The sequence below is a fragment of the Streptopelia decaocto genome (genome assembly GCF_964273445.1).
Source record: "Streptopelia decaocto genome assembly, chromosome: 1".
In the NCBI taxonomy this organism is placed as follows: domain Eukaryota; kingdom Metazoa; phylum Chordata; class Aves; order Columbiformes; family Columbidae; genus Streptopelia; species Streptopelia decaocto.
Window position 1 is genome coordinate 3,870,225 of NC_138663.1, and position 72,089 is coordinate 3,942,313.

Below are 72,089 nucleotides of genomic sequence, written 5' to 3' on the forward strand. Positions count from 1 at the left end.
CTATGATTCATCATCATTTCTTCATTTGGTGTTTTTTTTTCTTATTTTCCAGGTGAGATCTCAATAAAAAGGTGGGGGTGAGAGTGGTAGAGCAGAGCTTCATTTGCCAGAAGAGATTTATGGCTCCTTTTATCCGAACGTAAAACGCCCTTCAACAGGGAAGGAATATTAAACATTTAAAATCACCATCTATCATTCAGCCCTTATCTGGTGGTGACCGCAAATTCCTCACACATATAGCACAGGTAGCTCTGCTTTGTCTCCCACATTATCCCCTGGTTCAGGGGACCAGCATCCTCCATCCAGCTCTCCACAACCATCCTTACATTCCAAACATGCCAAAATACTTTCTACCTCAGGGACAACTCCAGAGATGTAGAGCAGTATTATGCTTCCAGCTTCACTTGGAGCTGCACAAACTCACCCCAGCAGAAGACCTACGATGCTGTTCTCCATATTTTTCCTATGTAAGTTGCTTCATTGGTGGAAGTCATGGTTTCTTGGGTTTACACCGTTCCATCAACCACAATTTTCTGTGTGGTGGAGAATGTGATCCAAGACCCGCTCACCTTTGCATTGGTTGCATGGTTGCTTATGAGTGTGAGGTACAAGGGAAGGGAAACAAAGTCTGATTGCTCACTCTTACAAAATAAGAAACCATCAGCTGAGTGTAGCAGATGACAGATGCAGAATAATTAGATAGAGGTACTTCTTCAAACAGTGGAGTTCAACTGTGAAACTACTTGTCTTACGATACCATTGTTGCTGAACATCTGTGTGATTCAAAACCAAGCTTAAGAAACTTAGGAAATAAAAATCTAGCAGGTGTTATTAAACATGAAAATACCATTTCTGGTTCATTAAGTCTCAAGTTTTGTTCTTCCAGAAGATAAGAAGACGTACAAAATGACACTACATATCAACCTTTACTTGTGTTCCACTGGCCACTAGACATTTTTGGAAACAGGACACAACTCCATGGATTTCTGATATGACTGAGAACACCCTATTTTCTACATACATTCTTGGATGCTTTGTGATGCCTTCCCAGTCCTGCTAGTCTGTGACTGGGAATTAAGGCTATGTCATTTCTGAATGATGTTCTGGGGAAACAACCGGAAAACATAAAATGATTCCACTGCTTGGGACATGCATAAAGCATAAACTTCATAGCCTTGTGGGGAACCCAACACTACTACAAGGGTAAGCAAGACCCTAAGATGTGTCATTGTACCTGGTGCAGATTATTCTGGAGGAAAGATGGGAACCACAGAGAGGTGGAGTCCACCAGGTGAGAAGATGATGGAAGTTGTGTCTGCACGAGATCAGCTGTAATGGCATCTACTGGGAATCACTTGCTTTGAAGGCATCAAGAAATGTACCAAGAGTTACCTGATAGCAGCAGGAAAGGTGGCCTGAGCCAAACTGGCCAAAAAAATCACTTCAGATTTCCTCAATTTCAGCAGTCTTGATCAGGCGTTGTCCAGGCAGAAGATGAACCTTGCAGGTGCTGCGACATCTTTCCCTAAATAATTTTGACACATTTTTACATGCATTTTCCAAGAGATGAAGACGGCACATCAGACTCCAGTGCTGCCAGCACTGCCCCTCTGGTCAGACACTGTGTTGACCCAGGAGAAAAGACTCTTTGAGGAACAACCTCCCAGGAACTGCATTTCAGGGAGTCATGAAAGTGCAAATGGTTCTCACAGCAGACTGAGTTCTAGATTTCACCCCAAACAGACAACAAATACAGTTTATGCCATGTCTGCACTAGAATTGTGAGTCTGGGTTGTTCAAGTAGAGTGAACAATGGATTTTTAAGTGCTTCATTTATTCTTCTCGAGATGTTATCCACTAAGCCTGTGAGAACGTCTGTTTTTTGGAGTCTGAAGTTTGAGTGTGAGCAACACCCTCCACACTGATTCCTCCCCTAAACATGAGTGAGACATTATTTAGAGTATGCAACCTGCCCCAAGTGTTACCAAATTTAACTTTTTTTTGCCTTTATGGTCAAATATTATTCACAGAAAGGGCTGTTGGGCATTGAAACAGGCTGCCCAGGGCAGTGGTGGAGTCACCATCCCTGGAGGTGTTTAGAAGACGTTTAGACGAGGTTCTTAGGGAAATGGTTTAGTGCTAGAGTTATGGTTGGACTTGACCAACTGAAATGGTTCTTTAATTCTATGAAATAAGGGAAACTGGGATAAAAGAAAAAGAGCGAATCTCTCACAGACTTCTGATAAGTTGTCACTTAATAATACTGCAAAGCATATTGGGATCAGAAGGCATTGTGCAGCATAAATGTTTTCAGTTGGAAGTGAAATGGTGTAACAGAGTCCAACTGAAGTAGTTATAGTTTCTGAGGACAAGGGTTAGTTAGGCTGAGCCTTCCAGTATAAGGTCTGCTACTTGTAAGAAACAACAAAACTGTTTAATACAGATTATGCAAAGAAAAAATGATTATTATATAAAAAGGTATACCATAGTTCTTTAGAATCTTCTGTGTTTGTGTAGGCACGTGTTTGTGTTACTTTAATGGCTATTGCATATCAAGTACCAATGGAAAAATGCAGATATACTACAATATATCACATAGGTGCATAGTGTCAGCAAATAAATAACTTATAGGTAGTTTATCTAGCCATTGACATTGCAGATTATCTATGATATGCACAGATAAAATGGCAACTATGCATCCATATCTTCAGATCAGAGCGCTAGCCAACTCCTGCACAGGGAATCATTCCAAAGAAGCGGTGGGAGTATGACCAGAAAGGAAAGCTTTGCCATTATCTCTGTCCTGCACTGTGTGCGTATCCATATCCAGCACCACTTAGGAACCACTCCAACAAGTGATCATCTTAACAGGGTCAGCACCTTTCCTCCCCAGGACCCTGTAACGAACTTAGCATCAGCTCCTAACTAATTGAATTGGAGCACAATCAACAGTCTAATTGAAGACTCTCTCACATCCATTTCAAGATCATATTATTTCCCAGTTTGCTTTTTGAGCTTCTGTTCACAGATTTAGGGAAAAGGCAAAGGAAAAAGAAAGAAAAAAAAATACTAAGGGGAAAAAGCGGCTTTACTTAACAGTTGCTATTTTGGTATCAAAAGGAGTCTGCATTGTTGATTAGAGCAAGAGATCATTATCCCTCTTAGGAGCCCAATGAAGGTCATTGTGTTAACCTTCAAATCACTCTGTAACTGGAGGCTGCTTTTTTCTGTTGCTGAGCCACACTAGGAGAACAAAAAAATATAAAACTAACCCAAAGGAAACAAGCCCAGCTCAGCTCCTGTAGACTGAAAAAGCAGAGGAGTGACAGGGTGGGATTAACTTTGGGTGTTGGTGTCTTTGGTTAATCAAAGAAGGGAGGCAGGATTTAGGGAGATATAAGTAAGCAGGTTTAGATGTTTTATCCATTGAGTGTCTTTTGTGATTGGACAGCAACAGCAACCCTGGGTAAACCTTTAGACAGTTTAAAAATGATGTGACACATACCAATAGCTCATCAGACACTAATGTATGGAGAAGCATTTGTGTATTTACTCAAATAGTCAGACAGTTAGTTTACACTCAACAAACTGTCCATAACAAGATAATTCAGGTCAATAAATAGGTAGATTCTTGTCTGCAGTACACTGGATGATAATATTGATCTTTTTTTGTACAGGAGGTCCCAGGTTTATATGTAGAAAACACTCTAGGGATCTCTAGAGTGTTATCAGTGATCAAGGCAGCTGGTTAAAAGTTAGAGATGCCTCTCTAGATACACAGTGTGTGATGTCCTTCCCATAGTTGTGGTTTTTTGCCCCACAAACCATGATCCTGATCATGTCCCAGGGAGTGACATCACAAACCAGAAAGGTCTCTTAGTTATGAAGAAGATAGATATAATACCTCTTCCTCGGACCCCATGGTCAGCAGAGGTGAGATCCACTACGGGAGAGAGATCCTGGCTTCGACATTGCTCAGTCCAGCCTAGAAAAGAACTAGTCTTAGCAAGAAGGATTGAAATGGCGTATTACTGTGTAAAGGTGAAGCTTCTTTTCAAGACACCGGATCCACCTGTTGCCATCCACTTTCCTTCTCTGTGGTGCCGGTGCCCTTGCATTGCTAATCCTCCTCGGACAACTTCTGTTCCAAGTCAATCAATGTGTCAATTTAGTATTCACCTTCTGTTGCATCTTAAATCCTTATAATCCCTGTCCTTGCTTCTACATGCTAAGTAAATAAAGCTCACATTTTCTCCTGTCTCTCCCTGCTCCCTGTGCCTGGTGAGAATCAAACCCTGAGGTGACATCTCCCAGGAAAGACATACAGACGCAAATCACTGGGACAGGTAATGTTTGCATGGGAATGACCTCAAACTGAAGACAAGGTGAAAAACCCTCCTGCAAACAAGGAGAAGAGGTTGTTCTTGTCTCTACCCCTCATCTCCTATGGCCATCTCAACTGAAAGCTGAAATATTGCAGTGGGAGAGAGTTTTTTCAGAGACATCACTACATTTGCTGTTGTACCAGGTAAAAGCATTTGGAAAGGTCTGAAATGAGTGGAGCAAATTCAAGTACATCCTGCTAGGTTTTAATAAAAGAAGGTCTATTTCCAGTTTTATGTGAGTCCCACTTTTCTCTGCAGACAATTCCTTTCACTGTGGTACTCTTCATCTGCAGGCTGTGAGGATGTCACACCAAAGAGGAATTCATCAATTTTTTTATACTTTTTTTTAATACAAGAGATCCTAATACAAGACATCTTCCCCAGGCAGAGGTGTAGACAAGGATAAATACAGGGAATTACACTTGCTCACCACGAGTATGGCCAAGTAAAAGTTCATTCACGGGTGGGTAAGAAAACCACTCATTTATTTGTTACATGACTGCTGCTTTCTTGGCAATAGCAGCTAAAGATGTCAACACACTTTTGGCATACCTCAATAATTTACATTTTTCCACCATAACCTCAAATGAGAAAAATTTCTCCTTGTTGTTAGGGACTGAGTATAACTGGGGGGGGCATACATATTTTTACACCTCCGTCAGTATCTGTTAGGACCAGCCACTTTGGATTATAGAATCATTTTGGTTGGAAGAGACCCTTGAGACCCATACATGAAAATATCTGAAAATATCTGCCACATTAAAGAGAAGATGGGGCTGTGGAAAAGATGACAGCTCAGTATGCTTGGATGACACCTTGGCCCACCTCCCTTCACTGTTGGCCTTTTTTTCCTACATACTCTGCATTTTTGTTGTGTATAAGAGCTTGATGGTCCCTGAATGGCATCCATCCTCTACCAAACATCCCATTGAGAAACTATTTCCCTCAACTGCCCATGGTCATATCTGCACCGGACAGTCTCATGACCAGAACTTCTGCCCCAAACTCTGTGTCCCTGCTGCACAAAACTGCTGTTGATGTGTCTTTTAGCCAAGCCCTTCACTTTAAGTTCTCATTTGTGTTGATGCTCTATAATAGTCACAGGTTTTCAGAAGAGCCCTGAAATTAGAAGGGTTAAAAGAGGAAAATGATATTAAGCAGTCCAAACGAAACAAATTGACACTGCTCCTTCACCACTGATGCCTGAGATTTATTTCAGTCATGTGGGGAACATGGCACACATCTCCACTGGCTCTTGGATCTTGGAAATACAAAGGAATGTCTCTGTCTCCAGCCAGGGGTTGATATCGATACATATACATCCTGGTCATTCATCAGAGGGTGCCAGGGCTTGAGGTTTACAGTAGAATACAGCAGGATGTTCTGGCCTAATAGAGGAGCATTAAAATAATATAAACATTAAAAAAATAAAAATAATAAAATAAAATAAATGGCAAAACAATCTTTTAGAAAATTGGAAATAGCTCCATAGAAAGGATTGGTTCTTCCATTGGATGTTGCATGTGGATGATGATACAACTGGCCCAGGGATTATCCTATTTGTATTGACAGAACATCCAGCATCATGGGAGTCCTGCTTTCTGACTTCAAATATTCTGCGTTATTGCAACACAAGTAGTAGAGTGCCTGCCTGAGCGAACTGGAGGAATTGACTTAGCATACCTGAAGACAGTTCTTGTAACTCCACCTCTTAAAACACCTTAGTGTGGTCGTCTGAGACCCATAGCCATGTTCTCAGCACTCCGGTGTCTGCAGTGCCTCTGTGTGTGTGTCTATCATCTCCCATATGTCTCCAGCTCCTGCACAAATGTGCTAGAAATGCCCTGAGATATTATTGCTCTGCATTCTCAGTTTCCCGTTGAACTCCACGAATGTGGGCCTCAATGGCATTTCAGCTAGCATCAAAAAATGATATAAACCTTGAACCAATAGCTAAGTGGCAGAGGAAGAGTAATTGTCTTCCTCGTGTGCATCAGGTCTTCCCAAGATTGTGGAAAAGGAATAGGAGAACTTCACCCTCCCTCTGGAAAGGACAATTAGAACTGCTGAGATCTAAAACTCTGATTTTGGGCTGGGCTGCCACCCTCCTCTTCACACTGTTCAACATCCATCTCTCACCCCAGACACTTCAACCAGTCTTGCTTCTCACACTGACTCAGGAACATGGGCTTTTCCAATTAACCTGTCAGGAAGAGCAATGTATTATTTTCCAGCACTTGAGTCATTTAAAAATCAGCAGATCTCAGTGATCTGCTTGGCATGTTAAACTCTAAGTTAGTGTCGAGGAGGGACGTGACGTTGGCTTCACCACAGCTTGCAGAGTGGCTGAGATGGTGGAGGGACCTGAGGCTGGAAGAAGATGCTGCATCTGTGAAAGAGGAGGAGGAAAATCACACAGACATGATGCTACAGCCTCGTTAGGGAACTTTACTATGTTATTATAAAACCATGGCAAGTCTGTCACTGGCAGAGACCCAAAATGGACATCCACACTCTGATTCACGTGGTCAAGGGCATTTCAAATACTGAATGGTGCTGACTGTAATGGGGGCTATACCACCTTGATAACTCAGAGAAATCCATCAATTGATTAATGCTGCTGAACAAAACGGATGCTCTCCTGTCTGGTCCTGCTACCTTTTGACCACATCCCAGTACAGTGAGGACCTGGGCTGGAAGTCTTGGATGCATCCAAAATGTTCATCACCTGCACCACTGCCAGTCTGATGCCCTGGTCATGTTGATGGAGATAAGTCTTCCACTTCAATCCATCTGTAATTTTCTTCCAGCACCTTTTAATCCACAACCCAGCCCCCAGTATCAACCATCCTCTGGCCAGCATGTTTGCCCCAGCTAAGTATTTCTAGGCAGAAAACACACACCTGCTCTTTAAAGCACATGTGAATGTCTGGGGACTTAATGGGGGGGAGGGGGGTAAATGGGTTTCTTTGCAGGCTCCTCCTGTGCTCCTGGGGAGATGATGTGGTTTTTTTGCCTGTCTTCAATCACAGAACAAGAGCTAAGTGTTATTGATCTGAGACCTAGAGGGAATATTTCTGAGCAGTTCACCCTGGCATTAGTCCATCACTTAGCTGGTATTTATTATTCAAGGCTGGCAAGGGATTCCTGGCAGCATGCCCTGGCCAGACAGCAAACTGGTGACGGAGGAGCCGAGTGAGTCAAGGGCAAATGAAGAAGGGAATGAAGTGAAGAAGAGGAAGAAATTGCAAAGTAGATTTTCCCTTCTCAAATTAACTTAGGTGGTTCCCAAAGTCTCTCTCTGCCCAGTTGCCCCTGCATGCATTAAAAACCCAAAGCAGGATGCACACATGGAGCTTGGCAGATGGTCGGCTTGAGCTAGTTTTTAACTAAAAATTAAAGGAAAAATGCAGAAAACCAGGACAAGAACAGGACAAGGCTTCACCCATTGAGAAAGCATGAAGGGTGCATGTGGTGGAGCAGAGTGGCAGTTGTGTGGACACTTGCAGGGTGGAAAGGGGGTCTTCCTCAAAGCTGGAAGATCTAAGATGATCATGACAGCATCTGTCCCTCTCAGTGAACACTGTCATTTAATTTGTTCCCATCAGTTCAGATAGGTTTGTCTTGCTTTATAATTAATAGAAAGACATGCAACCATATTGATTGATCTACCCAGTCCCTTCTGAAGTCTCCTGTCAAAACCATCCTTTAGTCTTTGCTAGGCAGGACCAAGCTAATTTGACATGACCTGATGCAGCAACTCCTCTTGAAAGCTCATCAGAACAACAACACAGCAAATACAAAGCAGATATTTTGCTTTTCATGAAGGACTAGGGAACAACTGAGTCTCAAGCAAGCCAGGAAGCCTGAGTGATCATCACTGGTGTCCTGGCCAAGGCAAAAATTAAGGAAAACACAACCCCAATGGCCCAGTTCTGTGACAATTCCCCATTCCCATCTAATGGCCATCGAAGAGCACGGTAGTGATTCAGGACAATATCAAGGCTCGTTCTCTGATGATTTGGAGATAGAAGCTGCAAACTTTCAAAGACAGATCAGATTAAAAAAACAAGGTCTGCAATGTTAGTTCCCAACCTACCATCCTTAAGCCACTTTTACAGGGCACTTTGCACAACTTCTGGGGTGGCTGAAAGCAGCAAAACATGCAACATGGAGCAGACTCAATGAGGGTATCCCAAGGGGCTTGTAGGAAGGGTCAGAGGATTTCCTAGGAAGAAGGAGTTAAGTCTCTGCTTAGCCTAGCCCCAAATGTTACGGCAGGGTTATGGCAAAGCAGGGACAGATCAAACTCTCTGTGAAGTTTTGAGAAAATCCATAAAAAGCAGCTTCTGGAGAGACAGCAGTCTGGGCAGAGTGAGAAATTGAGCACATGGTACCTCTTTTTCCTGGACTAGGCTGTAAACTTGTCTGTGTCTTTCCAGGCAATAATTCTGCCAGTTCAAAAGCTCTTGTAACTTTTTCACTAAGATAATATTGGTATAAAGGCGGGGTGGGTGGGGAACCTCTTAGACTAGAGAGGGACTTTTTACAAGAGCGTGTAGTGATAGGACAAGGGGTAGTGGCTTTAAACTGAAAGAGGGTAGATTCATATTAGATATAAGGAAGAAATTCTTCACCATGAGGGTGGTGAGACCCTGGCACAGGCTGCCCAGAGAAGCTGTGGATGTCCCATCCCTAGAAGTGTTCAAGGCCAAGTTGGACAGGGCTTTGAGCAACCTGGTCCAGTGGAAGGTGCCCCTGCCCATGCCAAGTTCCCTTCCAACTCAAACCGTTCCATGATTCTATGGTAGGATTAAACAGCTCTGTCTGCTAGGGTTCAATGAATTCTGTTACTGATCGCTAGGTTCATCATTAACACAGTGGACTGGAATGTTTGCTTGGTTTTCCTCTAGCTAAAAATTACATTAAGTTAAAGTGAGACAATAATAATAATAACAATAATAATCATAATAATATATATATATATATATATATAAAAAAGACAGCATTCCAGCTCTCTCAGTCCAGCTCTTACTGATTTTTACAAGAGCACTGAGTTTTCACTTCTGATCCTTTGTGTTCCTTCCTTCTAAATGTTTCAGTACTCCTCCAAAATGTTCATTGCAAAATTTGGGCAAAAAAATCTCCCTGTTTGGCTTCCACCTTAGAAACAGTATTTGATTTCTTCACCTCACTGGTCTGATATCTCAAATCTGAAAATGGGCTCATTACAAATGTTGGTTTGAAAATGCCGTATAAGAAACTCTCCAGTTGCTGCTGAAACAAAACTAAATTGAGTAAACAGACAAAAAACAATGACAACAGCAACAAAATAAAAAGTTCTGTCCAGGCTCCTAAGCTGTTAATCTGTTAGATAAAGGTCACACCAGCAGAAGATTCGGCTGCTCTTCTTTTGGAGGTACAGCAAAGGGCTCCGTGATCTTTCACATCAGTTATTCCAGTGATACAAGGTGTAGAGAACAAGGCTGGAAAAGTCGAAGAGAAAATCCAGTGATGGATGCCTGTTTCCATGAGCTGCAAAGGCATTTTTTGTCAAGAATTGTACAACGTTGCTATATTCCACCTCATTGCTGCTGCCTTTCATGAGGCGGGGGCCATGGAAATGAAGCCATCGGCGTGGCTTGATAATTAAGATGGCAGATAATGTGAGCATGGTAGGTTTGGGCTAAAAGGTATATTTCAATTATTAGTGTCCAATTAAATATTGAATAAGCTCCATTACTGTAGGAGGATTTTCTGTCTCAGGGAGTCTCAAAAGAGTTAATTAGAGAGCTTGCACACTTGTAGACATGGTATGTATGTGCCTCCACACTCTTCAGTGCTGCTACAGATCCCAGTGCAAGAATGCAGGTATTTTCCACCTTGTGAGCCAGAAACAGGATTTTTCTGTGTTCTTTGAACTATTGTCAGTCTATCTTCAACAACATGGAACTTGACATAAATCACAAAACAGATAGCTGATCTCATGCTCCTGTAGCTGGAGTAACTGGTTAATTTAAATAAAGTGTGTACAAGTCCCTGCCAACCTGTAGCCAGAGCAGTGACCACATCCTGGCATTGGTAAGAACATGTCCATCAGTGGCTCTTCCCTGGATGGACATGGCTCTTGTTGTCAATTTCAGTCACTTTATTGTGAGTTCAACTCCCAGGATGCCATTAGTGAGCTTTTCAACATCTATGGCAATGTGACTGGCTGTGTTTATCTAGGAAAGGACCGCAGCCTTATCCCTTGGTTGTCCATGCAGTTTAATTGTTGACCCGCTCCCTTATTTTTGGCTCACACAAAATTTCCCACTCCTAGACATCAAACAGGTAGAAATTCAAGGGACAGTACAGTTGGGGACCATTCTCAGTAAGTTATTTTGATGCAGTGTAGCCTTGTTATTAGGGATAAGAGTTCAACACCATTGGTGTAAGCCATGCCCTACCAGTAGCAAGGGTGTAGGAGGACAGTGCCTGGACATTGCAGCTGCTAAAATAGATGTAGCTTGTGATTTTAAGTCAGTTTTTGGCAGTATGTTGCAGATGTGCATAATTAGCCAAACAGAGGTACTCAGGACCTAGCACACCAGTCCAGACCCATGACCTGCAAGCATTTAAGGGTGGACTATATGTTTAACATCAGAGGGAAGAAAAGCAACCCAGCATGTCATCTGGAAAATGGTTCAATCTTCTCATTTGGTGGGGAAGAGGATGACTCGACCCCAGCTGGCAATCAATTCACACGTGGCATCCATCAGGCTGATGTGAAAGCAAGCTACAAATGGAGTGCTTGTCATTAAGAGAAGACACATGGAAGAGAGAGACATGGGGAATAGTCCATGGGGGAATATTCCTGAGGCAGCCCCATCTAGCAAATAGGATTACTGGTAATGATGAGATAATTCACTAAGAAGTCATGTCAGATTTAAGTAACCCTCCTAGATGACAAGGGAATGCTGGGGAGAAGGGGGGTGAGAGGTCCCAGCATAATCTCTGCAATGGGAAACTGGGTGGGCTGAGAGTGGTAGTTACAATCTTTTGGAGTGAAATTATTTCTTTTATCTTCTGGGAACCCCTAGGTTTTACAAACAAGATTTCAGGATGAAACTGAATTTACCTCCAACAGATATTTTGCCTGTATTTTTAAGCCTTCTGTCATGCCACAGCCCATCTGTAATACATTCATCCTCAGAGAAAAATCCATCCCAGGGGAACCAACACAAAATGCAGCCAAGTCCCATAGACAGCATTGGTAGGAAAAGGATCTAAATCCAAATCTCTGGCTATGACAGTCACTACGTGACCAGACAGCCTCTCCAGCATTCAGGAACCCTCACATGGAGATGAGCCAGCAAAATCTGCCTTGTTTAAATCCACATCAGAAAAGCTGTGCTCATAGTGAGGCTGGCCTAAAATTAGAGTCACTCCAGTTTCTTCAGCAGTGTGTAAAGGACTTATATTGTGAGTCCTTTAAAACTCCTGCACCACTGGATAAATTTCTTTCTAACTTCTCCCATAAATATATTGGCAAATAAAAACTGTCCTTTGACCTTAGTGCTTTCCGAAGGAAATTAATCCTTGTTTTAGTGAGAAACAAAACTAAAAACAGTCTGAACCATGAAGTTATTACTGTGGTTCCTGACATTTAGGGCTGTTCTCATTACATAGATGCACAACTCGCAATGACAAAGCATTCATCTCTTGATTCACACCAGCACAAACCAGAACACGTTTTTGATGACAGCCTTTTCAAATGTTTTGGGAGCTCTCTGAAAGAAAGATGATAATAATTAGATTAATCACACTAATTATTAATGATGGCTATTGCAGTGTGTTTTATCTCAAACAGAAAAATGAAGTGACGTATAAACCTGCTGCAATGCAGTCTCATTCTGTTCTTAGCTCTGCCCTTTGTTAGGGGAATCCACCACAGTTAAAATGGTGATGGTCAGAGACAGCTGATGTGAATCAGGCTACCATCACCTTGTAAAGAAGTGTCATAATTAAGCCATCTCACTGTTTTCTCTGTATTTTGCAGACAAAGCCATTTCTTGGTCTTCCTTTATACTACGTTATACTGTACAGGCATAATACAAAAAAAGATAGTCCATACCCCATAATCAAATAAAAAGATGCAAAAACAAGCACTTGAAACCAAATTCCCAAGCCCATCTCTTTCTCAATATCTCATTCATAGGAAAACTTCATATACTGATATTTTTTTTCTTTATCAGACTTGTTCTAGGAACAGAGACTGTCTTTCAGAGGAAGAGAACAAATTGATACCATTTAAAATTATTATCCATCCATGACCAACCTAATTTAAAGTGCTATCAATCTGAATGGTGGTTTCCCCAGTGGAAAAGATGCAAAACAAAAATTTGGCTTTGTTTGTTTGTTTGTGTTGGATTTCTTCACTGATCCTGCTTTTGTTTTCTTTTGTTTTTAATAATACACAGACATTACTGCATCTTCTGGGTGAAGGCAGCTCACCAGCTGTCTCTGTTTATTGATTTGTTTATCTTCATTTACCGTTACAGAAAAAAACAGGGAGCACATTTTGTGTCCTTCCTGTGACCAGAAACAAGCAGAAGGAATTCCAGGCATGTGCATCTTGATGGAGAAAAAGACCTTGAAGAACATGAGAGGGACAGCTTTTGAACACCTGGTGACCATACCATTTCAGTTGCAAAACTGCAACCAGAATAGAAATCCTGTGGCCGCATCACAGTGGTAGAACCAACAGAGAAGTGGGAGAAGTCAACTCATTGTCATCATAAAGTATGATGGTTTTTACCTTCAACCTAGTCCTACAGAGGAGTGACAGCACTGCTCCTGTAATGCATGTGCTGGTTCAGAGTGGATAAGGGACCCAACACACATGCTTTTTAAGAGAAAAAAAGGCTGTTGTTAACCTTTAGTGCAAAACCCGAGAACAATGCCTATAAGGAGAAAAAGTAAGTTTCATGAACCATAGTGAGATACTGGCTCATAAACCACTTCAGGTGAGGGGCTAAACTTGGAGAATGGTCACTCTCATGTGCCCTGTTCTTATATTTACCTCTGCTGATCATAACGGGAGACACGACACTGGGGTAAACTGTTCACCCCTTTGAGCTAATGTGGCCATTCTTATTTTATTCTGGAGAGAATTCATATTACTTGATAACAGCCACCTTTGAATGACAGTGGATATTCCCATTCTCTAAAGGAAGGATAGGACTCATAACACAGATCAAGGCACCTGGATTCAGGTGTCTACTTACAAGTGTCTCTATGTGAGTCAAATGTCTTTGCCATTTGAGATGCCAAAAAATATCTCACTTGCCTTCAGCTTTTGTTTCTGAAAGGCTCAGATCACCAGTGGATCCAGTGTCATATCTGCTGGTCCTGTGGGAATGAACTGGGTACTGCTGGGAGTCTCAGATGGCATGAAGTGTTAATACTGGAGGTAGTCAGTGGAGTTTGTAAGGGCTCCCCTTGCTAAAGCAAGAAACACTTCAACATGAGCTGGTGCCAGGGACACACAAGACATTTGTGGCCTCAAGCATGGGTAGATGATCTTTCGAGGTCCCTTCCAATCCCTAACTTTCAGTTGTTCACCAAGAACCTTCCTGAGGCTAGCATCACCTTCCCTGCCATGGGAGGGGAGTTTTCCACCTGCTATGCCCTTGCTAAGGAAGATATAAACCCATATATCATCCCCTTCCCCAGTTATTTCCCTCTTCTCCTTTCCATAGTGAACTAGAAGTCTCCTGGCTTTTGCCACTGGGACCTTCGTACATGTCTACACCAGCCTTCATTCTCCAGCCCTGTGGCCTACTGCGGTAATACCAGTAAGATTTGTGCAACAAAATGCCATTACCTCCAGGAAAGATGAGTCACATCTCCAGAGACACACCTTGACCCATGCTCACCCCAAAACCAGGCTTGGGCACTGTCTGGGAGTGCTGGCTGGCATAACTCAAAATGGTGGCAAGACCATGCTGGAGGCTGATTCAGGCCTGGTTTGTTCTCTGAGAGAGGACCTAACTGAGACCATTTCTCCCTGCTCCTTGTCAAAGAATCATAGAATCATTTGGGTCGGAAAGGACCTTCAAAGCTCATCCAGTCCAACCCTGGCCATGAGCAGGGACATCTTCACCCAGATCAGGTTGCTCAGAGCCCCATCCAGCCTGGCCTGGATGTCTCCAGGGATGGTTCATCCACCATCCCTCTGGCCAACCTGGGGCAGGAATTCACCACCCTCAGTGTAAAAAATTTCTTCCTCATGTACAGCCTGAATCTCCTCTCCTTTAGTTTAGAACTGTTACCCTTTTTCCTATCACAAGTCACGCTAAAAAGTCTCTGCCCGTCCTGCTTATGGGCCCCTTTTAAGTACTGAAAGGCTGCAATAAGGTCTCCCCAGAGCCTCCTCTTCTCCAGCTGAACACCCCAACTCTCTCAGTCTGTCCTCCCAGCAGAGCTGTTCCATCCCTCTGGTCATTTTTGTGGCTCCTCTGGCCCCTCTCCAACAGGTCCATGTCTGTCCTGTGCTGAAGGCTCCAGAGCTGGACGCTGTTCTCCAGGTGGGGTCTCACCAGAGCAAAGCTTATGTGTATCCCTGTCTCCAGGCACAAATACTAAATCACTTGGACTTCTCTAAGGCTTTGCAGTATTGGGGAAGCAGGCTCTAGACAGAGAAAATCCTGCTCATAGCTGAGCAGCGCTTTGCTTTGGAGGTCCATGGTTAGACTATCAGATGAATTGTCAAAGGGAAATGCACTCAAATTGTAATGGGAAAACAGGAACCTGCATGTTTATAACAAGACTTATGAAACCTCTCTGTATATTTATGTATATGCCTATTTGTATGCTCTTCCCTAACTCTGAACAATTTCTTCTTAGATTCTGACCAGCTCCTGCCATATATGATGCAAAGTTTATGACACCAGGAGAGTGGATTTCTGACAAGTTTTGAGATGACTGGCACCCAAGTAAAGGACACAAGTCTACCTTTGCTCTGAGGAAAAGGTTGCAAAATGAGTTTACCCCTTACAAACCACCTGAGAATCCACATAGGAGTGAGCACATCCCAGTGGTCACAACACCAGGAAAGATTTGGCTGGAGATTTTACCTCCTGAGATGCTGGCATTGCTTGAACTGAGGATGCAGGTGCTTGGGGAAATGGTGTTTCCTGAACCCAGAACTATGGTGGAATGATTTGTTTCATAAAAAAAGGGATGATTTTCCCTCTGTCCCCCAGATTCTGATGTCTATGTTCTCCTGCCCTCCTGAGAAAGACATACCTCTGATGTGGTGTCATAGGAAGCAATGTGCAGGGATACACAGTCCATCAGGATCATCGAGAAGCTGCTGTGCACGGGAAATGGTCCATCTTCCTGCTCATGTATTAAGGTTTCTCTTCTATAATGCTACACAAAGCAGTGCTTCTATATAACCTTTTCTGGGTAATCTGCTTTCTGTTTGTAGTTTCATACTGATCATGCCGACCAGAAGAACAAGCTGGGGCAGCCAACTGCCTTCCTGGGATGGCTTTCTCATGCCACTCTGTCCTCTAGACTGAGTGCAATGAAAACATCAGTGCAACCCTTGAAGACTTAAAATCTGAGGACTGAAATGCTTCTGATGGCTTCAACCATGAGTTTCTGTTGAAACTGCAGCAAGAGAACTCTGCTAGAAGGAGAAAATCCCTTGGAAGCAAAGAGGAAGCTTGTCGATATTAGGAAACCACAGCCATTAGCATCAATCATAATGATGGATACTGTCAGGGAAGAGGGGGAAGGAGTAGTCAGCGATGGCTTGGGGACCTGGAACAAATCAGCATGTCACTGGGATGGTGGTTGTTCCCGCACTTTAACACTGGCTGGAGCAAAGCTAGGAGCCATTAATTGACTTTTAGCTCTAACTGTAGTCCTGGTGTCTTTTAGATGTCAATTAACCGCCAGTAATAAGTGGCTAATTGTGTAAGATGGTCTTTCAAATGAGATGTAAGGCAGAGACCCAACCACTCTGTGGTCATTAAGGGCCCTTCTGCATTTTGCTCAAGAGCACAAAATGCAGAGGAAAGGATTTTCTGACCCTTTTCCAGTGTCCATCATTACATTACACCCTATGTCTGCATTAAATAATTTTTTAATGTGGCTATACTTTCGTTATAGCTTTTATATTGTGCTTCTATCTGTCTAGGGGTGTACAGAGTTGTTTTGTTGTAACAACATTTAAAAGTCAAGGCAGACATATCTCACAGGTGCATATTATGGGGTCTAACACAAGACCTGTCTTTCAGTAGAGGATAAAGCAAGAAACAAAGCTGACAGTTCCTTCCATAAACTGCGGAGTCACTGAAATCAGCTTTTGTAGGGAACAGATTCTCCTGCTTGGATGATCCAAGATCTAAACAAGCCCAGGGCTGGAGCTTTCCCCCAGAGAAGGACATGGTTGCATCTATATTGTCAATGTCAATTGTCAAGCATTAATGACACAGATGCACCCACTGTTTGGGGGTTACAGGAACCCCTACGTGAACTATCTGCTGTCTAATAGTAACTAAGGTTGTACTGCTGCCTTTCCATTAGGAAGACACTGAAAGGTGTATCTGTCCCCTACCTGGCTCCTTCGTGCCATTAAATTCATAAGAAAGTTATATCTTTGAGACATCTTCATCCTGTTGAACACAGCTGACAGAAATGGGGACAGAAACAAATCAGAAATAGGTACCCTTGGACTGCATGGCCGTTTGTGTTTTTTTTAATAGGTAACAAAAACAGGCTACAAAGGAACCTTAAGAGCCTCAGAAGGATCATGCTGCTTCAGAGTCTCAGAAATCATGTCCTGTCTCTTGCAAAACTATAAATAGATATTACTTTCCAGAAGCCACTTGAGATCTCTGATAATCCTTTTTTACTCTACATAGACCTATTTTCCATTTAGCTGTCTCCCATTTGGGATGAGACCAAAACTGTAAACAGTACCCAGAACGTGGAGATATCCTGAGACAAAGATCTTACATCTTTCCTTCTCTCTTCCTGTCATCATTTGACTTGTTTGATTCAACCCATATGAACATTGAGCAGATGTTCAGATGGGGTGCAATGAAAGGAAACCATCACCATCCCTGGCTGCCTGGGGTGCATGTGGGGGGCCACCAAGGCAGGAGCTCCTCAGGAGCCCTTGCATCCCACAGTGGTCACCTCATAAATGACAATGGTGATTCCAGAATCTGTTTCTCTACAAATTCCTCTTACTTTCTCCTCTTCCATCTGCTGTATGAATTAACCCCCTGTGCAAATCAAAATATTGTCTGAAATCGTCATCCATTGCCAACAATATTTTTCTGAAGACTCTCCCTCTGCTGCTTTCTCTGACAACCAATGCACTTATTGGAGGAAAATCTGTGTACAGTTCCCTCTTGCCACCCTCAAGGAGTTATACTGCCAAGGAGATCAGGTGATGGGATGCTGGGCTCAGAGTTTTCTGTGTTCTTACAGCTCCTCAGACAGGCAGAGTGAGGGCAGACACAGGATAAAACACCAGCTCCTATCCCAGGAGATTGGGAAAGAGAAGATAAATCCTGCAGTGCTGACCTAGCAAATGAGGGAGCTGTTGATAGGAACTAGTTGCTGGAGAAGGATATCAGGGTCTAAGTTTCTGTTTGCCTGCACACCTGGCAAGTAAAAACCACTCAACAAGAGGGTTCTTGGCTATTAGGAAAAATTTCTTCATGGAAAGGGTTGTAAGGTATTGGAACAGGCTGCCCAGGGCAGTGTTGGAGTCACCATCCCTGGAGGGGTTTAAAAGACACATAGATGAGATTCTTAGGGACATGGTTTACTGGCAGTGTTGGGTTAATGGTTGGACTTGGTGATCTTCAGGGTCTCTTCCAATTATTCTGTGATTCTAACTGCTGGACACCTTTGGAGTCCTGCTGACAAATCCAGTGGGCAGGCTGGCTCGAAGCTTGAAATAGAGGCATCCTGAAGATAGGAAAGAGCAATAGAGATTGTCTGGTTTTGGATTGTCCTTGGTCATCTTGCCACAGAGCTTTAACAAAGGTCTTTGATTGTTTCTGGAAAGTCAAAGGAGGAGATGTGGTCCCAGCATCCATTATTTTTTGCACAAATAGATTAACCAGTACTTGCTGTCCCTAGAGATGACTAGGCTATCCTGAAGAATGGAGGTGAGCTACCAGTCTCCACCTCGCCCAAACCACACACACTACCCATTAGTTTACTCCACACGCAGTCTGTGAAGGGCTGAGATATTCAGCATCATCATTTACCTCTGGAATAATATCTTTGTAAGTGTTGGCAGAAACATTTCCCATGAACAAAGTCAATGGTCTTTTTTAGTCTATATATTCCCCCAAAGCCTCTGAAAGTCAACCAGTCCAGCTAATTTTTGCCACTAGAGCTTTGAAGACTCTGATCTATGCCCAAGTAGAGCATAAACTTTTATCTTTTGCTACTGTTGTAAGTTGGAATGGATGAAAATTACCTCCCCAGAAGCAGATTTCAAAGGTAGGGACTATTCGCGAAGCCCCTGCAGAAGGAACAATGTGTTATCATTGCCCAGTTGGATTTCTGTGGTTGTGAGATGCAACTCTGGTGTAGTCATTAGAAAGGAGCAATGTTGCAGCTCACAGTATCATTCAGCTGCATCAAGAGCAAAGATGTGCTCACAAAACCTCTAGACATCGCATCTACCACAGCAGACAGATTGAAAACCCATCATTGCAGAGTTTAATGTATTTTCACAGTGCAAGAAGATAACCACAAAGTAAGGTTACAGCCATGATGGAGGTTTATTATTGCACGGCATCCGACTGTTCACCTCACAATTACAGCAATCCAGAGTCTTGCATCTTCTGCTTCAGTGCCTTCCTGTGTTTTGATAGCAGATTGGAGGCAAAGCAGCACATATCAGGACAAGTGACACCAACATTCAAGTGCTCGACTGATAAGAAAATCACTCAGGATGTCACCACAGGAAAAATAACTTGTGTGTTTCAGAAGCACCTCCCCAGTGTGGGAGGTGTATTGCTCTGCTGAAGGGGAAAGGAGAAAGTGAAAATGTCCCCCTGAGTAGAAATTATTGTCTCAGTGACTTCCATCCTTCACAGTTACCAAAAACTTTGCATCTGCAGGGCGTTGGACCCAACAGTCTTGAACATGTGGAATTTTCTGCTAAATCATTCTTTGAGGTCATCCAGAGGGCTTATTTTACCATATTCAAAGGTAGAGGTGAGGCAGCAGGAGCCTGTATTTTCATCTGGTCTTTGACAGGGCTTTGCTATGGTGCCTTAAGCAAAGGACATGATTGCACAATGCCTCAGTTTCCTTTCTGCAGAACAGAAATGAGAGATTAGATTCGGATTCACAGGAATATGGCAATGTGTTCACAAAGAACCATGAATAACAGGTTCCCTTTTTGTATGGCTTTCATCTTCGCAGTCTAAATCTACAACGTGCTGCTTCAAGACGTCACAGCACCATTTCCCCCTTTTTATCTGGGAGACTGGATTCAGGATCATCTTTTAGTCCAACCTGCAGGTTACACCCAAAGGCATTATTGAAAGAAGGAACCACTGCTGGGAGACATTTCTACTTGAGTAGAGTCCCTTAATGCAATTTTTTGCTTGACTTAAAAAAAATCAAGATGTTTTTTCCGAGAGTATACTGGAAAAAGAAGGGAGACACAATAAGCCAAGCATATTCTTCACTGCAGCTGATGGAAGGCCAGCCCAAGGTGGTTAGATTGCAAAGCTAACGTTGTGGGTGCTGGTCCCTAGTGCTCCGATGTACACAACTCCTCAGAAGGCAACACCTTGTTGAAATTGGTATGATCATGTCTCCCTCTAGAGATTGTCCCTACAACCTCCGGCGTTTGGATTTGCATTCTCCTAATGCTCAAAATGGTTCAAAGAGCAGGGATTGGGCTTTGCATCCAGCAGGCAGGAGGTCATGTCCCTGCAAATATACTCCCGTGAACCACGTTAGCGCTGCTCTTCCTGGTGCTGCAGCAGTGACAGACACCACTGGAGGCATATCACAAGCTCATAAATAGCATGTGCATCGTGCTGACAGGCAGAAGACTAGCAATTTGGAACTCTCCAGAGGAAGGAGAAGCAAACATCGTCAAGAGAGCAAGTAGGAGCCTGAATTACTTGGCTAGTTCACCCAGCTATGCTTGCTAGACTGGTTTCAATGTGGAATAGAGAAATATGTATCTGTACTTAAAATTACAGTGAATTTGGAGCTGGATCTAGCTTGCAGGATTTGGTTTCCCCTTGCTCAAGTGACTGAACACTCTGTTGGAAGGTTTTCACATCTGGGGGAAGCTCAGAGCCTGAGCAGGTGAGGCAGACAAAGGGGGAGAGCTGGAAGCACGAAGGTGAAACTGAGGAGAAACTGAGGTACCAGTGGGAACCAAGACCAAGTGTGTAAAGCTTTATGGGATCTAATGCCGCTTGACTGCCCTGCGTTATACATATGGGATGAATCTATGACACTAGAACTAGTGGAAATCCATGCTTTTCCAGAGAGGCAGCTGAGGATGTTCTAGGACAACTCAAGTAGACGTCTGTGACCAGTTAAACTGCACCCTCTCCATCTGCTGATTTACAGGACACCGGGTAGAAGCAGCCAGACTGATCAGGAGTAAGAGGTAGCTCAGATTGTCCTTCATGCCATGAATGGAGGAGCTGTACTATCATCTGATGCTTACATCCGTACCCAGAATGTAACTAATTTCACTTAGTTTTAGAGATGCAAAATCCAGTTGTAGAAGCCATCCCCTGTATTAGAATCATAGAATATTTTGGGTTGGAAGGGACTTTCAAAGGTCATCTAGTCCAACCCCCCTGCAATGAGCAGGGACATCTTCAACCAGACCAGGTTGCTCAGGGTCTCATCCTTGGAAAGAGGGGCTGGCCTCTCTCCATTGATTAGTTTAGATGATACTTCATCCTTCAGATGGTTCCTGCCAGTCAGAGATTCCCTGAAGAGTTGAAGCAGATATAGGAGTACCAATATGTTCACTGCTCATAGATGCTCAATCAAAGATGAAGGTGATATACTATTGGAAGTCGCCAATGCATTTTCCCACAGTGTGGTTTTTCACCAGCAAACACTAGTTCACAGGAGCTAAAAGTTCACCTGACATTAGAGGGCTTATAATGACCCTGATATTAAAATGGTTTCTCAGGTCCTGTCTGGATCAGAGGGGAACCAGAGATTAGATTAGTTTGTAGATTTAGATATTTGTATTTAGGTGTTGACATCCACAGATGCTACAGGATTATTCAGTTGCCTAAACAGGTGGTTTGTTCCATTTGAGATTCTCTGGGATATTTGACGCGGACCTCGCAGACACATGAAGGTCATGGAGAGATGTCTCCTTCTAGAATAGCGTTTGGAGACAAGCTGAAGGTCTTAGGTCATCTACAATGTTGTTAGACACATTCAGCCAACTGACTTCTGTTTAAGACATCTGCATCTGGAGTTAAGTCTATCCAGAAGGTAGGAGACCTGATCCCACTGTGGGATCCTACTGGTGCCACTATGGTTGTGACACGTCTGACTTACAGGCTGGGACCTGGTGGTGAGTCTTCCGTTCCATGGATGACTTGTCCTTTCCTCTGAGTGAGCATTTGCTTATTCGCACAAAACAATACTTCTCCAAACCAAGAGCAGATGACAATTGGACGTAACAGGCTGTTCTGATGCTGTGAAGGATCCACATTCAGCTCCTTCCTAGGCCAAGACATCCTTGACTACAGCTGTCTCACATCCCAGGTGATTTCTTTGATGTCTAAGATAGAAAACATTTCCTTTCTCTTTCACAATTCTCTGGGGAGAATTTCAAAGGCTTTGCTTTCATCCTGATGCAGAATAAAAATGTATTTTATGTTTGAATTATTTTCCTGCACAGATGATTTCTTGACTTCTGTCCTAGTTCACATTCAAGATCTCTCCTAGCACCTGTGTTTGTAGCAACACAATTAATCCTTCATGGGACAGGAGGACTAAGGAAGGAGAATAAGCTGTATCAGAGCATTTAGAACCTGAGAAAAAAATTAGAAGACAGTCTTACTTTTAAAAGGGACAAGTGAGATACCAAGATGGGAGGATATGATAAAAGTATCAAGTCCAACTGTTACCCCAACACTGTCATTAACCATGTCCCTAAGAACCTCATCTACACGTCTTTTAAACCCCTCCAGAGTTGACGACTCCAACAAATACACGGGCAGCCTGTTCCAATGCCTGACAACCCTTCCTGGGAAGATGTTTTTCCTAATATTCAATGCAAACCTCCCCTGGCACAAATTGAGGGCATTTCTTCTTGTCCTATCACTTGTTACTTGGGAGCAGAGCCTGACCCCCCCTGGCTCCAAGCTCCTTTCAGGCAGTTCAGAGATCAGAAGGTCTCCCCGCAGCTTATGTTCTCCAGGCTGAACCCCCCAGGTCCCTCAGCCGCTCCCATCACACTTGTGTTCCAGCCCCTTCCCCAGCTCCGTTCCCTTCTCTCAACACACTCCAGCACATCAAGGGCTTTTTTGTCCTGCAGGACCCAAAACTGATGCCAGGATTCAAGGTTTAGCCTCACTTGTACCCAGTACAAGGGGACAGTCACTGCCCTGGGCCTGCTGGCCACACTATTGCTGATACAAGCCAGGATGCTGGTGGTCTTTTTAGCCATCCTGAGCCAAAGATGAAGGTCTTTCTGGGGTGCCCCGAGCTCCACATAGTTCCTAGTTTAATCAGAAGATTAAACTCAGCAGCAGGGTAATGTTGATCTCCCCACATCCTACCCAACACACATCTGCAAATGAGCATAGGGACAATAAAACAGGCACTTTACCTACCCTACCTACCTTACCTACCTATTTTACCTTCCCTTTCTTGGTTGAGATCAGCAGTGTCGGACACATGAATCTGCAGCTGTGGGAAATCTCTGCCACTGACTCCATGAAAGATCTTAGTCTGGCTGTTACCCCACCCCAGACCTCAGCTGAACTGTCCTTGCCATTTAGGGCTGGCTACGCTTTATCACTTCGAAATAAAGACACTTCCAGTATTCAAAGTAACATTCCCAGCATGATGCAGACAGAGAGGGAGATGGTGAAGGCAGCACAGGTCAGAAAGGGCATGTTGCTTTGCACCTTGGAGACCTCTAAAGCATCTCTACCCAAAGAACAGGGCCAGCCACGGCTACAGATGAAACCAGAGCAGGAGATTTCACAGAGAGGCATTCCAGCTTTAAACACTTCTAAAGTTTCCCCCCAAATAAGGATTAAAACAATAAAAATAATAACAATGCAGACAGAAAGCGGGGGGGGGAAGAAACTGCAGAAAGTACAGAAAGTACAGAAAAAAAACATTATAAAGAAGCAGACAGTAGCATTGCCTGGGTATAGCTGTCTGAGCTGGCGTTAGCGCTTTGGGGTGCTTGGAATATCTTCCTCGCGCACCACACACCAGCACGCACATATATAAACACACATCCCTATAAGCAGTGATAGTGTTTTGTAATTAAAGGTGCCCCACAGCAAGTCTGCGCTCACCAGAATAATACTATAATCTTTACAAATCCCTTTGCTTCCTTGAAAAGATGCAACTAAGTCAAAGACAGAGGCATAGGAAAAAATAATAGCACCAAAGGCACTCAGGATGCAATAAAACAGAGGATTAGATCTACATTACTTTCATTACATTATATTGTATTTTTATTATTAGGTCCACAGTTATCATTTAATCTTATAGCTGCTGTGTCTGATAGAGTGGAACAAAAACAAATGGAATTCATCCCCCGCACACACACCAAGGAATTGGAGATTAAGGGAAGATTAACATCACGTGTAAATGAATGAAAAATGTAAATTTTTTAGAAAAAAAGGAAAGAAAAGGAGGTGTTTTGGGGCTGGGCAACACTGGGAAAGCCACCCTGACATGAGGCTAACTCTCCTTTATCTCTGTTTTCACATTGTAGTAAGGGAGAACCAGGAACATTGTCTTCATCTTCCCCCGTGTATTTAGGACCAATGTTCTAAGACAAAGGAATGAATCTCTTCTGCACTGTGGATCCACTTGTAATGGAAACAGTTTGCTGTTCAGAGCAGTACTTAAAGGGGGCCTATGAGAAAGACGGGGATAGACTTTTTAGAATGGCCTGTTGTGATAGGACAAAGGGTGATGATTTTAAACTAAAGGAGAGGAGATTCAGGCTGTACATGAGGAAGAAATTTTTTACACTGAGGGTGGTGAGAGCCTGGCCCAGGTTGCCCAGAGAGGTGGTGGCTGAACCATCCCTGGAGACATCCCAGGCCAGGCTGGACGGGGCTCTGAGCAACCTGGTCTGGGTGAAGATGTGATCATGGCAGGGATTGGACTGGGTGATCTTTGAAGGTCCCTTCCAGCCCAAACTATTCTATGATTCTATGATTCCCAGGACGTACAAAGCAGGACTCAAAGTGCCACACAACTCTCAACACTGAGGGTAGATGCTGAAACTTGTGGTGGGGGAAAAACAGAGTTCATCTCTCTTCTCCCTTGTCCAGCTTACAGTAGGATGAATCAACTCTCTTTGTTAGCTTGGGAGGCTTCAATCTCTTATTTTCCTACCTTGCCCTTGCCCTTGTGTAAGAGAGGCACAGACACAGCAGCCAACAAGACCTTTGGAAGAACGATGACCAGGCAGCAATTCAGCTGGTCCATCATTCTGCTCCAAGAGCACAAAGTGCACGAGATTCAGGACCCACAGACTGGTCAATATTCATGCCTTTATAGGATTAATTTCTGGAGGAGAGAAACGACTGACACAAGCCAGGTATTTCTTGGCTGCAATCCTATTTACCGAGAGCATTCAGAAAGGATTTACAAACCTAAAGGGAGATTTATAGGGAATTTAGGCACCTAACTCTAAAACAGCGATCCTGAAAATCCCCACTCATCCATCACCTAATCCCAGAGGCTCCTGAGCTACACTGCTACCATTTTTTTTTTCCCCTTAAAGCTCTGCCTATAGGCATGTACAGAAGATCCTCAGTCATTGCAAAGCTGAGCAGCTCCCACCCAGAAGTCCCCATACTCTTTACATTACCTACCCTGAGCATCCCTTTATCCATCAGCAGTCCCGAGGGACTCTGAGGCACTCTGCATTCACACAGGCAGAGTTGCTGCTCCTTAATTTTAAAACACAGCAGTTCCTTCTTTACCTATACAACAGCTCCAGATAGTGTTTTGGGCTAAGGGGTCCAAAGCATGGTTCTTCCTTCACCTGAATCAAACCCTGGTCTCCAGGTTCATGCAGAGTATAAATGAAGATGACTTGCTGGAGTGGAGGATTTTTTGCATTAGCTCCACAACAATGAGAAGCAGCCTCCTCCCTCATTCTGAGTACCCTCAAGCTGATGTTTGTGATGTTTTAAGATGTCATTTTAGGGCATGACAGAGGAGGGCGTGAATATCTTCAGGCAAAAGTAGAACATGAACTCTGTTTTTGAGTATCACAGGAAAATTACCTGAGTATTAAAGGAGAGAGAGAGAGAGAGGAGTCCTACAGCCCATCCTAGGCTCAGTGCTGGGCAGCTCTGCCACTAGTGCTGGAGACCAGGGAGAAGGTGGTGGGGAGAGAGGGTATGAAGATACCCCTGGGGGGACCCAAGAGTGAGGAGGAAGAAAACCCACCATGGACATCACAGTCCTTCCAAGGAAGACCTCAGGGTGGTGACGATTCATCATAACCCTCTCCCTGACTCTGCCCGAGGAGACCAAAACTGTCAACCCTGGTATGCAGAACACTGGCAGTGTGAGCAGCACAACAGAGAAAGCGAGATATATCATGTATGTTTTGTTATTAATTATACTTTTCTTTACAAATTAAGTAATTTGGATGATTAGTGTATTCAAGTATTAATTAGGCTAACAATAAACACTACTTTTTTTCTCTATTTATGTAGTATTTTCCCTTCCCACCATAACAAGATTATTATTGTAATTGTACTTGTGCTGAAGCTATGACCTCTGTTCTGTTGACTTCTTTTCAAGTTCAACACTCAGGAAGAAGATCTGATCTGCAGTGACTCAGGGCATCTGAGCTCGAGATGGATGGGTTTTTAGGGGGACCTCTGTCCTCAGCTGTTCCTCTTGATAAATACCTGTGGATGGCGTTGCAAGGTGCTCACCTTCTTATCTGTTCAAGAGCTACGGCTGGGGTTCATCTAAGTCAATATATACTTTTGCAAATGAGACATCTCCATCTCAGCCAGTCACCTTCAGATGTCATCACAGTCTTGGAGTAAAACACCCCATAGTTTTCAGGATGCAGTTTGTCTGTCTCAAAGGTAGATGTAGCAAATAGATGTATGTGTCCTCTTCTTGTGCTATAGCAGAAGTAAGGGTGACTCACTCAGATGCAGACCTACAGGGCAAGTATCTGAATTCAAGTGCTTCTCTGCCTTCTGTATTCCACTCCTGCATCCTACCAGCAAGGCCCTGCAAGAGTCAGCACCTCTGGCTCTGTAGTCCTCTGCATACCGAGCAGGTAGACGCAGCAAGAACTTTTTGCTCAGACCACTCCATATCTTGCATTTGCTACATGTCCAGTGGCCAGTTATCTCTGTCCTTCTGTTCACCCCCCACTCAGGATCCCATCTTCTTCACCTGCTTACTGCTAGATTTCACCTGCTCTCCCTGGCTTGTGCCGCATGGGCCTCTGACAATGGGACTTATATTCCATTATCCAAAAGCTAATATAAACTAACCTTACAGGACAAGGTCGATGGAGAACAAAACTTCCAGATTCAGGATGTGAGGAGTAAACTACTGTATGTATCTGCTTTGACTGTGGAAGGAGCTGAGAAAAAATAGGTATTTGATGCCTATATAGCTAAATTGAGAAGACAACGTGTTCCCTGCTGGGGTCTCAGTCCACACAGACTACCTCCTGGCTGGGCCATTACTTTGGGTAGTGGATTCTGTTGCTTCCAGTTATTGCACTATAAAATGTTTTAATTGCTCTTTTCACCTAATTAGAAATTAGGGTGATGATCATTCCTTATAGGTGCCTACAAATGTCTGCTTGGTGTTGGCCAATGATTCTTTTCAGAGTAGCAGTGGTATAGCAGACTCCGGCTGTTCATGCCTGGAAGCACAACCTGATTGAGGTTTTTAATTTTATTAAGGTTTGTCTGTACATGGTTTCTCCGTAGCCAAAGGGTTCCCCTCCACCCTTTTCACCTTAGGTTGCCTTTCAGACCATACTTGCCAGAGAAATACACTTGCTGTGTGCTTCTGCTTTCTCTCTAGTTAATGCATCTGAACTACATCTGGAGTCACCTTGACAGCAAGATCCTGATTTATCTTTAAATGACAACTTTTCTTTTCCCCTTCCATTAGTTGTGCAATGCTTTATATTACCCACACACATGTGGCAACTGTCCTGTGCACCGTGTTGTAATCAGCAAGGACTGAACAAGGAAAATGAATTTCCAAAGAAATAGGGGGTTAATGTCACTGCTATTTCTGCAGCTGAATTATTCTGGTGGGTCGTATAATTATCACAGGGTAAGGGGGAGAATGTCAGAAGATCTTAAATGTTCACACCAGGCATGGATCTGTTCCTTCCTTGTGATCTATCATTTTTCTATTAAATAGAAAAACCCCAGCCCTCGAGCCTTCATACATCCAGTGAGAAAACCAAAACCAATTTCAGGCAGTCTGTTTGGCCAGCCACATTTCATGAATAGGAGAAAGCTTTAAGTGACCAGACAGAGAGCAGCTTACAGCTGGAAAATCAGTCATGTCTCCTATTTTGTGCTGTGATTATTTATTATCTTTCAGCAATGCCCAAGGTTGCATGCAGGGTCAGAATCCCATCGGGCTCATTGGAGCACACTCAGACACTAAGATGTGTTCAGTAACATGGCAAATACTGTCATCTAACTTACAAAATAACTAGCAGGGAGCTAAAAGCATGAGAGAAGGACAACATTCAGTCAGGCAAGGTGACATGGTTTCAATTCTTCAGCAAGCTAAAAACTAGAAAACTTTGGGGCAATCAGCCACTGTAAAGAGGGATGTGTGAAGTTTTAGCTCTCTTAAAGTAATTTGAAAGTTCACTGAGGGTCTGGTCAAAATCCCACTGAAATCAGAAAGAGCCTTTTGACAGGTGTTTGGGTTTTTTTTCTTTTCCTGAACAATAGTAGTGCAGAGACTGGAAGTTTCAACTACAGAGAGCTGCAAATCAGAGGGCATCAAAGTTTGAAAACCCTCTGAACATACCTCCCTCCAGCAATTACTTACCTGCTTGCTTTTGTGCTGGAGGGAAGTATTAGTTATCTGAAGGCCTGTTTGCAAACACATTCCTTTGTGTGACATTACAGAGGCACGCATGAATATAAAAGCAGCAGCTCAGAACTGCACTGGTGGGCATTGCTTACTGGTGAATGCAAATACCTGCAGAGCAGTAGGACATCTACAGTGCTTCCTTGAGGTCAGAAGGACCTGAGAGTGTGGTAGGATGGGGCAACATGTTGTTACTGGAGTAGGCAGCCACGATCAAGTTTCTCCAGATTCCCTCTCCTCCACCTCATTGTCCCAACCTTGCAGTCCCAATTCACATCCTTCAACTGACCCTTGCTTATTCTCAGGATGAGCCGATGCAGCTCACTAAGCCAGACAGAAGTGACTTGTGTGTGAAGCTGTGTGGGCCTTAGTTTGACTTTTGCCATTGTAAGGAACTACACCAGCATGGCAAGAGTCAGATGAGGTCAAGATTCAGCAGCAGTATTTCACAGAATCATGGAAACATAAATTAGTTTGGGTTGGAAGGGACTTTCAAACTTCATCCAGTGCCACCCCTGCCATGAGCAGGGACATATTCACCAGCTCAGGTTGCTCAGAGCCCCGTCCAGCCTGGCCTGGGATGTCTCCAGGGATGGCTCATCCACCACCTCTCTGGCCAACCTGGACCAGGCTCTCACCACCCTAAGCACCAAAAATTTCTTCCTTATGTCCTGTGTTTTAGGTTTAAACCATCACCCCTTGTCCTATCACAACAGGCCCTGCTAAGAAGTCTGTCCCCATCTTTCTTACAGGTCCCTTTTAAGCACTGAAAGGCCACAATAATGTTTCCCTGGAGCTTTATCTTGTCCAGGTTGAACACCCCCAACTCTCTCAGCCTTTCTTCAGCTGCACCAACCACAATTTTGGGACGCTGGCACATCACTCTCAATGAATGCAGTCCAGCAGATACGATTTTTCTGCTATCAGTAGCAGAAGGCCCCCAAACTTGCCCTCTGAGCTGGCTGTCCCTGTGGTCACAAGTGTCCCATGGCCAAAGGCTTCATGTCTGACCTGCCTGAACTCAATGCTGGAGACACTCCACATGGCCCAGGGTCCTTTGTGTGCCAGGGCTGGAGCTGGGCAGCTCTGCCACCAGTGCTGGGGACCAGGGAGAAGGGAGGAGGTAATGGGGAGAGAGGGGATGAAGACATATCTGGGGACAGCAAAAAGATGAGGAAGAAACCCCACCATGGATATCACACTTTTGCCAGGGAATACTTCAGGGTGGTGACAACTCATCGTAACCCTCTCTTTATGCTCAAGGGAGACAGAATCCGTCAGTCCTGGGATGGCAGAGGGGCATTGGAAGGGTAAGCATCACGCCAGAGAAAACGGGTAGATGCTCCTAATTGTCATTGCATAACAAATCTAATATTATTGGTTTTGAGTCTTATCTGTATCAGTTTGGATTATGAGTATTAGTTAATGAACTTTCGCTTTGTAGTTAGGTTGGCTAATAATAATTTATTATTTCCTTCACACATGGTCTGTTCCATTTTGCACACAAAAAAATTCCGAGTGTGACATGAGATTCATTTCAGACCACTTTTTAAGGAGTACGGTGGCAAGTGAGCTAAAAAATAACAGTAACTGAATCCCACAGTGTAGTTTTGGTGTAGGGGAAAGAGTGAGCCATGCTCTCTGGGCAGATGAAGAAGGCATCCAGAGAACAAGACCAAGGAAGACCCAGGGGTTTTGAATGTCTTGAATATTTAGTGGAGAAGGAATGCCACAGCATGTAACCTAGTGATGACAGCCGAATTTTTCAAGCATTTCTTATTTCTGAAGGGGGAGAAAAGCAATATGAGAAAAAATTCTGAAAATACAAAGGTGAAAGGTAACTTCTCCCGGGGTATTTCAGTGGCAATAACTGTCATTTTTTTAAAGAAGTAAAGGAGTAAGAACTGCAAAATAGAAGCAGACTTGACAAAGCAGGCAACAAATGTGAAATAATACTGCTTTCTTGGTAGACAGTCTCTGTAGCAATGAAATAAATATTGGCTCTTGCTGAAAGAGTCTATCAAATACATATCAGCAAACCCAGTGTCAAAGGTAAAAAAACCAAGGGAAGAGATGAAGTTGTTTGTACCAGGAATGCTTTAAGAACCTGAATATTTGGGCAAGGAAAAAAAATTACACATGAAGTAGAAAGAAGGCTGGATGTTTAATACAAAAATAAAGGAACAGCCCAAATGGAGAGGAATAAAACAAAGAAGATTAATATACAGAACGAATAAAAATTAGTTAACTACAACAACAAAAGAAAGGTCTGGGAATCTCTCACAATAAGGGGAAGACAAAGAGAAGAACCATTGTTTCATTGGAAAGGAAAACATATAACCTGAGATGGAGAGACAGTGAAAATTTGACTCTGTTTTCAGAAAGATAGTAGGAAACTTCTGTCTTCTTGTTAAAAAGAAAAGGTTAATCATGATGAGATAGATAATACAATGAATTATAAAACTGATGTAGAAGAAAGAGCCCCAAGAGATAAGACCAGATTGAGCAGCGTGGAGGTGACACGTATGCATCTGACCCATCAGGACCTTGCAGAATCAATTCAAATGCTTAAGGAAGTGACTCTGAGCAGGAAAGTCATTTTATTCAATAATTCAGGGATGGCAGGTGAGGTCTCAGAGGACAGGAGAGCAGCGAGCATGACAATTGTCTTAGAAAGAAGGAAGAAAGCAAAAAAACCACTCAGCCTAATTTCAATGCTCTGGAAGATCGTGGAGGAAATTTCTAAATGACTAGTAAAGGTTACCAGGAAACTATGTCCCTCACATCTATGTGATTTATCCTGTGATATAAACCATATTTACCATATAACCACATGGATGTGCCATGGAGGATGCAGATGTTGCACTTTCCTGCTTTACAGCATAGCTCTCCCTGGATCAGGGAAAGTAAGAGATGTGATAAACAACACTTTGGATCCTATCCTGTAGGACTTTCTCGTACCTTCACTAGAGTGAGGTCTAGATTAAATCACAGTACAACAGGTAATTAATGACTCAAACACCAGGCTCAATGATGAAACAAACGTTCATTATATACAAGAAGGTGACCATACAAGAAGTGGGATCCTGTCAGGCCCTGTGTGGGACTTGTCTCTTTATTATTTCCTGATTACCTCCAGAAGATGTTGACGTCTCAGAAAACATACACAGCAGAGCAATGAAAACGATAAAAGTTCAAAAAAACAGCACCTAGAAGGAAAGGAAGGAAGAACTTAGTTTGCTTCATCTAGAAAGAAAATAAGGGGAACACAAAAGTCCTCCAATCTGTAAAGGACAGTTGGGAAGAGAATAATGGTTGACTATTTTCCCTCTTTGACAGGGAAGAGTAAAAAGTGTCAGCTTAATTTGTAGCAATGAATAATTATATTTGATTTTTAGAAATCTCCCTTATTGTAAGGATGGATAGTGAAGCTCTCAAATGAGTCACCTATGGAACCTGTAAAGATATCTTGGAGAGTTCTTGCAAAATTTGATCTTTTCCCTTCAGAATGTTTTCCTGCTGCAAACATGCAGCAGCACCCACACATTATGATACTTCGAACTTCCACACATTATGACACTTTGACCTTCCACGCTACAAGAAGTAAATCGGATTGCGTATGAGGGGGAGTAATGAATTCCAAGAGACACATGCACATTTTGTCTGAGACCCTATAACTGAGATCACTCATGGTGTTACCAGGTGTAGGCTTCCATTTTTACAGCAATATAGGTTGCCACAGCCATTGGTTTTCCCTGCTCTCATGTCCCAGGAGAGATCTCAAGAGGAAAAATGGGGTGGAGAGAAGAGAGAGGTTTGGAATTATAATGTAAAAAGTCACGTGGTCCCATTTTTTTAGGTCATCCTGACAAGTGGATAGATTTATCTTGTCTCTAAGGCCTGTTATCGGGATTAGAGAAAGCACAGAATACCTCTCCTCTCGTTTCAGCACAGATGCAACCTGCCTCCTCCTTTCCCTTTTCTCTTTTACACCAGGAGCTCCAAGCAGCAAGAACTAATTTCAACAGATCAACACAAAGCATCTTTTAACAGATCAAGTTCTGGGACCTGCCTTTGCTTTATTGATTCAACACATTGCTGTTACAGCTTTGACCCTGGGTATAGTTACCACATAAAGAATAACAACGTGATTTCCCACTGCAGCATCACACCAAAGAAAGCATCTTGTTTCTCTGTGACCACTTCCAAGAGATACAGCTATTTTATGACAAGGCTGCTCACAAGAATTTGGGACTGGTGTGGTGACCACACAGGTCTCTTGTGGTTCTTTGTCCTCTCTTCCTTTGTCATGAGTCCAGAAAGGAAGAGAATAGGTTTGCCACCCAATACTTAGATCTGTGGACATAAAGCAGTTTTGATTCTGAGACTAGGGGGAAATAAAAGCAATCCAGGGTTCTTGCTTGCTGGATCTTTTCTCTCAAATATTTCAAGGACTTTTTTTTTTTTTTTTAACTGGGAAACAAGCAGCTGAGAAAACTTCTTGACTTAATCCTGGACCACCACTGTTTTACAGAACGAAAATAGGCAATTTTTGAGATGAAGATCTACCTATATCACTGAAGCAACAGTGGTCAACAGTCAACAAGTTCAGCCTGCCCACAAAACCCTTCAAGGGACAGCAGACCCTCTTGCAAATTCGCCACAAAAGCAGATGGGATTGATGGCACCTGCTAGGCCAAACATGGACTGCTATGGGTATCCTAAGGGCTGGAAACACACTGGGTTCCCAGACAGGTCTCCCTGGGGTGACTCCAGCATTTAAATCATGTCAACAAGGAGAAAAAGCAGCTTTATAACCACCCTCGAGCAGCTTCTGTGCAGCCATATCAACACAGAAATTGAGACTAGAAGTAATAGAAATGGTGGTGATAACTCCAAGGGCACGTGTTTGACAGGACATGGACCTGTTGGAAAGGGGCCAGAGGAAGCCACAAAAATGATCAGAGAGATGGAACACTTCTCCTGTGAAGACAGACTGGGAAAGTTGGGGTGTTCAGCCTGGAGGAGAGAAGCTCCTGGGAGACCTTAGTGTGGCCTTTCCAGACTTAAAAGGGGCCGTTAAGAAAGACGGGGACAGACTTTTGAGAAGGGCCTGTTGTGATAGTACAAGGGATGATGGTTTTAAACTAAAGGAGGGAGATTCAGGCTGGACATAAGGAAGAAATTATTTATGCTGGGGGTGATAAAATTGGCCCATGTTGCCCAGAGAGGTGGTGGATGCCCCATCCATGGAAACATCCCAGGCCAGGCTGGACAGGGCTCTGAGCAACCTGATCTGGGTGAAAATGTCCCTGCTCATGGCAGGGGTTGGGCTGGATGAGCTTTGAATGTCTCTTCCTGTCCAAATTGTTCTATGATTGTAATTTCTTTTTGCTTGAGATGTCTCCAGCAAAGCTAAGCTCCCCTGCTTAGTCACCAGAAAGACAGTTCTCCTGTCATCCTACAGTAGACACTTGCCCAAAAGAACCAGGATTTAGAGTAGTCCCCACTGTTTATAAAAGGATCCAATGGCAACCAGCTCAGCTGCCTCTGCCTACACTAAATCATCCAATCCCATCTGAAGTGACAGTATGGTTCTGCTTCCCTCACATTTTAAAGGGTCCATATAATCTCCAGGAATACTAGCAATAGTTGTTAATATTTGCTGATAAACCAAATATGTATTATTTTCTCTGAACACCAATAAGGTTTGTTTGTTTTTCCTTGTACAGGAGTGTTTTTAATCTTTATTTTGACCTTAAAAGACCTGCCAGTATTAGTCCATGAAATCAGCTTAACAACTTTCCCATCCTTTCACTTCTGCTTTATTAAAATAAATTCCCTATTGGTTCCACTTTCCTCCTTCATCCCCACAATTTTGCACTTGTTGTTGTTGTTATTGGTTATTTCTGTCTCTCACCCTGGTCTCTTGCAGTTCTGGTTCCCTGCAGAGAAATTAAACATTGAGGTAATAATTAGTTTGTAGTATTATCTGCTTCTGTCCCTCTAATAGCTATCAGAATAAAGCTGTCACCCAGCACTGACCGTCTCATGTAATCAGAATAATACAAAAATAACCTTCCCAAGTGCTGGCAGTGTTTTTCTTGCTTTGTTTCCTTAATTGTGTTTGTTAATCAGAAAACACAATTAATTTTCCAGTTTCCACTTCTGCAGTTACATTTCTTTCCCTCCAAGATGAGTTTAAGATTGTGTTCTTATTTATTTGGCTATTTCCTACCACCTTCCTGTTAAAGAAACTGGCATCAATCCCAGGAGGAGGGAGCACCAAATTTTCATTTGAGTTTATTTGTTTGCTTGTTTTTTACAAGGTTATCCTGGTTTCATTCTGACTGTGATTTTAAATCATTTCAAATATAGGGTGCCACTGTTTTTAAAATCATTGACTTCTGAGCATCAGTCCTCCAAGGAGAGGCTACCTGAGAGCTCCCACAAAATGGCTCATGTGCATGTGGTTTTCTAATCATAGAATCATTTTAGTTAGAAGACACCCTCAGGATCATCGAGTACAGCCATAACCTAACCTAACTCTATCACTAAGCCATGTCCCTAAGATTGAAGCAGTGACTACAGGAGAAGTGCTGCCTTCCCTTGGAGGTGATTCTGCTGGTCTCCAACTCCCTCAGGATAAACTTAGCTATGATTAAAAGCATCTTTTGGTCTCCAAACAAGGCACTACAAGTCACACATGAAAGAAGACATTTGGATTTGTCATTACATTAAGAAATAGTACCTTCTTCCCCACCCCCCCCTGCCCCCACATATAATGGTAATTAACATACTGAGGTTTCCCTTGCCATAGAATCAGGGTAATCAATTTCTCCTCAAGTCCATCCCCTGAAAGAACTTCCACAAATAGTGTCATCACCAATTGCAGAGGGAAGACTCATACACAAGCCAGGATTCACCCTCTGTTATCACAGAGGTCTAAATTAAGGGTAAACCATACCCTGGAGGTGTTTAAAAGAAACGTAGATGAGGTTCTCAGGGACATGTTTTAGTGCCAGTGTTAGGTTAATGGCTGGACTTGGTGATATTGAGGGTCTTTTCCAATCAAAATGATTCTATGATTCTATGCTTTGTAATAGGTGTTTTGCCCTTATGTTTCCTTTCACTCCTAGTCAGAGGAGAAATGTTTGCATTTTCACTGCAGATTTCAGCCCACTGAATTTCAGCACAATGCATACAATACATGAATGTTAAGCACAGGTGTCTCTCAGTTTGCAGCATTGTAGGTAGCGGCACTTCAAGGCAACACTGTCCCAATGAAACCAATGTTCAGACTCATCTCTACTTGGAGGAACACGAGATCAAGTACTGGAAACGTAAAGGCAATATAACCAAGTCCAACCATTAACCTAACACTGGCACTAAACCATGTCCCTAGGAACCTCATCTACATTTCTTTTAAACACCTCCAGGGATGGTGACTCCACCACTGCCCTGGGCAGCCTGTTCCAACGTCTGACAACCAAACAAAGAAATTGTTCCCAATATCCAATCTAGACCTCCCCTGGCGCAACTTGAGGCCATTTCCTCTCATCCCATCACTTGTTCCTTGGGAGCAGAGCCCCGATTCAGGCAGTTCAGAGATCAGAAGGTCTCCCCTCAGCTCCAATTCTCCAGGCTGAACCCCTCAGGTCCCTCAGCCACTCCCACCACGCTTGTGCTCCAGCCCCTTCCCCAGCTCTGTTCCCTTCTCTCAACTCGCTCCAGCATCTCAAGGGCTTTCTTGTTGTAAGGAGTCCAAAATTCACCCCAGGATTCAAGGTTTGGCCTCCTCACTGTCCAGTACAGGGGGATCGTCACTGCCCTGGGCCAGCTGGTTGTATTATTGCTGATACAAGCCAGAATGCTGGTGGCCTTTTTGGCTACCTAGGCACACTGCTGGCTCATATTCATCTGGCTTTTGACCAACACACCCAAATATTTTTTGTTGTCTGGCAGCTTTCCATCCACTCTTCCGCAAGCTTATAGCATTGCAATCTATAAGCAAATGAAATCTCCCAGTTCACAGCCTTAGAAGAGCTGTGGGGAAGGTTCATGGACACTCCAGCAACAAAAGAGCCAAATTTCCTCTGCTACAAGACACACTGCAGAGGGAGGAACTGGTAGAAACTGCCCAGTAGTCCCTCATCATAGTCAAAGTGGTGGGAACATGTTTCAGGGCTGCCCACAAAGTCCTTGCTTAAACTAAAAGTATATATTGATGTTTCAGGTCATTCTGGGAACAGGACGATGGAAATTTCTTACTCAAAACAGCTAGTTTGCACAGCTCAGCTGTCAAATGTGAAACGTATTTCAGGAAACCACTTATGATCAATCCACTGAGTGAAACATCAGGAGGGATTGCTTCAAATTCAAAGTAGTTGCAATCAACTGATAGACAAATTATTATTCTATGCCACAATTAACCACTTGGTTGCTGTTACAACCCCTGACAGCTTTAAAAGTCAACATTACCGTGTCCTGGTGCTAAATCTGAGGGCAAAGAGAAAGATAAGGGAGCAAAGAATAATCAGCTGAAAAAGAAAGTAGGAATAATGTCAACAGGGATAGGACATCTGTTGGGGCAGTATGCTGCATGAGCATAGTAAAATACCAGCTCAGATTGCCCAGAGAGGTGGTGGATGCCCCATCCCTGGAGACGTCCCAGGCCAGGCTGGATGGGGCTCTGAGCAACCTGAGCTGGGTGAAGATGTCCCTGCTTATGGCAAGGGGGTTGGACTAGATGAGCTTTGAATGTCCGTTCCAACCCAAACTATTCTATGATTCTATGTTTGCATGCATACAGGGCATGGCAGCAGTGCTTCTGAAGGATCTTTGAATGCTGTCACAGATCACAGGATGTGTGTCTGCAAGACATGGGATGAAATTGCTTTTCTCAAGTCAGTGTGAGAAAGGCTTCAGCTAGAGCTGTACTCCTTCCAGACACGAGGAGTAATTGAGTGTCTGGAAAAGGACCACAAAAGCCCAGAAAATAGATCCTGTTGGAAAACTCAGTGATGCTTAGTGTAAAGGAGACAAGACGGAGAAGTGGTTTGATAATGGTCTTCAAACAGTCAAAAAGTTTCTACATGATCAAAGGCAACAAACTGCTCCCCACGCCTGCCATTGGCAGAGGGTCTTCATGGATGACATAATAATGAGCTTAACTGGCAAAGAAGAAGGGCAGGGCTGATATTAGGAGAAGGTCTAATGCTCAAGAAAATGCCAGGTGTAGAGGTCTCCTCATTGAAGATTAATGAAAATAGGTTATAGGTACATTTATGAGAAAACCCCAGATAGGATGGGTTGTCTCCTGAGTCAGAAGAATAGAAAATGAAAGACTTCTCCTTTTCCTGTTTGTCATTAGGCTTCTACTGGCTGTCATAAGGATGCCCATAACTTGCATCAGATGATGTGGCTTTCAAGATCAACTTGTAGTAGTCATCAGTTAGCAAGGCACAAAGATGTCAATAGTTATGAGACAGTCTGTTGTGGTTTAAACTCAGGTAGCCATTAAGCATCACACAGCCATTCACTCACTTCCCACGCAGCAGGATGGGGGAAGAGAATTGGAAGTGTAAAAGCGAGAAAACTCATGGGTTGAGGTAAAAGCAGTTTAAAGCTTAAAATAAAAATAATAATTATAATAATTTGTAATGAAAAAGAAAATAACAAAGAGAGACTAATAACCTCCAAGAAAGAAAAGTGATGGAAATGAAAACAATCCCCCATCTCTAACTGACCAATTCCCAGCCATTTCCAAGCAGTGTCCCCCTCTAAACTTCCCCCTCGTTTTATTGCTGAACATGGTGTCATATAGCATGGAATATTGCTTTGGTCAGTTGGGGTCAGCTGTCCCAGCTGTGTCCCCTCACACCTTCTTGTACACCCCCAGCCCACTCACTGGTGGGGTGGTGTGAGAAACAGAAAAGGACTTACATTGTATAAGCACTGTTCATACAATGAAAATATTGCTGTATTATCAACACTGTTATCAGCACAAATCAAAAGCATAGCCCCATAGTAGCTACTGTGAAGAAAATTAACTCCATCCCAGTCAAAACCAGTCAAAAGGACTGAGAGCCATTGAACTAATGGAGCAGTAACAACTAAGTACTGGATGTATAAAGCTCCTGTGTCTTGCGGAGAATTTTGCAAGATATTTTCTCAGATCAACAGCAGACTTACCCAGAGTCCCTGTCTACCCAACAAGAGGGCAACTGAATACACTAGTTTAAGAGGATATTTTCTTTTCAGCCCACTCCATGCAAATTGCATAATTTGCAGTATGTACACCAAGGCCTCACACCAAGGCCATGGCCAGCTATGAAATTTGGGGTGCTTGCAGTCTGAAAATATATTTGGGAGCAACTGCACAAGCCCAAATGAAGCAACGTGCTAAAAACCTACTATTCTTCCATTATACGAAAGGCGAAACTTAGGCACAAAGAAGCCGTCTGACACTTTCTGGCAGAAAAACTAAGTTGCAGAAGAACCACGAATACACTCTTTCAATGCTGACTCCCACCTTGGTGCTTTCATGTCAAAGCATCTTGACTAGGAGGCTACAAATGGATGCTTCTTCCCTTCCTTCTGCAGTGCCACATTTTCCCAAATAGCACAAGTGTTTGTCTAGAGAAGGAGAGGAAGGCAATGCAGCCCAGGAAACCCACCTTTCATGTGAAGATGTCTTCCTATATGCTTTTCCTCTTGGCCAGCTGAATGTTGCCACCCTGTGTCAATCCTCCGAGTTTCTATTGGAAGCCATCCTAACTCACCTTCTCTGGTCATTATTTTCCAGCATTGCAGTCTGAGGGCAGAGATAACATCCCGGAAATAAGCTTCAGGTTGTAATTACAATATATATTGGTTTATAAATTCGATTGTTTAGCAGGGCAGTCTGCAGTCAACATTTACGGAAAAATGAGGAAAAGAATCAGATTAGAAATCAGGTGGAACAAAGGAGGCTTGGAATGAAAACACAAAGGAAACAGATGATGAACACAGAAATAGAAAGGTACGACACATGATCATTTTAATACTAAGGTCAATTCAGTCTGGACTATAGTCTTCTGGTTGTGAAAAGTTAATTTTTAAAAAAATTTGTTTGGTATTAGAACAACATCAAAAAGTTCACAGGATTTAGAGACACATTTTTCCCCAAAACCATTATGGGGCAGCGCTTTTTTTTCCTATCAGCTTTAGTCTGGATACCAGGGCAGCATAGGGTATGAGAGAAAGGAGATGGTCCTAAACTAGAGAAAAGCAGCCAAGCTCGGTGTTGAGTTTTCTTAATTGTTGTCTTTTTGTTTGTTTGTTTGTTTGTATGAGGTTTTTTTTTTTTGGGGGGGGGGGTTGTTCTTTCGTTTTTTGGGAACTGCGGTGAGATCACCTAAGCTGAATGGACATCTGTCTTCTCTCTTTGGCTGGGAAGTCATTAGCTCAGTGGGATGAGTCAAGCTGAGGTAGATGCCATGGCTGGTTGACCAACATTAGTCTCCTGATGAGGAAGCACGGATTCATATTACACACGCTTGCAATCTGTTTGTATCTGTAATGGTTGGATCTTGGCAATTGTCTTGATAAGTTACTGCAAATGTGCAGGGAAAAGTGGTAGTGAGCAGCTGTGTCCACTGGAAGATGCTGTGTAAACCTGCAGGAAGCATTGCTAAACAGAAAAAATATGCCAAATTTTCCATTTGGTGTGTGGTTGGAGAACTAGGTGTTTCGTACTAGTTCTGTCCTTCCTCTCAGCAGTCAGTATGACAGACTTAGAAACCGACATCTTCAAGCTTATCACTTCCATCTTCTTCCTGCATCACGGCATTCATTAAGGACAAGTGTAGAGTCTTGCATCTGGGCAGGAACAACCCCAGGTTCCAGTATAAGTTGGGGAACGACCCGTTAGAGAGCAGTGGAGAGGAAAGGGACCTGAGGGTCCTGGGGGACAGCAGGATGACCATGAGCCAGCACTGGGCCCTTGTGGCCAAGAAGGCCAATGGTACCTGGGGTGGATTAGAAGCGGGGTGGTTAGTAGGTGGAAAGAGGTTCTCCTGCCCCTCTACTCTGCCCTGGTGAGACAACACCTGGAATATTGTGTCCAGTTCTGGGACCCTCAGTTCCAGAAGGACAGTGAACTGGAGAGAGTCCAGCGCAGGGCAACGAAGATGCTGAAGGGAATGGAACTTCTCAGGTGTGAGGAAAGGCTGAGGGAGCTGGGACTCTTTAGCTTGGAGAAGAGGAGACTGAGGGGAGACCTCATTAATGTTTATGAATATGTAAAGGGTGAGTGTCAGGAGGATGGAGCCAGGCTCTTCTCGGTGACAACCAAGGATAGGACAAGGGACAATGGATACAAACTGGAACGAAAGAGGTTCCACTTAAATATGAGAAGAAATTTCTTCTCAGTAAGGGTAACAGAACACTAGAACAGGCTGCCCAGGGGGTTTGTGGAGTCTCCTTCTACGGAGACATTCAAAACCCGTCTGGACACCTTCCTGTGTAACCTCATCTGGGTGTTCCTGCTCTGGCAGGGGGATTGGGCTGAATGAGCTTTCGAGGTCCCTTCCAATTCCTGACATTCTGTGATTATTTCTTATGGGTGTGCCACAGAATAGTCTTGAGAACTGGGATGCTAACACTCATGTTATGTCAACATATCGAGCAAAGATGAAATACTTCTCTGCTTAGGAGCCTATGAAAGAATCTTTGGTCAGGATAGTCAAACTTTGCTATTTGCAAACTGGCAGAGGTTGGAGGCACCTCTGGAGAACATCTAGTCAAGCCCTGCTGAAACTAGATCAAGTTGCACGTGGCTGTGTCCAGTTGGGTTTTTAAAGTCTTCATGGATGGAAACTCCACAATCTCTCCAGACATCCCATACTAGTGTTTGATCACCCTCCCCATAAAAAAGATTTTTGTTTTTTTTTATGTTTAAATCACAGAATCATAGAATGTTAGGGATTGGAAGGGACCTCAAAAGATCATCTAGTCCAACCTCCCCTCCACCAGAGCAGTAACACCTAGATGAGGTTCCTGTGTTTTAGTATTTGTACATTGCATCTTGTCCTGTCACTGGGCACCACTCAGAAGAGTCTGGCATTCTCTTCTTTGCTCCCTTCCAGCAGGTACTTGCATACTTGGAGAAGATCCCCCTGAGTCTCCTCTTCGTCATGCTGCACAGTCCCAGCTCTTTTGGTCTCTCCTCATATGAGAAGTACTCCAAGTCCTCAACCATCATCTTGGCTCCTTGCTGGGCTCGCTCCAGTATGCTCTGTCTTGTACTGGGGAGCCCAGAACTGGACCCAGCACTCCAGGTGTGTCCCATCAGTGCTGAGAAGAGGAGAAGGACCTAAAAAAAAAGAGTTTAAAAAGCCAAATCAAATAATCAAACAAGCAAAAACCTTCTTAATTTGCTTTTACTTGTAGCAATGTATTCTGTCCAGCTATTTACTGAAATAGTCACAAGAGACATTGCCATTTGGACTCACTGGAAAGTGAGCTTGTATTTTTCCGTCTCTGCACGATGTGAAGAGCAAAGACATGGTGGAGCTGCCATAGGCAACACAATCTATGCAGTAAAACAGACTCCCCATTCTTGCTGGAATGGCAGATTGCACAGTTCTGAAACCTGTGTGTCCGCAGATGAAAGAGACTGCAAAACATCTGAGGTTGAGTTGCAGAATCTTCTTTTATTTCAGCTCGGAAGGATCAGATTTGCAGCCCAAGTACGGGCCAGGATTGCAGCTCCCATACTGACATGAAATTTTATTTCCTGTATGCATTGCTGCAAAAGTCAAACTATTTTGTCCTATGCTAGCAAATAGGCTGCAAACATGGAGGTTTCTGATCACTTCAAGCATTTTAGGAGACATTACTGCTACAGCTCCAGCTCTCCTGCCTTAAATATTGCATTTAAGTCTCCTCCATAAATGACCTTTGACAAGGGAGAGTTTAGAAGAGATGGCATGGAACTGATTTTAAATTTTCTCTTCAATGTTTATAACCCAAACATAGCAACAGTAGGAGGCACATGAAAATGTGCCTGAATTTTAATTTGCCAAACTCAGGAAAAGCCTCATGCTTATGTTCAAAACATTAATCCTGTACTAATTTGCATGCAGGTCTTCTCTCCGTCTTTCTGTGAATTTTGTGCGTGCATAATTGTGCAGTGGTGACCCAGCCAGCAGGCATGGATACCTTTGCTCTTTGGCAGATGGCTCTGAAACCTCTCAGTCCCGTGGCAGAAACCAGGATCTTGAATCAACAGTAGGTCTTTCCCAAGGGACTGTAGAATCATACTTCTCTTCCTTCTCCAGGTCTCACAGATCTAAAGCCAAAGTGAAGCAATTCTCACTTCTAATCTTCTCCCTCACACATCAGCAAACCTTTGGATTTTGCCCAGATACTTTGACGTGGAAACCTTCAAGTGACCCCAACACAAGGTGCTTTACAACCCTGTGCAATGGTTGAGAGAATATACTCATCCAGTTCATCTGCAGCACAAAGTAAGGGAGAAATCATCTGCTACATCAACTCATGCACCTGGGAGAAATGCACAAGATTCAGGACATACAAACCCTCCATCTGTTTTTTTTTTTTCCAAGCAACTAAAACAACCAGACAGAGACAATATCTCCAGTCCTCTCCATTAAACCACTGGGAGATTCTGCTTCTTCCCGCTCCACCATCTGAGAGAGGAGGACAAAGTGACAGAGGAGCCATGGGAAAAAAAGCTCTGTTGTCTTGGATAACAACACACCCTCAGAAGCAGAGGAGACAGTAGGATGCGTAGATGACAGTGGCTGCCGAACATCCTATGAAATGATTATTTTTTTCTCAGATTTGTTTTCAATATTCCTCTGACCATCTTCTAACATCATAGTGGCACCTGGAAATAATAGATACTCTTCCAGGAAGTCTTGGAAAAGACCAAGAACTGAGAAGTCTTTGGATGATAAGCTGGGCAACCTGCTTGTGCCACTATTACCGCAGGCTGTGAACCAGAACCTCTGTGTGTGAACCAGAACCTCTGGGTATGAACCAGAACCTCCTTCTCCAGAGACACTGATCTAGCACCTTTCACCAGCCCCAAATGATTTACCAAACAGTTCTGCTTGAGAAACCTGCAAACCTGAGTAAGACATATGCATTATTTATAGCAATTGCCTTGAATTCCAGATGCTCATCACAACTCATTTGCATCTTATTCAGCTCAACTGAAGGTAGCCAAGGGCTGCACAAGGGCTTGAATTTCAACCATATCCCTGACTACCACAACCAACATGACTCTGCTAGCACCTGGAAAGGTCACTAACTGCTCTCACCGTGCATTCCTGTACTTCTTGCAAGCCTTCTCTGACCTCACTTGTACAAACACATGCTACAAAAATGCTGATGACTTTGTGAGACCTTTGCCCCAGCAGGGAGAAGCAGCAAAGTCACAGCATCTCATCCATGCTGTGGCTTCTCTACTGCTTTCAGGTGCTGCATCACAGCCTTTCACAGGTGTCTCTCAATGAGACAGATGACTCTTCTTTCAGGTCTGTTGCAACTACATGGGCTTTAGCCTGAGTTCAACTCACCTCAAATCATGCTACAGCTGAGTCCTGCAACAGGTGAAGATAGCTCAGCTTCCAGAAGCTCAAGGCACAAGTTTTGAGACTTAGATATAGTCTGTAAACAACCACAATATGGAGAGAGCTTGTTTTGTGAACATCATGTCACTCTGGGTGTCCAGTGCAGACTCTGAGTTGTTCTGTGCTTCAGTTTCCCCATCTCTTAAATGAAGCTGATGTAATTTCTTGTCTCCAAACCGATGCCTGTAGGGCTTAACTGTTGTCTCAGGTGTTCAGCCCTAGCCTAGCAATGGAGCAAAGAGCCAAGCAGGACTCTCAGTCTTGTTGGAAGCAAGGTAAACCAGAGTTATTTCCTCTTCCTAATCCTTGCTGGATTTTCCCTTCCCTCTCCTTATAAAAAACAAACTATGTCTTTTTTTTGTGTTGGTGCATCTCCCAAATGAGTGAGCCACACAGCTCCGAAGGTCTAGATGTCCCCAGCATTGGTAGCCAGCACATGACACAGCCCTTTGAACACTTTATTCCTCTCCCAGATCGTACTGTATCGCGCAGATTTACACAACCAAACCAAGGCCATGGGTTGTCTGTTGCTTGTGCTCAAAAGTGATGGTTTTCTAATAACTCCAGGGTACCACTTCATGTACTCACCTTTTCTCCAACACCTACTTATGTGCCTCCCCTAAAAAAGCAAACACTTAATCACTGTTAACTGAAAGTAAATTGAGTTTGAAAAAGAAGGAAGACATCTGCATATGATGTATTTTTATTATTACAATTACACAAATGAGGTTTTCAAGCAAACTTGAAATAAATTTAGGAGAATTTATGTCATCGTTAGGACAAACATAATAAAAAGCCATCAGCAGGTTAATGCAGAAAACCAAATCCATTTAGTGCTTTGCTGGGATGGGAATGATAGAGTCAGGTCCCGTTGTCTTCAGGCATTCACGGGGCTAAAAGCCACTTTACAAAACTGGGTTTGGTTGAGGATGGTGATGAGATTTTTTTCTGTGTTTGTGGTTCTTTAGTAAAGAAAGCCCGGATGCAGGAAGCTTAAATTCCCAGCCTAAATTCCCTGTTCCTTAGAGACTGGGTGATGGTGAGCTCGGCATAAGGAAAGCTCTGCGGGAGCTATCAAGAGCCAGCCCATAAGAAGCAATGGGCGTAAGGACTTGTGAAATGATTCAGGCTGAACAAGGGCTTCAGATGTTTATGGAAAACTGGTATTATTGAGTGAAATTGTCCCTGAAGGGCTGGAGACTTGCAAACACTGATTAGGTTTTAAAACAACAGCATTTCCCATTCAAAACTTGTGCTGGCACACATACACAAGCACACAGTGAGAAACTTTGAATTAAAACCAGAGATGAGCTCCAGATATTTGACAGATCTCTGCATAAATGATGGTAAAACTCTCTTAAATTTTATTATAAATTATCTCCCTGGGGTAACATTTGTACTTTCCCTTTTTCTGACACCATCCTTCATTACAGACAGCCAGGGCTGCCCACAGCTCCGGGGTGGCATTGAAAACCCTGGAGAGCTGCTGAGTTTCCCAGGACAGATTAGGGCTGTTCTCCATCTAGAAACCACCAGGAACACTCAACAAGCAGTTGTCAGAAGTTAACAGGAGCCAGGAACATTGCCTGTGTCTGCTTGATTTCATCGAGGCTGCCTTTGCTTTGTCAGAGCCTGGATCTTTATTCATGTTGATATCTGGAATGAGCTTGCACACCAAGAGACTTGGAGAAGGAGGGGAAATACTGGGAGTGTAGGTACCCTGCTTGATCTGAAAGCTCTGCACATCTCTGCATTGCCAAAGCTGAGCTCAATCTCATTTCATCAGGCTGTATTCAGACCATGCTGAGGTGGTGGGTTGAAGGGAATGATGCAGAATGCTTCCCAAAGCTGCCCATCCACCACTTTCCCCACAGCTGGTGTAAAGTCATTGGCAATGCACCAAACACGATACCTCCCTGCTTTACCTCGCATGCAAAATAGCCTGACTTTTGCTGCTCTTTTACCACAGTACTATAAAAGGTTTTAAATGCAGCCATCTTTTTTGGATAGGTTTATACAATAAGTTATCTAATCTGGAATTGGTCACAGTTTGGTTTTATCTTGTATTATATAACATCAAGCATCACGGGACTGAGGTTTTACTTTAGTGCTACAACATTAATTTTCTAAGTCCTAATAGTGTTTTCCTCCTCTGTATCATTGCCTGTAGCATGTCCTCAGACTTTACCACCAACGTTACTGGCAGACACCCTGCTATGGCTCTGGAGGAAGATGGTGGAAAGCTCCTGCCGTGTGGGAAGATGGATCTGCATGGGACTTTTGACAGGAACCAGACCTACATTGGTTGCCAGACTTGTGTGGACTTTAACAAAGCCTACAGCTTAGATCCAGACCAGCATTCCACAATTCAGGGAATGCTTTGGGTTCAGGAAGTGGGAGCCATGAGAATCACAAAGTTATCTGCAGAGGAACCTCATTAAAATGTTTAAAAATTAAAGAAACATGGAAACATTATAAGAATGAACAAGGTGACTACCAGTATCCACAGTTGTACTTACCAGGCTGCCTTTTTCCAGCTCACTTACACCTGTCCTTTCTGCTAAAATTTACAGTGCAAGCAGTTTAAAGATGCAGAGCGGAAAATACAGTCCAGGATGCTCTGCCAGCACTGTCTCTACCATCTGTGCTTTTTGATGTGGCCACAGTTACCTGCCAGGCTGGGCTTCAGGAGCTTAACACAATTTACTTGGTCCATTTTACATGTAGACTTGGACTGAATTATGTCCTGGGAGTGCTTGTTTTCCCTCCAGTGACAGTAAAAGGGTAGAGGCTTCAATAGGCGTAGGTAAAGGTGTCTCCTTCAAACCAGATTGATCCAAATGGAAAATCTGAGCTACCCTCAGGATATGACACTGGTCTGTATCTCATGTCTTGCTCTCCCTGTCATTTGTTGGGTGAACTTCAGGGGCTCACTTTATTTCTGTCTCTTTCTCCTCCAACCCTTAGAGTAGCTCTTCTTCAGCAGAAATTCCCCAGGGTTGACTAGAAAAAATGTGTGAATACTCAAGAACAACAACAACAACAAAAAAAGGCAAACCAAAATAAAACAGATAGCACAAAGAGAGACAGAAAAAAAAATGGGAAGAAGAAGTGAGAGAGAATGTTTTGTCATGGTAGAAGAAAGCAAGATAGATAGTCAGAATGGCACTGCGGAGGAAAAGTATCAAAGTAAGAGAGGTTTAAGCCTAGCTCTGTTGAAATCATGAAACCCTAAGCCATGCTGGAAGGAAGGTGTTTGAGAAGCCTGTAGTTCATGAACAGCACGTTCTGGTGTTTTCTATCTGTTATTTCCATTAAGTTTTGTCCTGTATCACATATGTGTCTCTGAATGTTTATTTTGTAACTAAGGCATGATGTTCATCATTAATATTATCCCTACTGTCCCCAATGCAGAAGTAGATGGGAACAGTTTTACATCTAAGACAAACATCACAGTTCAAATCTTGCTGGCCTAACTAAGCTCTGTCTATAGCAGTAGCTTAACCAGAGTCACAACACAGAATCATGGAAACATAAATTAGTTTGGGTTGGAAGAGACCTTCAAAGCTCATCCAGTCCCACCCCTGCCATGAGCAGGGACATCTTCACCCAGCTCAGGTTGCTCAGAGCCCCGTCCAGCCTGGCCTGGGATGTCTCCAGGGATGGTTCATTCACCACCTCTCTGGCCAACCTGGGTCAGTGTTTCAACACCTTCATTGTAAAAAATTTCTTCCTCATGTCTACCCTGAACATAGGGCCATACTGCTAAACTCTTGGTGTGGGTCCTGCAATGGCTTTGGTTATGTCCAGACAACACATCGCTGAACCACATGTAAGCGCAGCTCAGGGACTATCCCAGACCAGGGCCAGTCCCAATAGAAAGCACGGACCAAGTCACTGTGATCTGGGGACAAGAGAGAGTTCAGCAGTAGGGATGCAAACCGTGCTGTACCAGCTGGCCTGAGGATCAGAGAACTAGCCCTGGCTTGTTTTGTTTCTAGCAGCATGCTTGACAGACCCAGAGCTACTCATTAGCCACCTTGATTCAGAGCACTGTGTTTTCCTCCTTAGGAAAGTGCTCACAGGAGGCTGCAGCTCCTCCGTTTGCACCGCAGCCTGGTATTTACAGAGGTTTTCTGAGAGGCAGATGTAATCTCTCTTCTGGCTTCCCAGGAGAGCTCCCAGCTCGTAGATCTATGGCAAGGCCACAACACAGATCTTTTGCTACCTCCGTCTACCCAAACAGAATTTGTGAGTGAAGAAAAAAGTCGGAGAGCACCTTGTTCTTTAGCCTAAGGATATGGGAGTCCTAGTTTCCTGCAGCTTGGTCATATGAGAGTGAAACTATGGCCTGAGGAAAAGCAGCAACTTCACGGCTAACAGGGTTTTGCTGCAGCCTTAAAAAAAAAAAAAAAAGGAAAATGGAAGGAATAAAAAGAAAAAAAGAGCTGGATTGTTTATTGTTTAGGGGGAAAAAAGTAACTTTCTCTCATTTTAACAAGGTCACATGACAGAGGCCCCTGAAAAATACTCGTAAAGTTGCAGCTAGCAAGCCTTCCGAGTGACAAAGCCATAGCAACCCGTGCCAGAGACCAAAGGGTATGATCAATGTTTGCAATTAAAATCTCTTTTGTTTTGTGCTGTTCACATACAGCGACCCTTGTATTTTGGTCAACGGAGCGTACTCCATGAAATGTTCAGCTCAGGCTTTGTTCTGTGCTGTGTTCATTCTCTTTAGGCAGGAAACAAGAGCCATCCCAGCCAGCATATTGTCTGAACCCTGCTTGCTATTGTTTGCATCAACAACAATGAACACAAGGTCCCCCCCGCCTTTATTTTTTTAATTCCCTACAATACACCCTTCAAGACGAAATTAGTGATGTATACGCTGTGTTTTCAGAGTCATAACAATGTGAGCACATGGAGGCAACAATGCACCAATCCATTATTAAAGAAAAATATAATTAAAATATCAACAGAAATGATACTTGGGTCAGAAAAAAAAAATAATACAAAAAAAAGAATTTATGTTCACTTTATTTCCCAGTTAGTCTTTTGTAACAGCTTTTCCTAATAACAGGTTGGTTTGATTTAAACACAAACGAACAAGTAGTATGTTTTCCAGCACCCTGTCTGCAAAAGCCACAGGGAAACTATACCAAGCAGAGCCCCTCAGCTTGTAGCAGACTTGCCCCAGTTACCTTTACGATGTGAAACTACAATCGCTATATCTTTATATGGTGATCTGCTCTTCTTCTCCCACATCCCATGGGGAAGGCAGGACCTTCAGCACTGCAGAGCAGCCCTCTTGTCATTTGAACCGTACACTCTGGTAGCAATGCAAAGCTATTATCACCTAGCAAATACATTATCCTCCTGAAAAAGAGTAAAAAGAAAGGAGAGTCTGGGGAATTAGGGACAAATCAGCTTGACTTCAATGTTCAGAAAAATCTTCGAACAAACGTTCAAGCAATCTGTATCTTAGCACCTAGAAAATAGCAAGGGGATAAGTCACATCCGGCCTCAATTTCCCAGGAACAAATCACGTCCAGCCAACCTAATTTCCTACTATGACAGTGTAATGATCCTTGCGGGTCAGGAGAGCAGCAGCAGATGTAAGACAGCTTAACCTCAATAAAGCTCTTGACATGCTCATGCAACATCGTCTCTTTCTATAAATACCTTAGCTACTTCATCACCCTAACCCATCAGTTGATCTGATGAAAAATCAGCCAAATAATTTGGTTTAGTTGGCAACGGTCCATTTGGGGGTCCCTCTCCACCACATTTCATCTCGTATGCCAAATACTTCATGGAGCTGCCAAGGGAGAACAGAAAGATAAAGAGTGAGCTCGAGCCGCTGAAGGAGATGGAGACCTGGCTGGGCTCTGGAGCAGAGCCAGTGCTAGAAAGGTCATGAGGAGCATCACCTCAAACCAGAGGTCAGAAGCACTGACCATAGAAAGCTCATTTCCCCAGAGTGCTGGTGTTGAGATACAAATGTTCCAAAGCATCAAAAACGCTCCCCAAACCATGTTAATGTCTGTTCTGACACCTTCAGCTCTTCCTGTTGAAGCTACAGGATGGAGATGAAGACACTGGTTAGGTCAAGGATAACACGTAACAGACAAGTGCTCAGGAGCCTGAAGCTGCATCCTGCTGGATATGGTCCCTTGCTGGAAAGCAGGACTGATCCTGGCTTTCTTTTTAAGTGGAAAAAGCAGGATTAGATATGCAATGCAATGCAGTGCAGATTTCTGCAATCTTCTCCAACCCCACATGTCGACCTTGGGACTGATGGAGAAAGATCACTGCTGGGGGAAAAAGAAAAAAAAAAGAACTTTCACATCTGGCTTCAAGACAGATTTAAAAATAAAATTTGAACCCCCAGACAGTGAGACTGAAGTGAAATACCAACTCTCTTCCCTCCTGCACTCAAATTGGGAGCTATTGATGGCTTAAAGACCCTGTCTTAATTTTCTCCATGACTAATCTATTCAGTTTTCACTTAAGGAACTCTCAATGGTATAATGAGACAGCTGTTGCCTTCTATCCCTCCCCCAATTTCCCCAGCTAGGAAATTAAATTTAAAACCACTGCTTTAAATAGGCCTGACACTGTCTCATCTCCTCTTGACTTGCTCTGGGAGCATCTTACCCATAAGCGCAGGTGTCAGGTCAATCAGAATTCACCCAGCTCTTCGGGTCTGCCTGAGTTGGTGGTTTCAAGAGAAGAGATGTTAAACTTCCAGATCCTACCCCTGTGTGATGTGGATTGAGCTGGGTTTTTGTGTTTATTTGTTTGTTTGTTTATAACTGGTAGATGGTCTTGTGTTGGGATTTTAACATAGATTATGGGATACTAGAACATGAATCCACCATGGGCTTCCTGGGTGCAGGTAATTTAGAACCCAGCATGTTAAACAGGTAGAAGTGCAAGACATTAACTGGGATTCATGAAATTGCCCCTCCTCAGTTACTCCAGGCTGCTGTCGACTAAAGGCTTGTGCTTTGCTGTTGTTTTACAAGGCCTCCACAATCAGTTCTGCTGGTTGGAAGTGGAGACCTGTTCTCCCATGGCCATCAGAGAGGGTGCAAAAGTTGTCCTCGCCCTGCAGTTTTTGAGAGCTGGCCTCAGAAAAGCAATTCAGTCAAATGTGCCTTGGCAATTGCTCCCCTAATGATTCTGAAATTAGTAGCTTCAGACAGAAAATGATAGGCATTTTAATGCAACTTGGGGAAAATATTCCTCTGCCTCTTGCTTCTACACTCTGATTAGGACAAAATCACATGAGCAATAGCAGAGTTTCTGCAGACTTTACTTTTTATATGAGAAATGTGTTTTACATTCTCACTATGACTACCCCTTCCATGCTGCTGCTCTCTCTTCCCCATGCATTTCACTTCTTTCACTTATTTTTAACTTCCTTTGATCTCTCTGCACAGTCTTGTAGCCTGTTTAGCTCACTTTTCAGCTTAAGCTAAATAAGCTCCATTAAAATAAATCTTGCTTAAAGGAAAGACATAAAGAACATGGGGGAGTTACACTGCCACATTCAGTCCCCAGCTTTCTGAGAGGCTGACCAGAGAATTTCTGGATCAGACTGCCAGGCAAAAGAGCAATCACGACTAATTGCCATGGTTGGATTTGCAAAGGGTGTGAAACTGAGCATTGAGTGAGCCCCATGATCATGAAAGATCATCGCCTTTGGGTGAGGAACAAGGGAGTTTCCCTTCAGGGTTAAGCCAGCTCAAGTATCCCTGAGCTGATCTTGCTCCTTCATCCATTTTCTGTACATAATTCACACCCATTCACATCCCATATTGACCTATCCTTACCCCAAGAAGTTTGGAGATTCTCCTGTAGAAGAGGCAAACAAGCACTTATTACCACTTTCTTATGAGGACCGCATTCCCATTCATTCTTCTGCCTGCATGATCCTTTAGCTAAAGAAATTCCTCACCCTTATTCCTTTGTAGTGTACCACCAGCACAAATTCACATCCCTACTCAGCACCTCAAACATTCCCAAAAACTCTAGCAACATTAGGGGCTGTTTCAGAGGCCCCAGGCAGCTGAATAGTCATCTGTCCCAAAACAAGACATCAAGGAAAAAAAATAAAGATATAGAATTCTCACTGTCTTTATTGGCCTCCTAATTAACTGTGTTCTATCAAGAAGGGACCCAGAGGGTCAGCTCAGCAGATGCCACAGGTCCATAGACAGCTGTACTCCAAAGGTAAAACAGACATCACATTGTGTATTTTATGCCATATCCTTACTGACCGACTCCCTCCTTATTCCGTACCTTTATGGCACATCCTTATGCCATACGGAAGGAGTTGGTGGATGTGACAGAACATCCTACATTGCAGTCATATAAATCACTTCAGCCACAATTTACCTGGAAGGTCACCATGTCTACATAAGGACACAGGAGAGGTTTTGGGGAAGAGTAAGAAGGATTAACTTCCTGAGAAATATCTCCTATAAACAAAGCAAATGAAATTATACTTTGGCGTGTTAGAAATGGGAGGAAAGGGCACAGACAAGAGGATGTACGTAAAATGAAGGAGGCAGGCTAAGAATGGCTCTCTGTCTCGCACAACAAGAATGAGACAGAGATATCCGATGCGAAGGAAATCTCTTGTCATCCAAAGTGTAATTAGACTGAGAGATTCATTTCCATAAGACGTCAATGAGGCCAGGAACTCAGCCAGACCCAAAGATGGCTTGGACATTTATAAGGATAACCCGAACATCTGAAGTTGTAAGAGCAATGTTAAAAAAATTCTCAAGAGGGATCTAACATCCTATGTTTCAGACTTTAAATTAATCTCTTAGGTATTAGGAGGGTACCTCATTATGGGGGAACAAATTATTCTCCCTCTCTATCTTGGAGATACTGACACTTCAATTTGAAACTTTTGCCAATGACCACAGCCAGAAATAGTGTCCTGCATTAGACAGTCTGGTTCATTGGATACTAGGAGAATCCCTGTGTGACAGGGCAGAAGATATCCCTAAGCTATGTACATTTGATGGTCTGTCTCAGATGCAAAAGGGAGCAGGAGGCAAACACTGCACAGGACAGTAAAATCATGCCAGTCCCAACTCATGTTTTTTCTATCACGAGGGTTGTTCACACCTGATTTCCCCACATGATGAACCCTTAGAGTTTGACCAGGACAGCAAGTATGTGTCTGTGCAGCTCAGCCCATAACGAACCCATCGCTTCACCTTGGTGCTCCTGTGGTCTATCCCAGTTTGGGTGCCCAGGAGCTCTCACTAACTCGGTCCTTCCAGACACGGAGAAAGATGAACCCCCTTTGCCTTTATTCTGCTTCTGCACTACCAGCCCCAGTGCTCTCATTCAAATTTTAGAGGTTTATGGCTTGAGACAGAGCATTACCTGGTGTGGGTTCTGTGGGTAAATCAGCCAGCATGCCATTACACTAAACAGAGGGATTTTACAGTTCGGGAATTTGAAGGCCAACTGCTCTCATTGTGAAAATCTGCACCATTGTATGGAAATCAGCTTCATCATTTCAACACGTTAATCAGTTACCTCCTCCAAGCCTGGCACGGCTCTTTGATCTTGTGATTGAAGTGACATCTCAGGCCCCCAAAATAAGTGTGTGCATTTTCTATGGCATCCCTTCCTCAGCAGGAGAAAACAAGGTGGGAATTGGTGGGCTGAGGTTTGCTCGATTTTGAACAGCATAATATTCCCTGCAATGAGATCAGTCCCTGGTGAGACTGCTCTAAGCTCAAACATCCCCAGATCACCCATTCCTGGAGACATCCCAGGCCAGGCTGGATGGGGCTCTAAGCAAGCTGAGCTGGGTGAAGATGTCCCTGCTCATGGCAGGCGTGGGACTGGACAAGCTTTGAAGGTCCCTTCCGACCTGAACTGTCCTATGATTCTATATCCATACAGCAAGCCTTGGGACTTCATTTCACATTTTTTCCTCTCAGCAGTCCTCTGTCCAAGCACCACCTCCTCTTCACGATGCCTAAAGGATCCCCAAGTGCTTTACAGCACCAAGGAATAGTTTTCAATGAACTGCCCATTTCCCAGTGGAAAAGGCTAGAAGCCCACAGCTTAGGTTAGATGATGGGAATCTTTAGATGTATTCCAGTTGCAGAAAAATAAAAATGTCCTCTATATCAGAGTAACTAATCCTGCTTAGTCTGTAAAGCCCTGGATGAACAGTCGATTCTACTTTCTTGTCAGATCCTAATCTGACATGCTGATAGTGAAGAAAAGGAGGAGAAATCCCAGGAAGGAAATCAGGAAGAAGGTTTTGTCGTTGGGAGGGGACATTTGCACGGGTGGTAGAGAAGGGAAAGGAGTGAAGAGGGAAGGAGCACAGACAGGCTTTACAATGAAATTGAATATTAGGAGGTGGAAAATAAAATGGAGACTGGCTGCACTGAAAGTGATACAGGCTGGAGATGGAGAGAGACAAAGAATGACAGCGGATCAGTTTAAGCATGAAAGAACAGAAAGGAAAAGAATAATAATGTTGGCTTGTAAGCTGCAATCAGATTATAGTTTCCTCCAGTGAATTCACTCTCTTGTAAATGTAGTGCAGGGGGCTTTACAGAACTGGTGTGATTTCCCCATTGGGTGGCACTGGGACATTAAACTGAGATATGTGTGTGTTTCATTATAATCCTGCATATGTGTACATTAAATGTCTCAGAGAGCACCCGTGCATGAGACATGCTCTATATATTTTTGTGTGGAGCAACATGTTAAATGTGTTTGGGGTCTGGAGGAAGAAACGTAGTGAAATGGGTGCACACATGTGTCTGTGAGGGTGTGACATTAAATTTCAGTGTGTATTCATGCCAGGCAGTAAATCACAGCATGCAGAGCCCCCCCAAAGCCCCAGGGCTTCTCCCCCTGGGGATGATGGAGATCCACATGCAGCTGGAGGTCTCAAAGACTCAAGAAGCTGCTGGCCCACTCCCCAGCAGGTGGGATGTCCCAGCACCAAAATGAAGGAGTCAGCTGAGGATCAGGTAGATGGAGTGGGGGCTCGCAGATTCTCCTGTGTTCCCCACCCAACAGACTGAACAAGGCTGGAGATGTGGTGGGGGCACTGGGGAATCCACCTTACAGACAGAACATCCCTTCCCTCATGGAGGTTTGGCTGGGGAAGAAGAGCCTGGATGGGAGCCAAAATCTCCAAATCTCCTTCCCTTCTCAACCATACCCATAAGTCTCAGAGCTAAACAAGTCCAGCCTTCTGGTTCTGTTTTCTCCAACTCTCTGTGATCTCAGACCACGCTGAGAGTGGGATGAAGCCCAGCAGCCCTGAGATCTGTTCCCCTTCCCCTACCTCTCTCCTGCCAAATCTTCTCACTTGCTACCTCATGGCCAAAGATGTAGCCTATTAATCCTGACGAAGCAGGCTGCAGGTGCCTATCTTGAGATGATCAGTGAAAATATCTGAGCTCTCCTGGTAGCTATCTGTCACAAAGGGGCATGTAGAAGGCTTCATCTTCATGAAACCTGCTATACTCCATCTCTAAATGGGGAACGGTAAATATCTGAGAGGAAAAGGGGAGAGGGAGTCCTGGAACTAAGGATCAAATAAAGCCAAGAGTGCTCAGAAAGCTAGAATGATGTCTCCGTGAGGAACAAGAGTATAATCTAGGATACTACAGAGATGACTGGGAAGACATATGGTGAAGGCTATAAAATCATGCATGTCAAGGAAAGGATGAGTGGATAATGATTGCCCATAGTCTTTTCCAGCACAAGAGCTTGGCAGTCCCAGAGAAGATGTAATCAAGCTGTGGAATTTCTTGCCATTGGATATATAGTTGGTTCTTAAAGTTAATAAAGGTCCAGGGAAGAACAGAGAAGTTAAAAGAAAAATCCAGTCAGTGTTATTAAATCCATAGAGAAGATATCTAGCCCTGAAAGTCCCTGAGTCTCAAATGGTTGGAGGCAAGGAAAGTACCAGGCAGGAAAGCCCACAAACCCTTGCCTTGTCATTATGCATAATGCATATGCCCATAGTCACTTTTGGAGACAGTGAGTTAGGAACTAGCAACTTGTGAAGCTGTTTGGTATTATCTCTGCCCCTTTACTCTGTGCAATGTCATCGCCTGAGCATCATGTACCTTGGAAACTGAGTCACACAGATTATGACTGCCTGGCATGTCTAGGCAGGGCTATCTCCAGACTTAGTATGTTCCCCTCCTGCTTGAGCAGACAGGACGTCACCTGCCCAAACATACCTGAAGAGGTGTCTGCAAGCCACCCTGGAAGCACAATGTGGTCAGAGAGCAGGAAAGTCTTGCAAAAAAGTAAATATAATTCAAGAGGTTGAGGCTTCTGCCTAAGTGCTGCATAACCCTGGGAGGTCTGAGAAGGATTAGAGTCATAGCTTTTCTTTGTTAGAGCAAGACTGTGTAAGTGAAAATGGGGTTGCATCAGTTGAAATCAGAGCAAGGCTTGGGTCTCCCCCAAAGAAACACTCTTTGTGGACAGCAAAGATTTCACTCTTGCAGCATTTTGTGAGTGCCTTTTGTGTAGCTCCCATCTCTTCTGTATTCAGGACACAAAGCAATCCCCAGTGTGCTTTAGATAAGGGCAGGCCCATCCATAACTTTTCAACACTGTGTTGTGATACAATGACGTGCTCAATCCAACTTTCTTTTCCACAGGACAGAGTGCCTGAGAAATGTATTGTTCTCTGCAGCAGCCATGGGATAATTAACCCTGTCATTTGTGGTTATATGGAGTGCTTTGTTCCACAAGCCTGAGGCTCTGGGCTTGGGTATTGCTTCTTTTTGGTCATTTCCTCCTAGATCCCTCTATCTGCTAGGAAACAATGTGATGAATTACTCTCTGCTAACCACTGTGTGCATTTCTGCAACACCTTGCAAAAAAGTTATCACTAGAGGAGCTGCAGATGATGCTGAACTTCAATTAGGCCTCAAATTAGTTGTACAGGGTGACATTTTCCAATCATGCAACATTAGCATCCTCCCTAATTATGAAAATGTAAAGCTAACTTCTGTTTCATAATAAATTAGGCTTGTTCTCTTGGTATCTAAAACACACAAGCACGCACACACTTTGCTGATGCTCAGGAACTGTCACAACCACAGTAATGTCCTTTTCCTGTAAAGGTCAGACTTGGTGGGTGCCTGGGAGCGTGTCTGATAGCACTGCGCAGGAAAAGGGAAATCAGCAAGAAGAGGCAAAAAGACATTGAAGGAATACAGCTTTATTGACCCATGTGGGCTGGTGGGCACAGCCTTAGATGTTCTCACACCAGCCAGCATCATTCTCCAAGGAGGAGGGAGAAGGAGCAGGAGGAAATATCCCTTCCTCTCCTCCCTCCATGGGTTTTTCTACCTCTGGTTTACTCAGCCCAGCCCCAAGAGAGGTACAGGAGTTTCCTTTCTATCATAGTGTTGGTATACCCATAATGATCTTGTATTGCAGATGTATTATGTCATACCTGACCGTATATATTCCCAAAATATCTAGGCAGCAGAGCATACAGGTAGAAGGATATAAGCAAAAAAGAGAGGACAGGAAGAACAAGCTTTCCTATCGGAGAACAGTTTCCATAAACAATTACTGAAGAAAATAAAAATGTCAGATATTATTTGTACAATCAGAATAAGGGTTTAGAAGACCCTGATCAAGGGCCTAGAGAACAAGTCTCATTAGGAGCAGCTGAGGGTCCTGGGGAGTTCAGCCTGGAGAACAGGAGCTGAGGGGAAATCTTCTGATCTCTAAACTGCCTGAAAGGAGGTTGGAGCCAGGGAAAGTTGGTCTCTTCTCCTGAGTAACAATCAGCAGGACAAGAGGAAGTGGCCTTGAGTTGCACCTGGGGAGGTTTTGATTGGACATCAGCAACAATTTCTTCCTGGAAAGGGCTGTCGGGCATTGGAACAGGCTGCCCAGGGCAGCGGTGGATTCACCATGCGTGGAGGGGTTTAAAAGATGCAGAGATGAGGTTCTTACAGACATGGTTAAGTGCCAGTGTTGTGTTATTGATTGAACTCAATGATCTTGAGGGTCTCTTCCAACGAAAATGATTCTATTACACTATTCTATGAATAAGAAGAAAGGTCATTTCTGGAGCCTTTCCATAATGCTCGGGAAATGTCTCTATTGAAAAGACACCACTTAGAGGTGCCACATTATAGTTTACTGCTGCAAAAGGGATCAGGTAGTACCTGGCTCTTGCCAGATAAGTTTCGCAGCTCTGCTGTGTGGTTCATGGAGACCAGCACACATCGTATGTTGAAGGCAAGTGTCATGTCTCCTTTGTGCCTGTCCTAAAGCAGGGTCTGAGCCACAGATCCACCTCTTGAACCCTCCGCAGCTCTCAAGATATTCCGTGTCACTAAAAATGGGCCCTCTACCAACAGCCTGGAAACAGATGGGTTTTCACCCTGGCTGAGCCTGCGTTGTTGAATCAGTAGGTTCAAGCAATGCTAAAGGTGCCTGAAAAACAAGGCATCTAATTATTTCATCTCTGCATCAGAAGTAATGGGGAGTTGCAGGGAGTAGCTGACAAGCAGCTAAATAATAGACTAACAAGCAGAATGGCTGGAATCTGTCACAGTGCTAATGAAGGTCAGGGTAAGACACCTGCATATTTTAAAGAATGAGATGTGTGCATCTGCAAATGCCCAGACGTGACATTTAAAGACAGAGACCATAAACTGAGTGCAATCACTGCTAAGAACTGGCGTCCGGGAGTCCACAGGATATATGGGTAAAAGAATTAAAAGCAATTAAAGAACTGAAAGTAAAGAGGGTTTGGAGTCACTGGAGAAGTTGCAGAACTAGTACCCTCTGGAGTGCCAAGAGTAGTTCAAGGGAGAAACCAATTCTGCTGTGCAGTAGCACCCACGATGTGGTTGGCATTTTCCAAAAGCTGGAGAAAAACAGACCACACTCAGCTTGTCATCTCTGGAAAGGGGGAACAGCTGACATGAGAGAAGGGGATTTGCAGTATGCTTTTCTACAGAGTAACCTAATTCAGCAAGAGCACGCTGCAGAGGCACTTAAATAGGGCAAGGGAAAAGCACTGTGTAAGCAAGCTCACTGCAAAGCCCAGGGAACAAAATGGTGCAAAGCACAGGCAGAGCTGTACAAAGAGCAGGCTGCAAACAGCAGCTCCCCTGCTTTCAGCTGCAGTTTACATTTGAAGGCTTATTTATTGCTGAAAAGGGGGAAAAAAAATCAAGCTACTTTAGTTCAGTGATCAATTGAAAGCTAGTCCTTTAGGAACTCATGCTGTTAAAAGGGTAATGTCCCTCCCAAAAATACCTGCATAAGTACTAGAAAGGGTATTAGGCAAACCCCATGTTCCTTCCAGTTTTGCTGGCAACGAAAGTCCAAGTTGTGGGCTGTTCCCAGCACAGCTCTCACTGCTCCTTCTCAATCTCATGTAGCAGGAGGAGAGGGACATTTTTCCCCTCAAACAGCAGGATGTTTCCTGTCTCTTCTTTTCCCATGCTCTGAAATAATCCGATTTTATCTGCCAGTGTTGTTTTTTTGCCAATCAATTGAATTGCAGCAGCAAGCCGACAAGCATTTTGAATAATGAGTTTGTTTTCGGGGTCGAAGGGTTTTGCTTGCTCATCCTGGCTTTGGAAAGAGCTGCCTTTGTGTTCGCAATGCCAAAAGGGAGGCAGAGCTGCAAAGCACACTAGGAAGGATCAATACTTTAAATGCATTAACACTGGTGAGTTGCAAATGAAGTTAGCAGCTGCTGAGCATCACTGATTTCACAGTAGGTCTCAGTTCAGTTGGTTAATTCCTCTGAAGGATCAATGCCACAGCTGATGGTTACTGAAGTTTCTTCCTTCATCAAGCACAAGGGGGTTTTGAAATGAACTCTACAGGGGATCACAAACCAACTCGTCCGTGTAAATAAGAGGAGCATGGGTGTGTAATTCTCTTAATCTGTCAAGACCAGTACAGCAAAGACATGAATCATAAAAGCTGAACTAAACCAGCTTCAAATTTTGGATCCAAATTTCACAGTTCCTCTCGTTATATGGTGTCAATCAAAACTGCCAGATCCAACCTTCTTCCTAACTTTCAAGAAAATTGAACTTGAAAGCAATGACTTCTACCCAAGCAGAATGTGAATTTTGTATAAAGTGGGCAACTCTTGAAATTTTGGCTCTTTAAGGATGTAAAAATTGTTAAGTGATCTTATGGAGATCCTGTAAACTGCTGTCTTCATACACATTGCCCCCTTTTTCGTTTTTTTTCAATGGGGTTGAAGTCAAGTCGCCCCTACAGAAGCAGCCTGTCTGTAAGAAGAGCGTATAACTTGTATAGCAAGCAAGACATGAAGGGGATTGATGCATGGGTGGGAGAATGCAGGTAATGGTCTAAGAGGAGATGTAGGAATGTATGTTGGGAGAAGGAGAGACCCAAGTACTGGAGGAAAGAATGAGGCAATGATGCTGTTGCTAGGCAGGCCAAAAGACCTGACCATGAGGCCTTGTAAAAAGTTAATATTAGACTAATTACAGATGTCTAGCAGTAATTAATTTCCAATTGTAGAACAAAATCTATTCCGGAATTGAGAAGTCTACCATGGACAGTTGAGTATCTAGTGATAATTGCCAAATTTTGTGGACGTGCTTAGCCTAAAGTAAACTTTGCTCATCATAATATTTTTTTAACTCAAAAATACACCTCCTTGTTGAAGGCTACCCACCTCCAGGAGAAGACCCCTATTCACTGATCATGCGTGGTAAGAATAATGTTATAAAACTTGTATGTAAATATTGTAACCAATCAGCCCTACAGGACTGACCTAGGGGCGTGTGTATAGTAATAAGGTTTTTTATAAATGATTGAGACTTTTGTATTGCTGGTATGGTAGTTTGTTCTAGCATTCAGACTTGTACAACTCTACAATAAAACAAATATCTCTTGTGTGCAGAATTTGGCTCATTTGCACGCACATCAGGTAAAGAACCCTGGTTTAGGGACAACTTTGCAACCAAAGTGGAGAAACTCTGTCTGGAAAGACATCAGTTTGAGGAAGCATCATCAGGGAAAATGGAGAACAGAATAATTCAACCCGTGCTGAGGACATTCTATAGATATTAGCAAAATAAACTCACCAGTCCAGACTCAAGGAACACAGGAACTCAGTGTCATGAATTGCATTTTGAGCTATGTGACGACTAAACCAGTCTCAACTTTCTGAAGGAGGGTCTAACTCCTGTACTCCCAGCTTAGCCATGAAAGCTCCATCATAGCTCTGTATTTACCATGAATCTGGGACTCGGTCATTTAAAGGACAAGAATGCTTAACACAGGATTCCAGCTGAATTTAAGGCCATAAAAACACAAGTCTGTAACTCCCTCACTTCCCCTTGTAGGTACCTGAAGAACTTTCAGGAGTAAACATCTACCTAGGAGCAGAGCAATGGAATTGTTCATCCAAAACAGATATAGATACAAGGCTTTCGCATTGTTCTGATTTTGTTTTTTATTTTTTTTTTCTGATTGTCCCAACTTCAAATGGACAAAATTCCCAGCTTTTCCTGGAGGCAATTACTATCTTGCAGCAACATTCATATCATTATTCTGTCACAAGAAATACCTTTACTTCTTTCTCATTGATTTTTTCCGGCTCCAAAGGATACAAAAGTTATGGAGCAGACTCCTGAAAATCCACAAATTTAAATAATAAAATAGCTTTCCAAGTTTTGGTCTGCTGGAAATGATATTTCAAAGCATTTTTGTCCCCACCTCCTGAAAGTCTGAAATGCACTTGCTTCCTTTTTTCAAACAGAAGAATCACAAGAAATCTTGTGATCCCTCTAAAGGTGGCGGATCTTTAAATAGAGTTGCTTGATGTACTTGCAATTTCTTGACTAAGACAAAGAGAAAAAAAGTAGACACTTTTTCATGCATATTTTCACCAAAAAAAAAAATTGGGATAGGTGGTCTTAGTTTAAAAAAAAGTATACTGAGACTTATGATAAAATTGGAGAGCTGTCAACACTGTGTGTTCTTGCTATACATTAAAAATCACTGAGAAAGGAAAAGAGACTACAGCTGTCTTCATATATGAAGAGAACAGGTGGGAAATTTGCAAATTGCTGACATTTTCAATTTAAAAAAAAAAAAAAAAGAAAACAACAGAAAACTTTTGTCCCCTCAGAAGCTCGGATTTGCCCTCACTTTGTTTATCTCCAAAAACTGGAGTTTATGTACTACGTTATTGTTCACTCACACGTATATTAGAAGATTTTCAGTCTAAAAGGGAAAATGCATTGTAATTACCATTAGTGCCAGTGGTACTAAAGACTTCACCTCAAATTTTATTCAGCCGCCCGCATGAAGGGTCCTGTTCACTTTGTATGAGATCACCCATGGATCAGATACATATCCATGTGTACAGGAGAACAGGGAGGGAAACCTTTAGGGAGAGGTGTCTTTTGGGGAAACATGACCCAGAATTTTTAGAAAAACAGGAATAAGACTTCCTGGTCAATGGAAAGTCATAGAATCATAGGATCACCTTGGTTGGAGAAGACCTCTAGGATTACCAAGTCCGACCATTAACCCAACACTGTCAAGTCCACCTCTAAACCATGTTCCTAAGAACCTCAACTACGTGTCTGTTAAACCCCTCCAGGGATGGTGACTCCACCACTTCCCTCGGCAGCCTGTTCCAATGCCTGACAACCCTTTCCAGCAAGAATTTTTTTTCCTAATATCCAATCTAAACCTCCCATGGCACAAATTGAGGCAATTTCCTCTTGTCCTGTTGATTGTTACTCAGAAGACAATGACCCCTCCCTGGCTCCAAGCTCCTTTCAGGCAGTTCAGAGATCAGAAGGTCTCCCCTCAGCTCCTGTTCTACAGCTGAACCCCCCGGGTCCCTCAGCTGCTCCCATCACACTTGTGCTCCAGCCCTTTCACCAGCTCTGGTCAAATCAAGAGGTTAAATTATAGAAGAGCTATACAAACTGCCAAGCCCCTGGTCTATCCTTTACCCTGGGTTGTTTTGCTAATCATGTCTCCCTGAAAGACATTGTCAGCTAGACATTTCCATCTACGTGACACAAAGACTTCGGAGTTTATGATTATGAAATAGTTTTCCCAAAGAATAAAACTCTTCCTAAATCTCATTAGCTGGAAGTTGGCCGGCATTCTGAGGATGGAGACACTGTCAGGTTTTCTAATCTCTTTTCTGTATGAGCTCATTTCCCACAGAGATGCACAAGGCTTTGGAAAAACCCAGAGAGGTTCAGGTCTTGATGCTGATACCTACAGGAGACACCAGCCACAGACTAATTGTATGGGGACAGGTTTCCTTTCATCAGTTTGGAGTTTAGCACCTGGACCCCTCATTGAATATCTCTCTTTAACTTTCATATTCTTTCTGTAATTGATGCAGGAGAATTAAAAGAAGCAGGTTGCACTAGTAACAGTGGGAAGAAGAAAGTATGCAGGTGGTTGGAAGGTAAGTGCTGCAGGTTTTGAAAGGCTTTTGGGTAGCTTAACACTTGCTTAACCCATTGTTAATTAAACAAAGTATGCATATGTTTTACTAAAGTACCTCCAGTGCCCCCTAATGCTCTTCCTAACTATTTGTACAAGTCTGAATCAGGGAACAGGTTATTTTCAAAGTCCACAGTATCAACATCTTGATCCTCCGAGGTGTATCAGCCAAGTTTTCAACCTTATCAAACCCTTCTTAATTAATGGCATCCAACAATATCACTGGAAAAGTTGGTTGGGGTATTTTTCTTCAAGAAAAGATCCATCAGTTATTTTTTGAGCAGAAACCAAGTAGTCTTAATTTCTCTGGGGTAATTATCACAGACAGTCTGAGGCAAAGAAGTTGAAGTGCATTTATTTCATCACAGGAACAATGCTAATTCAAAAGCCTATTAAAAATGACAGAGATAGGAGTAGTTCACTCTCCTTCATCCTTCACAGATTTACACTTTCTTAAATTCTTTCCCGTGGGTGTTGTATCTTCTTTCTGAACTCAGTAGCATTCTGTATCAACCCAGTCTGACCGAAGCTGAGAAGTCATCCTTTATTCCTTATTTTCCAAGTCATCAGCAAGTGAACAGATGACCATCTATTTTCTGCTATGACACCTTCCATGCTTCCACCAGAGCCTCCTTCTGACTTGGTTTAAAGAAAAAACCTGCTGAAATGAAGAAGTTCCATAAAGTTAAGAAATGTAACTATTACAGATTTTAAATTTTTGAATGTTCAGTACATATTGGGTGGCCCTTTCTCAACTTCCCTATCAAGAACAGCACTCCTACTCCTGGGTTAAGTGTCCTCAACATGCAATATATTAATGCTGGTAAGTAAAACTAACTAATGCTACCTAGAATCAGTGTCTGACAGAGAAACTAAATAGACCTCTTTAGCAACTGAATGGCTTTATATTTCAGTGGTATTGATCTAGTGAAGCTGAAGTGTTATTTTGGCCATATTTCTCCTTGCAAAAATCTTTGATGTAATGCAAAATTACGCAGCAGTCAGTCTGTGAATTACAGTCTATAACCATTAGCAGACTCCAGTGTTTAAAAAGATTTGTTTTAACCCTCTAAAAATGGCACATGTGGTCTTGATTCTATTAATATTAATCTAAATCAGGACAAATTATGCTCTTTGTAGAACTTGTTTCTTCCTAAGTAAGAAAGACTAGAATCAGGACTCCAAGAGTAACTGCACATCATCAAGAATGGGCTTATAAATGTCAATTCAATGCACTGGGACATGCAATATGCACCCATGTGTAGACAGTTTTGGCTTACTCTTAGACCAAATACAAGACAATTGTTAGAATGCACAGTTTGGACAGAAGAAATATAGATTATTTTTTTCCTACCCTGTTCTGGGCATTGAAAGAAAGCCTGATACTGTACAGTTGATGTTCAGTCTTATATGAAATGAATTATTTACAATCTGACTTCTTTGATTCCCATTAGCAATGGATGTGAGCACCTCATATCCTCACATACCTCCAAAGCCAAGAAGTTCTTTTCTTCTACAATCCTTCAGCATGTTGTTTAATATAGATCCTCCTAAACTCAGTGTCATCCTTCACATCATGGCTATAAACTCTAATATTTATAGTAGCTCTCATCCCCATGATGATGTCTTCATATTCAGACCATCTTTAGAAAACATGTTATGTTCAGAAGCTTGTTTGTGAGTGATGAGGAACGACATCTTGTATATATAAGTAAAGCCAAGAACGTATTGTTAGTGTAACTGAAATGTTAAGAATATAATCATTATTAGCCCAGAACTAATTGTTATGGGGGGGGGGGGCGGGGAATAAAGGTAGTTTAAATTATTGTTCAACTACTTCTGGGTTTCTCCCATTTTCCTAGGGTTCTGCTCATCCTTCCATGGGTCCTCTGGCTGGGAGGTTTCAGTCTGCTGCTGGTGGGGTGTTAAAGCATCTAGAGTCCTTCACCAGGAAAAATATGGTGTTAATGTTGACGGTTTCTTCTTCTTCCCCCTAGAACCTGTTTGGAATAATTTTTATATATTTGCTAACAGACTTTTACAACTCTGTATTTTCTCCACTGGTCCTGTGTCTCTGCATTTGGATGTCTCTGCTATTGTACAAAGCTTGTTTTTCTACACTTCATTATTGTTTCAGACTTGTAAACATCTCATTCTACATAGAGCAACTGCCTGTTCTTGCTATTATATAAAGCTATGACTGTGCCACACAAAGATAAACAGAAGTAAAACAAATTAGCCATAGACATCTGGTCAATTAGAGAAATTTCTGTTGCAGCTAAACCAGGTAAAACAAAGCTATTGATAGGTCAAGAGAAGTTCAGAGAGCATCTGCTTGTGAATCCTCAGTCCTGGGGATTTGCAAGCTCAGGAGAATTTAGGGTCTTCTGGTACTTCGGTACATCCACCTCCTGTTAATGCTTTTATTTGGGGAAGGGAGGCTGAGGTGTTCCATTTCTGGTTTTACATTAGGAGCCTTTTCCTCTAGGCTCTCAGCACAGTCAATGGGGAGAAGCAGCAGCCAAGTGAGACCTGGGCAGCCAGAGCACCCAGAGGTGTAATGCTGGGTCTGGCTAATGCCTGGAGAAAAGCACTGGGAATGCCATCTTCCGTCTGTGGGAAACACATAGGGCAATTCCCAGCTCTACATCTGATTACTTCTTCAACCAACACAACCACCTGCTCTCCACCCTGGCGTGGTGCTCTACCCATTTTACAGATGAAGACTATCAGTACAGCAAGATGATGTGAGAAAATCTGTCTGAGAGTGGAAGCCTCAGTCATCTCATTGCCAGAGTCTCTACTTATTATCTTCCCATGCTACTGGCCATCTCTCATCTAAACACTTCTTATCACAGAATAATAGAATTACAGAATAGTCATCATTGGAAGGGACCTTCAAAGCTCATCTAGTCCAACCCCTGCCATGAGCAGGGACATCTTCACCCAGACCAGGTTGCTCAGAGCCCTGTCCAGCCTGGCCTGGGATGTCTCCAGGGATGGGACATCCACCACCTCTCTGGGCAACCTGGGCCGATGTCTCACTACCCTCATTGTAAAAAAAAAACTTCTTCATGCCTGGCCTGAATCTCCCCTCTTTTAGTTTAAAACCATCACCCCTTGTCCTATCACAACAGGCCCTGCTATATAGTCTGTCCCCATCCTTCTTATAGACTTCTTTTAAGTATGGAAAGTTCTTCCTCCCCTCCCCTCCTACCACGTCTGTCAGTGCTGACCTGTATCTATGTGTATTGGAAGGTCCTACCTCGCTGAGAGAGAAAAAGCCAGTTCAATGCTGTGATGCATAGAGGATCACGTATTCTGAAGGCTTGGAAATGCAGGGGAAAAGTGGTTGTGGTTCAGAAATGAGAGGGTTTGAGAGCAATGTGGGTGGATGGCAACCTCCTAGTATCTTCCTGGCAGAAGGGAGGGAATTCATCTGAGCATGGGCAGAGCAAGAACCTGTAACCAGGAGCAAGGGATGGACAAACTGAGGCTGAAAAGTAAGAGAAAGCCAGAGAAAGAGAAGATGTAGACAGAGCGGGAGGATGAAAACAAGCACCTCCAAAAGAAACAAGGGAGCACTGTGAGGAGGAGATAACCCAGGAGTACAGATGGGACGATGGTGGGTTTAGCTCCATTGTCTCTTCATTGCTTGGACTCACATGCTGCCAGATAAGAGATGAGCAGTTTTGTTTAGATGCAATCCCAAAGAGGGGTCGAGGGAGATCAAAAGCTTAATTTCATGACGACTCAGCTTCTTCTGCTCTTTGCTCCATTCTTACTAGAGCGAAGTGCTGCGGGAATTTGGCTGGATGAAGAAAAGGAAATCCAGCAAATGTCAGACAAATCTGGCCTCCAGGATGGGGTGACACCATGCTGCTCTCTTCAAAGAAGGGAGGACAAGAAGAAGGCATAAAGGTGGGAAGCCCCACAGAAACCTTCAAGACTACTTTAGCCCCTGGAAAAGAAGTAAGTCCAGTGGCCTCATTAAACAGGGACATGCTGTGGGGTGGCAACACCTTTATAAAAAGCAGCAGCTCCTTTCCCCCTCCTGTGAACAGGGGCAATGGCTTTGACCTTCCTTTGGAAAAGCACACAGGGATTTAAGGACAGAAAATGCTGCTTCAGCACTGTTATTTTTATTCAGAAGGAGTGCTTCAGAGGAAGAAGGTTTTTTTAGTACTTTTTAATTATTTTTTTTTATGGCTATTCATCAGAGTCTACTAAGGGTATTCGGCTCTCATCCTTTCTGGGCTGTTTGGCTGTAAAACAGCGCATGCCACACCTGTACCTCTGCATCTCACCCAACAATCTCTTTTGATTTGTGTGAGAGGGGACAGGAACCAAAGCGGACAGACTTAAACATCACAGGAGAGGCTGCTCCCCTCAGTTTCCCACACGCCATTGTACTGATTCAAAAGTATGGATTTGGATAATTAGCTGCAGCTTTTATCTGAAATGAGCCTCGGGCACTGCTGAGTTTTTCCCGTTGCTGGCTTCTGTGCTCCTACTATGGAGTCATAGGATTTATTTATTTCTCTTGTATCCTATTAGAAATTCAGATCAGATAACATTTTTTTTCCCAAACTGACCTGAATTAAGTGTTATTTTGCCTCCTCCTTAGACCCAGGTGGATCAGGAAAGCATCACAGGTAAAGACCACCCAGGGTAAATATTTGAGGTCCATTTTGCAGAGACCAGGAAAGCAATCCACTCCTTTAGCCTACAACTGCTTTCTCTTCCCCACCTTATGTGATATCCTAAGCCTGTATTGCTCTTTAAAACATTTAACTGGGGGAAACCATTTGTTTCCTTCCGATCTGTTTACAGACAGAAGAGAATATTTTTAAGACTAGAGAAAGCAGCACATTTTGCACTGCAGCAGCTATGGCATGCTTTACATTAGAGAGAGATTGATAACTTTATAGCACAGCACTCCCAGCCCATCTCTTAAACACTAAACACCCACTCACTCCAAAGTCAGTCCCTCTGCATGTTCTCTACATAACAAGGGAAGTTTTACTAGGCTGAGGATGGCAAAGCAACACTTTTGGTTATAGCCAGTGCAGGGTTTGCCTTCTCTCACTCGTAGGAGTGGGGAAGTGTTGGGTCATGAAAGTCGACTGGGGGATTTGTAAAAGGCCATCAAGTTTGGGGGAGATGCTGGTAACAGTGAGAATGATCTTTGGGAAAATACCTTAATCCATCCAAACTGTACAGAAATCTCAGGTCCTATTGGAGCACCTGGTCCTTCCAGCTAGAATCAAGAGTGGTCCTCCAGTTTCAGCAAAATGCAAAAGACTGCATGCCCAGCCCTGTAGACAAAGAAGGAGCAGCTTAGGGACAGGATTTGGGCTGCCAAGCAGTTTTATCCTCTTCTTGCATTAGAGTGATGGTTCATCAACAGACTTAAATGCACTAAGGGTGTTGCTGAGAGTATGAATCCAAGGGGAAGGGGAGGACAGGGTGAACTGGTGACTGTTGAACTCCTGTTGGTCTGACTAGGAGCTAAACTGAATGGTTTAAACTAAAGGAGGGGAGATTCAGGCCAGACATGAGGAAGACATTTTTTACACTGAGAGTGGTGAGAGCCTGGCCCAGGTTGGCCAGATTGGTGGTGGATGAACCATCCCTGGAGACATCCCAGGCCAGGCTGGACGGGGCTCTGAGCAACCTGAGCTGGTGAAGATGTCCCTGCTCATGGCAGGGGTGGCACTGGATAAGCTGTGAAGGTCCCTTCCAACCCAAACTATTCTATTATTCTAGGATTCTAAAATGCTTTGCAAAACATGCAGATTTTGTGGATTGCTGAAAAAAAGGGAGGGAATACATGCCTAGGCTGGAAGCCTCTCAGCAGGGGAACGTCCAACATTTAGGACTGTCCACGTACATGTACAGAAAAAATGAGTGGCCAAGGAGAAAACTGAAGGGATGTCTGTGTGCAGAGCCAGTAATTCCAAGTCATTCTGTGGCATATGGGTTCAGAGTATTTCTACGGGGGTTTCTGTACCACACCTCCAATACTGCAGTGTTACCAAGGGGTGGGGAAGAGACAGAAAATGGAGTGAGAAACACTGTTACCAGAGCTGGCATTTTAATATTGAAAGGTTGTGAAATCTAATAAGAGCTACAAGGGAGGTTGATGTATTTTTTCCTCATGCTACGATGAAATTGGGATTCAATAAGTAAATGTGACAGAATATGCAATTTCCCATAGATTTCATGCAGCAGGGCACTTTCTGTGTAATAACCTTAAACCAGTATTTTTTTCCCTTACCCCAGCTAAGATCTCTTGCCTCCATCTTATCTGAATAATAGTTCATCCCCACGAAGTGCAGCCTGCCACTTTAGCTGCACCTTATCACTGCCTGGTGGTACAAGGCGAACAAAAGTAAATATTTTTTCCCCATAAATGCTTCTTCCTATAACAAATAAGCCTGATCTGTGAGTGCATGGGGGAAGAGTAATTCTTAGTTAGTTTAGGTCTCTTATGGTGCTCGAGTGTAAAGGGGCTTTGAAATTGTGTTTCTTTAAGACCTCTTAGAGATGCCTTTTGTTTTCGAGGCCATATTGACCATTGTAGAGATGATCGGAAAACTGCAGCAAACCAGCTCCCATCCGCTGGGGAAAACCCCTCACCTAGTTGTATTTTTCTAAGTGGCATCACAAGTTGGACATAGGGTCATGACCTTGATCCACATGGCCTAACTTCGGAGTTGGATCTAATTTTGTGATTGAGTTTGCTTTGGATGGGGAAGCTGGACCAGATGACCTTCAGAGTTCACTTGCTGGCTTCATTATGTTATGGCTTTGTGCATAGTTATGCTTCGAAACCCCTGGTTTTAAGGGTGAACTGGAGGTGTGCACTGATAAAGGGCACAGGGACATAATCACAAGTGCTCGAATGCCTGCATTTTCACCCATTATTGCCTGTCAGCAGTAAAGCTCTGTCCTTGTAACCCTCCCCTTCCCTAGTTTTGCAGAGTGAGCTTCTCCCACTTGCCCATTTGCCTTTAACTCCCCCTTAGCTGAAAAAATATGCTCTTGCTTAACCTACTAACCGCACTATATTTCTACATGTGCCCCTGCCAGGACCTGAAACATGTTATCTCAGATTGCTTCTCACTCTTAATCATCTAAAGCACTGAGGTTAAAAATGATTATTAATCAATAAACAATCTCACTTTAAACAAACACGTTTTATTTTGCAGCTGAGGGGAGGCAGGAGCGCACAACTTCTCGAGCTGCCCAGCACTCTGATGGCTTGGCATGGTGAGGGTATGATGTCCCATTCGCTGTCACCCTTTCTCCTGCCAGCCCCAGGAGGCTCTGATTGTCAACTTAGGCAGCACATCCAGCATCAAGGGATACCCAGGATAACTAAAATCTACTTCCTTCCCTCTATGCTCCAGGTACAGCACCAGTGTAGCAGAGAATCAAATCTCCATCACTACCAGGCTTGAAAACTGCAGTAATAAAACACGCATAATGATGCTGCCCCTCCTTCCTCCGCATCAAAAGACTGTCTTTGTTATTGCAGGCAGTTTGATTTTGTCTTATCGCTTTCAAGCTGAGTATATGGTGATTTTATTGGTGCACAGTGTTATTCTGCCTGCCTTTGGGAGGCAGAGGTTTAGATGATGGCACTGGTGAGATGGGGTAAGTAGTGGTTTTCAGCTGTCCCCCAGCCATGCTCAATTAAAAAAGAAAAACAAGCAAAACAAAGTAGGTAATATGCAGCACAAAAGGAAACCCCATGTAATTAAAACAACTGATAACTGACCCCTGAGAAGGGTCAGACTTGGACCTGGCACCACAAGCCACAATGTCTCTCTCCTACTAACGCTTGGCTTGAATTTCAGCTCGGGATTTGAGTGTCTAAATTTAATGGCCCATCTGATTCAATGGAACTTGTTGTCATTGCCAGTTAACTTGAGCTGATATCAAGATAACAGCTTATGAGCAGTTTCTGTGTGGTCTTGATCACTGGTATCGATTTCAATAAGGTATGGACTGGATCCTTGACACTCTAATTCTGAAATCAATGGAGCTGGGACGATTCACTCCTCCTGAATGCCAGGGAAATGAGGTACATGCCTTTAACAATAAACCAGCTATTTAAATTATATGTGCAGTTCTTTAAGGAACCCTGGCAGGCAAGGCAGAGGTCCTG